This window comes from Oryctolagus cuniculus, chromosome 10, assembly GCF_964237555.1.
Source record: "Oryctolagus cuniculus chromosome 10, mOryCun1.1, whole genome shotgun sequence".
Taxonomy (NCBI): Eukaryota; Metazoa; Chordata; class Mammalia; order Lagomorpha; family Leporidae; genus Oryctolagus; species Oryctolagus cuniculus.
The window spans coordinates 2,096,139-2,166,881 of NC_091441.1; the positions used below are offsets into that span (position 1 = coordinate 2,096,139).

The 70,743-nt window shown below is 54.9% G+C and overlaps 1 protein-coding gene across 3 annotated transcripts; it reads right to left on the reverse strand.

The window, feature by feature from the left end:
- Positions 1 to 18,837: 18,837 nt before the first annotated feature.
- Positions 18,838 to 43,910, reverse strand: GALR1 (galanin receptor 1). Of its 3 annotated transcripts, none has more exons than XR_011379152.1 (4): positions 42,614 to 43,910; positions 38,485 to 38,550; positions 28,352 to 30,834; positions 18,838 to 27,362 (listed from the first exon to the last, which is right to left on the reverse strand). XR_011379152.1 is itself a non-coding variant. In XM_070049847.1 (3 exons), the coding sequence occupies exons 1-3, from the start codon at positions 43,277 to 43,279 to the stop codon at positions 30,517 to 30,519; spliced, it is 1,050 nt and encodes a 349-aa protein (XP_069905948.1). In that variant the 5' UTR covers positions 43,280 to 43,910; the 3' UTR covers positions 18,838 to 30,516. The 3 variants fall into 3 exon arrangements, 1 of the variants encoding a protein (XP_069905948.1); XR_011379151.1 differs by having other exon boundaries at positions 28,284 to 30,834; XM_070049847.1 differs by having other exon boundaries at positions 18,838 to 30,834.
- Positions 43,911 to 70,743: the final 26,833 nt, after the last annotated feature.

Consider the following 70,743-nt stretch of genomic DNA (forward strand, 5'->3'; position numbering starts at 1 on the left):
AAAACAATCAAATACCTTGGAATAAACTTAACCAAGGACGTTAAAGATCTCTACGATGAAAATTACAAAACCTTAAAGAAAGAAATAGAAGAGGATACCAAAAAATGGAAAAATCTTCCATGCTCATGGATTGGAAGAATCAACATCATCAAAATGTCCATTCTCCCAAAAGCAATTTATAGATTCAATGCAATCCCAATCAAGATACCAAAGACATTCTTCGCAGATCTAGAAAAAATGATGCTGAAATTCATATGGAGGCACAAGAGACCTCGAATAGCTAAAACAATCTTGTACAACAAAAACAAAGCCGGAGGCATCACAATACCAGATTTCAGGACATACTACAGGGCAGTTGTAATCAAAACAGCATGGTACTGGTACAGAAACAGATGGATAGACCAATGGAACAGAATTGAAACACCAGAAATCAATCCAAACATCTACAGCCAACTTATATTTGATCAAGGATCTAAAACTAATTCCTGGAGCAAGGACAGTCTATTCAATAAATGGTGCTGGGAAAACTGGATTTCCACGTGCAGAAGCATGAAGCAAGACCCCTACCTTACACCTTACACAAAAATCCACTCAACGTGGATTAAAGACCTAAATCTACGTCCTGACACCATTAAGTTATTAGAGAACATTGGAGAAACCCTTCAAGATATTGGCATAGGCAAAGAATTTCTGGAAAAGACCCGGGAGGCACAGACAGTCAAAGCCAAAATCAACTATTGGGATTGCATCAAATTGAGAAGTTTCTGTACTGCAAAAGAAACAGTCAGGAGAGTGAAGAGACAACCAACAGAATGGGAAAAAATATTTGCAAACTATGCAACAGATAAAGGGTTAATAACCAGAATCTACAAAGAAATCAAGAAACTCTACAACATCAAAACAAAAAACCCACTTAAGAGATGGGCCAAGGACCTCAATAGACATTTTTCAAAAGAGAAATTCCAAATGGCCAACAGACACGTGAAAAAATGTTCAAGGTCACTAGCAATCAGGGAAATGCAAATCAAAAGCACAATGAGGTTTCACCTCACCCCGGTTAGAATGGCTCACATACAGAAATCTACCAACAACAGATGCTGGCGAGGATGTGGGGGAAAAGGGACACTAACCCACTGTTGGTGGGAATGCAAACTGGTCAAGCCACTATGGAAATCAGTCTGGAGATTCCTCAGAAACCTGAATATAACCCTACCATTCGACCCAGCCATCCCACTCCTTGGAATTTACCCAAAGGAGTTTAAATTGATAAACAAAAAAGCGGTCTGCACCCTAATGTTTATTGCAGCACAATTCACAATAGCCAAGACCTGGAACCAACCTAAATGCCCATCAATGGTAGACTGGATAAAGAAATTATGGGATATGTATTCTTTAGAATACTATACCGCAGTAAGAAACAACGAAATCCAGTCATTTGCAACAAAATGGAGGAATCTGGAACACATCATGCTGAGTGAAGTAAGCCAGTCCCAAAGGGACAAATACCATATGTTCTCCCTGATCGGTGACAACTGACTGAACACCAAAAAGGAAACCTCCTGAAGTGAAATGGACATTATGAGAAATGGTGACTTGATCAGCATAGCCCTGACTGCTAATGGACAACTTAATACATTATCCCTCATAGTATTTTTTTTGTCTGTTCTACTTAATATGACTGGTTTAATTCTGTAATTATCACACAGTTATTCTTAAGTGTTGAAAATTAACTGAAATGTGATCCCTGTTAAACATAAAAGTGGGAATAAGAGAGGGAAGAGATGTATAATTTGGGGCATGCTCGGGCTGACTTGCCCCAATTGGTAGAGTTGGAAATATACCAGGGGATTCCAATTCAATCCCATCAAGGTGGCATGTGCCAATGCCATCTCACTATTCCAAGTGATCAATTTCAGTTCACAATTGATCATAATGAAAGGACTAAGAGTCAAAGGGAGCACATAAACAAGTCTAGTATCTGCTAACACTAACCGATAGAATAAATAAAGGGGAGAGTGATCCAACATGGGAAGTGAGATACTCAGCAGACTCATAGAATGGCGGATGTCCTAAATAGCACTCTGGCCTCAGAATCAGCCCTAAAGGCACTCGGATCTGGCTGAAAAGCCCATGAGAGTATTTCAGGCATGGAAAGCCAAGGCACTCTGGCAAAAAGATCTCTGTGAGTGAGATCCCAGTGGAAAGAACAGGTCTTCAAAGAGGGAGGTGCCTTTCTCTGAAGGGAGGAGAGAACCTCCACTTTGACTATGACCTTGTCTAAACAAGATAAGAGTCGGAGAACTCAAGGGGCTTCCATAGCCTTGGAAACTCATGACTGGTGCATAGGGAGATTATTGATGCCATAAACAGGAGTGTCAATTTGTAAAGTCAACAACAGGAGTCACTGTGCACTTACTCCTCATGTAGGATCTCTGTCCTTAACGTGCTGTACACTGAGGCTTAATGCTATAACGAGTACTCAAACAGTATATTTCACTTCGTGTTTCTATGGGGGTGCAAACGATTGAAATCTTTACTTAATGTACACTAAACTGATCTTCTGTAAAAAAAAAAAAAAAAAGAAAAAGAAATTATCAATTCCCAACTTGACTCTCACTGGGATTAAACATGACAATAGGTCTGCTCTGATTTCATCATCATTTAAAAAAATCATCTATTATTTTTCACTTTATGTTTCTGTGTGGGAGCAAACTGTTGAAATCCTTACTTAAGGTAGACTAAGCTGATCTTCTGTATATTAAGATAATCGAAAATGAATCTTGATGTGAATGGAAGGGGAGAGGGAGTGGGAAAGGGGAGGGTTGTGGGTGGGAGGGACGGTATGGGGGGGAAAGCCATTGTAACCCATGAGTCGTACTTTGGAAATTTATATTCATTAAATAAAAGATAAAAAAAAAGGAAAAAAAATAAAATAAAATAAAAAAAAGAATTATAAGCTCTTTAATACTGAAATTGAGCAAAGATGTAAACAGAAACCTCACAAAAGAAGGCATGTGAAAGACGGATAAACAATTGAAAAATCTTCAGTATCATTTGTAATGAAAGATGTGCCAATCAAATGACGCTGACCATATAATTTAGTATCAAAACAAAGACATTGTGTAGAGTGAAAGGAGGTGCAGAGTGGCTCCTGGGACCACAAGCGCCGCCCCAGCGCCCTGGGAGGGAAAGGAGGCGAGAGGTCAAGAGCTCTTTCCACGGTCACACTCCAAGCTGGTCAAGCTGCCAGGGCTGGCCGTGCCAACCCCTATCCAAACCCTCACGGTGCCGTCTGTCTGGGACGTCCACTTCCAGGAAGTTTCCCTAAAGAAATGACCAGGATGGCCACACACGGCCCTCCCTTCCTGCTTGTGTTCATGAGAGCTTGGAAACAGATGAACGCATCTCACAAGCAACTAAAGAACTTAACTGCGTTGCATAATACAAGCCATGGACACAGGTCTCAGACACGAGTCTTGTTGTGAATAAGTCGAGGGGTGAAGCTGCAGGAAGCCGGCTCTGCCTGGCTCACCATCAGTCTTCCTCAGTGCAGCACAGGGGCTGAAACAGGAGCTGGGCACCTGCACCGTTCTCCGGTGTTCCCCAGAGAGAGATGCTGAAATACGGAACTTTGTGCACGAGCTTTATCGGGACGTGGGAGAGGAGCCCAGAGCGCCGGTCTCTGACACAGGCTGCGTCCCCTGGAGACAGCGCTGGTCTCTGACACAGGCTGCGTCCCCTGGAGACACGGGCAGCACCTGCAGAGCTCACCGGACTTCCCGACAGTGTCCCTGATGGGCAGTCCTTACGTCTGGGATGCGCTCAGCGAGACAGACCTCGCGTCCTGGGCTGCCCTGTAGCCCCAGAACTGAAGTGTGGAATTCCTAACCTCCCGTGTTTCAGGAGAGGGCCTGCAGGGGGCTAGCTGAAGCTGCATGAGGTAGTAAGGGTGGGCATTTAGCCCAGGGGAAGCCCCTGGTTATGACACCTGCAGCTCACACTGGAGAACCTGGGTTCAAGTCTCTGCTCCTGGGTGCAGCCTCCTGCTAGTGGAGACCCCGGGAGGCAGTGGTGATGGCTGGGTTCCTGGCACCCACATGGGAAACCTGTATTGACTTTCTGCTTCCCAGCTTCTGTCCCAGCCCAAATCCCAGCCGTGGTGGGCATTTGGGGAGCGAACCAGTGGAGGGGAGGAGGAGGGGAGCACTCTCTCTCTCTCTCTCTCTCTCTCTCTCAAAAATACTTTAAAAAGCAACGAGGTTGTAAGAGTGATTCCCGACCAGGACGGGTGTTCTCAGAAGAGGGGGAGACACCAGAGCCCCTGGAGTCAGATGAGAAGGGGCCACCTGCCGGCCAGGAGAACTCCAGCCGGAAGCCAACCCTGGCACACCTTGGGCCTGGACGCCCTGGCCATCAGAACCATGTGAGGGAAATTTCTGGCCTGAAGCCCCCAGCCTGGGGTATTTGGTCATGTCGGCGGGAGCTGACAAACACACCCCATCCAACAGGCGTGGCTCACGGCCACGACGCATGTGACTTGGCCCTCCAAATCACCTCCTGTCACCGCAGAGACGCTTCGTGGCTGAAGGAGGCCCCACGGGGTGGATGTCTGGGCTACGTCCAGGCCCTCATCCACCCGCCGAGGCCCGGTGCCCTGGGACGTTGGTGTCCTCAGACCTCGTGGGCTTCTCCACGGCCGAGCCAGTACACAAATGCCCAAGCTGTTGAGGGGCGCCCCTCAGTGTCCTGGGGTGCTCCACCTGCTGTGCCTCAGGTGTCCAGTCGGGTACCAGACTCCAGCTCAGGGCGCCCGCAGGGCTCTGGCAGTGTGAGCAGCAGTCTACGTGCACTGCGCCTGTTTACGTGCCAGGCACCATCCTGGCAATGAGATCCCTGCAGCCCCGTGATCATCACCTCAGCTTTGCATGTAAGGAACACGGCACACAGAGAGGTCGAGGGCAACAGGTGTTGGGGGGGGGCTGGGATGCAGGGGCTGGCCCCAGGCACACCTCTTACCACCCACCACGCCCTGGGCGCAGGGACCAGCACAGAAGCCCTGCCCTCCGGAGCCCCTCCCCTCACTGAAACCAGCCTTCACTCTTGGGTGGCTGGGGGATTTTTCACCCACGGAGCAGACAGAAAGCAGCCCCGTGACCTGCCAGGAAGGTGCACCCCGACAGTCTGCCCACAGCAGCCCGCATGTCTGCCCTGTTCACCCCAGTGCCAGCTTCCCGTGGCACACACGCACGGATCTGGGGAGAAGGATCCAAGTCACCTGTTATTGTCTTTGTTATTATTCCTGAATGGCTTATTAAGAAGAAACGCTTTCAAGGAATTCCGCCATCGTGGCCGGCATTGTGGCACAGCAGGTCAAGCTGCTGCCTGCAACTCTGGCATCCCATATGCGTACCAGTTGGAGTTCTGGTTGCTTCATTTCCTATCCAGTTCCCTGCCAATGCACCTAGGAAAGCAGAGGAAGATGGCCCAGTGCTTGGGCCCCTGCCCCCGACATGGGGGACCCGGATGGAGTTCCTGGCTCCTGGCTTTGAGCTGGCCCAGCCCAGCCCCAGCTGTTGAAGCCATTTGGGGAGTCAACCATCTGACGGTTGTCTCTCTCTCTCTCTCTCTCTCTCTCTCTCTCTCTCTCCCTCTCTCTCTCTCTCCCTCTCTCTCTGTCTCTGTAAATGCCTTCCAAGTAAATAATGTCTTTTAAAAATATGCAGTACTGATGGTTGGATTATAAGTTTGGCTATGCCGAGAAGGGTGACTGGAGAAGCAGGCGAGGACCCTGCCCTTCGGACCCTTCCAGAAGCTTACTCCCGCTTGATCCCGGGGGCCCCTGGATTCTTGTCTTGGGAGCTGGCTGGAGGCTTCTGGAACAACTGTGAGCTGTATTCACCCAGCTAGACGTTGAAGGAGCAGCCTCTCTGCACAGGAGCATGGAGGTCACGTCCAAGTGCCCACCCAGCGCAGGGAGGCGGCCAAAGCCAGGTCGGAAGCCAAGGCTTCTTCCTTCCGATTTCCGCACTGCGTCTCTCCTGGCGCCTCACGCAGGGCCTGGCACGGAGGAAGCTCTCACGACCGGACGTGGAAAGGGACGCGGCTCTGCTTATACCCGGAAGATTCCATACACCCAGAACGGCCATGCCTGTTTCTTTAAGAATTCAGACTGCTAAGCGAGCTTTCAGCAAAGTGTCGAGCTGTTTCAAACTCCCCTTATCACCTGGAAATCTGAAACCACATCCAACTGTCGTTTCTAAGCTCCTAGTCTCCCATTTGGTTTAAAATGCTGTTTGTCTCTGTTCAAACCTACGAAAAGTGCCCCAAATTTCAAACCCCCACAACGCCGGGTGCCATGTGCCTGGGGTGCCCCTGGCATCTCCTGCCTGTTGAAAACGCCTCCCAGATCCCATGTACGAAACCAGAGGGCCGCTCGTGCTCAACCGTCTAGCAGGAAAGCTGGACTGTGGGGACAAGAGTCCCTCCTAACAGGAGAGCATCCTGAGGCCGTGTCTGTGAGTGACCGCTAGCACGTCCTGCCGACGTCCGTTGGAGCAGGATGGATTAGCAAAGGGGAGAGCGACTGACACGGTGACTTTGTAGAGCAGCCAGGAAGGGCTCCCTGGTGCACACTCTGCAGCTGCCACAGGAAGTCTGGGTGCACAGCCCATATTGCAATTTCAGTAATTGAATGCGTTCTGCTGGCACCACGGTGAAAAACGACATTCCCCGGTACAACGCACACCGTGCAGGAACGGGTCCCCAGGCACTGCTCCGGCTCCCGGGGGCGGCTCCCCACATCCTGGGCATGGGCACAGCTCTGCTTTCCTGTGCCACTCGACCACAGGGAGCTCAGCGATTGCTGCCCGAGCACACACCCGAGGCAGCACCCAGGACTTCTCGCACTCTGCGCCTGGCCCCAAGCAGCCCCTCCTGGGAGAAGCCGTTTCTCCTCTGAACTGCGTGGCACTGGCACAAGTCAGGACCACGACCGCCAGCGCCCCTGCACCCCGGGGATGGCACACATCACATTCCCAGCTTCCTTTACTTATTTCGGAGGCCCAGAGAGAACCCCCACTGCTGACTCACACCCAGGTGCCAGAAGCAGGGCTGAGCCAGACTGAAGCCAGGAGCTCGCGGGGACCCGCGCCGCCGCTGCGGCCTCCCAGGGTCGGCAGCCGGAGCTCGCTCTTGCTAACACCTGTAGGCTGTCAGTGTCTTCTTTAGAGGTTTGACCACTTCCCCAGTGCACTTCCCGCTTGGGGAAATGTCACTTTAAATTCCGAACACACACAGCGTCCCATTCTGGGCTGTGGCAGGCAGCACAGAAATGCTGTCGGCGCTACTGAATCCCGCTCGGGTCCGCTCTGGCACCACGAGCCCTGGGCACTGGAGGAGGACAGGCGGCTCGGCCTGGCCCCACAGGGGGCCTTCGCCTGATGCACCGCCCTGAGTCATTTCGCCAGATTAACAGGGTTTGCTGGAGGCAGCGTCTCTGAGCTCATCTGTGCCCTGATATAATTTAATCGGCTGGACTATTTTATGGGCTTCTGACCTTCACATCCTTCTCAGTAGCTCGTGCGGGATCCAGAAGCCGCAGGTCTCGTCACGGCGACAGGACACAGCAGCACTGGCATCTCTGCATGTTCGGCCACTTCTGCCTGCAAGCAGACGTCATGGGACGTCCCTACAGGCACAGCCCAGAGCCGGCGCTCCCCTGCCCGAGCCCCCGACGTGGGCCCGAGACCCACGAGCCTCTCCTGCGTCCCCCTCGGCTCAAAGGTCCTGGCCAGTGCTGACGGCATCCCCACTGTGCGCCACTGACACCCAGCCAACGCGAGGGCTGTCAGACTTGGCCAAGACTGCGCTGTTCTCCCGGGTTCAGGAGGAGCCGAGTGGACCCTCGTCATGAACAGGCCTGGGAAATGAAATGAAACAGTGCCTTTGAAGCTTTTCTAGGATTTCCATGTGTCAAAAACGATGGCGCCATGCGAGGGTCCTTATTTCAGACACGAAGACGGAAGCACCTGGCAAGCAGAGATGGCCCTCGTGTGCTGACTCGGGCTTCCATCAACATCTTCACAAAACTCCTGACATGTTCCGGATGTGTGCATGTGTGTGTGTGTATGCACATACACGCGTGTTGTGCATGTGTAGATATGCACGCCTTTATGTGCGTTCTGTGCATGTGTGTTATGCGCACAAGTTCATGTGTGCAAAATGCAAATCAAAACCACATGAGGTTCTACCTCACCCCCGTTGGAATGGCTCTCATACAGAAACCAACAAACAACAGATGCTGGCAAGGATGTGGGGAAAAAGGGACACTAACCCACTGTTGGTGGGCATGCAAACTGGTAAAGCCACTATGGAAGTCAGTCTGGAGATTCCTCAGAAACCTGAATATAACCCTACCGTTCGACCCAGCCATCCCACTCCTCGGAATTTACCCAAGGGAAGTGAAATCAGCAAACAAAAGAGCTGTCTGCACCTCCATGTTTACTGCAGCTCAATTCACAGTAGCTAAGACAAGAATCAACCTACACGCCCGTCAATGGAAGAATGGATAAAGAAATTATGGGATATGTACTCTATGGAATACACAGAGGTAAAAGAATAAAAGAAATCTGGTCATTTGCAACAAAACAGATGAATCTGGAAAACATCATACTTAGTGAAATAAGCCAGTCCCAAAGGGACAAATACCATATGCTCTCCCTGATCATTGACAACTAACAGAGCGCCTAAAAGGAAACCTGTAGAAGTGAAATGGACACTTTGAGAAGCGATGACTCGAACAGCCCTTGTGTCGACTGCTAAGCAACAGTTCATTATCTTATTTTTTATTATTTTTCTACTTAATACCATTGGTTGAACTCTTTACTTAACACAGAATTAATCATAGGTGTATAAAATCAATTGAAAATTTATCCCAGAGTCCTATGTTAAAGAAGTAGCCCATCAGAAGAGATGCTATGGTTTCAGCACGCTACCATTGAGATCATATTAAGAGATGGGGTCTTTAGGAAGTGATCAGACAACTAGGGCTCTTCCATTAAGAATGAGTTCAAGGCCCTTATAAGAAAGGCTTCATGGGACTGGCGCCATAGCACAGTGGGTTAATCCTCTGCCTGCAGTGCCGGCATCCCATATAAGTGCTTGTTCTAGTCCCGGCTGCTCCTCTTCCAATGCAGCTCTCTGATGTGGCCTAGGAAAGCAGTAGAAGATGGCCCAAGTGCTTGGGCCCCTGCACCCACATGGGAGACTGGGAAGAAACACCTGGCTCCTGGCTTCCGATCGGCGCAGCTCCAGCCATTGCGGCCATTTGGGGAGTGAACCAGCAGAAGGAAGACCTTTCTCTCTGTCTCTCCCTCTCACTGTCTATAACTCTGCCTCTCAAATAAATAAATAAAATCTTTTAAAAAAAAGAAAAAAGAAAATACATCCCACTAAAACAATAAGAGTGGAAATAAGAGAGGGAGGAGCCGTATACTTCGGCACACATTCCCACGGACCTACCCCTGAGGGTAAAACTAAAAGCTTGTCATGGGACTCCAGATTCCATTAAGCTGAGTGGTACTAATGCCATCTTATGTGTGAAAATGATCATATTAAGTGTACAGTCGATCATATAGATAAGATTAAGTGTCAAAGAGATCACATAAATAAGACCAAGTGTCTGCTAATAACAATAGATAGAATTAAAAAAGAGAGAATGATCCAACATGGGAAGCAGGCCACACAGCAGATTCATAGAATGACAAACACCCTAGACAGCACTCTGACCTCAGAATCAGTCCTTAAGGCATTCGGATCTGGCTGAAAAGCCCATGAGAGCATTTCAGGCGTGGAAAGCCAAGATATTGTGGCAAAAAATGTTCTACATGAAATATCTCTGTGAGTGATACCCCAGTGGAAAGGAGGGGCCATCAAAGAAGGCAGTACTTTTCTCTGAAGGGAAGAAAGGGATTCCATTTTGCTATGGCCCTTTTTAAATACTGATGGAGGTTGTGGATTCAAAAGGCTTCCATAGCCTTGGCAGCTCATGTCAAGAGCTCAGATGACCATTGATGTCATAAATAAGAGGTTAATTGTTAAATCAACATAGGAGTCACTGTGCAGTTACTCCCCATGTAGGACCTCTGTCCTTAATGAGTTGTACTACGAAAATTAACTGTAAAATTTGTTTTCAAACAGTACTTTATACTGTGGGGGTGGGGGGGTGGGGGGTGCAAATTGCTGAAATCTTTACTTAGTATAGAGTTGGTCTTCTGTATATAAAATTATTAAAAAATGAATCTTAAAGAATGGGATGGGAGAGGGAGTAGGAGGTGGGATGGGAGTTGGGGGTGGGGGGTGGTTATGGGGGAAGAACCACTATTTTCCTAAAGCTGTACCTATGAAAACTGTATTCATTAAATAAAAGCTTTCTTTAAAAAAAAGCGGGCCGGCGCCGTGGCTCAATAGGCTAATCCTCCACCTTGCGGCGCCGGCACACCGGGTTCTAGTCCCGGTCGGGGCGCCGGATTCTGTCCCGGTTGCCCCTCTTCCAGGCCAGCTCTCTGCTATGGCCAGGGAGTGCAGTGGAGGATGGCCCAGGTGCTTGGGCCCTGCACCCCATGGGAGACCAGGAAAAGCACCTGGATCCTGGCTCTTGCCATCGGATCAGCGCGGTGCGCCGGCTGCAGCGGCGGCCATTGGAGGGTGAACCAACGGCAAAAAGGAAGACCTTTCTCTCTCTGTCTCTCTCTCACTGTCCACTCTGCCTGTCAAAAAAAAAAAAAAGCTCATGTGTGCATTGCATGTGTATTGTGTGTGTGCACGTGTGTGCATGTGGAAACCATCCATCACTTCAGTGTCTCTGACTGGGCAAAATCACGTTCCTGGTTCTGTATGAGGAGAAATCTGAGAGCCACTGGTCCTCATTTTGTTACAAATCATTCTCATATTCATTGTTCCCAGACATGGAGCTTTTGTCTTAAAATTGAGAGAACACGTCTGTTGGGTTTACAAAGCATTTCAGCGGACAGCGCACAGCCTGATGGCAGGGGCATGGCGGACCGTGACCCTCTGAGAGAATAGTAACGCGGGGTTCACAGATGAAAGGTGGCGAAGTCAGCGCGTCTCCCCCCCAGCTGCCTGGCCCCTCGGCAGCTCCCCAGCCTGCCCTGCTGCCTCTTCGGTCCGCGTTGCAGTCTGGCACGCGACTGGATTGGTTCTGCTACAACAGGAGCCTTGAGTCTCCCAGCCGAGGTCTCCCCGGGCTTCACAAGAGGTGCCCCTGCCTCTGCAAGCCGGGCTGCACCACGGCCGCATCACCCTTGGCCCACACCTCTGCCCCGGGACCCGCCTTCCTTGCAATTCCTGCCGAAGGCGTGCTTGAGCCCCACACAGCGTTCCTGCGAGGCCGACAGCTCCACGGGGCCGGGGGCCGGAGGCGCATGCGTGGCTCTAATCATAGCCACCCGCGAGCGTCTCTCCCCATCTTTCACAAACAGCCAAACAGGAATTAGCAGAATGGCTCTGAGTGGTGTCGTTGACAGATTCCTTAGCCTAACCCAGGACACACGGAAAGTTAGCCAGGGGGTCCTAAGGCTTTACTGCCGGCCGCGGACTCCATGTATCTGGACATACAGGTATACCCGCCTGGAGCGATCGCATCAAGGTAGGCGCTAGAATAGAACACTTCCCAGGTTTCTTTGGGCCACTTGCTTTAGTTTAACAAGGCAGCGATATTGCTGGGGGTCTGCTCACCTGGGGGCTGCTGGGGTCCCAAACGTGCTTCCCTGGAGGAACGTATCTTAGTGGGACCTTGAAAAGACGTTATTCCTAATGTCAGGGCTCTTTAACCAATAAGAGGGGAAACCGCACAGCACAACGCCATAGTGAGAGTCTTCCTTCATTTTTCTCTTACAGCAGTGCCCCACTGTCTGAGAGAGACTCGCTCGTCCTGCTGGCGTGTGGCACCGTGGGAAACGGACTGCAGCATGTACGCCAGCCACGTTCTCGTCACAGCAAATACCCCATCCAGGACGGAGGAAGGAAGCCAGCTGTGGTGTTGAGGAGGGCGGTGGACCACATGCGGAGGGAAGATCGCGTCAGAAGGCGGAGCCAGGAAGCAGGGGACAGCTGGGCTGGACCTGGCTTCTCCCACCACCCCGCTCCAGGAAGCCGCCACCCAGGGACAAGCCCTTCATGTCCTCCGGACCTCCCTCCAGGGCCACCTCCCAGACCCCGTAAATGGGTCACATGAATCCATTACCCATTAGCACAACACTTGGGGGGTTAAACGCCTGTATGAGTTGGGGATGCCAAATTGTGCTCGGACTGTGGCAGCGCCCTGGGCCTTGAGTGTCGCTGCGGAATCCACGCCTTCTGAACACTTGACTGAGTCACTGTGGATCACCGCAGACAGGGGCTGAAGGCACCTTCCTGCTCATCACACAGAGGAGCCTGACTTCAGGAGGAGGCCAGGAGAGAGGGGGGAAAGCGATAGAACCAGGTAGCATCATTCGACCCCTCCACAGACAGCTGTTGACGCCCGGGGACCCCCAGACGCCTGGTGGTGGAAATGCCCAAGTTCATTCAACCCTCCTCCTCACCACCGGCCTCTGCTTAAGCCTCTTGGAACCAGAAGAATCCTGTTGACGGAAGGTGGCGAGTTTAGCTATGTGGGAGTCGCTTTCTGGAAATTCTCCCATTTTCCCGTCACTTCCTCCTGCTGCATCCATGAGCATGCCATCTCTGTACCACCTGTTGACGATGCCATCATCGAGGGCCCTCGGGAGCAGCTCTGGGCCTGCCACGACCTTGATGTGTCCTTGACCGCATCATGCGGCTGCCGGGTCTCTAAACAAGGAGACAAGGAGGCACCCAGCGCCGCAGCCCAGGTGATGGAGCCAGCTGCACTCCTGGGCCCTCTGCACCAGCCCCACTCCCCAGCGCGCGGCCATCATGCTCCCGGTATCTCATCCTCCATCAGAAAAGGGAGAAGCGTTGACGTGAGGATGTCGGCAAGGCTCCAGACCTCAATTCTGCTTTATTGATCTTCAGAACAAGCCTCAGCTAGAGCTCAGGTAAGGACAGTGTTCACAATGGGCTCTCCACCACCGCTTGTGCTGCCAGCAGAAACCCTTGACCCTCCACAGACTCACGCAGACCTAGCAAGGACTGGGTAGCCTTGCTCCTGCCCCGCCGTTCAGGTCCTCCCTGGGAGATCGGGAGTGATGTCCCCACGCAACGTGCCAGGAAGTGGACGCTCACAAGGGCCACCCAGCCCAGCCAGGACAAGGGCACCAACACCAAAAGGCTCCGATTCACGGCCCTCCCTCTTCTCCCAGCTCGCAGCCTGCAAAGCCAGCTGGGTCCAGGCCCCAACCCCACAGAGCTGCCCGGAGAAGACAACGCTTCTGACGCCAGAACTCCGCCAGCAGCTAGTGTTCACGCGCCCTGCGGTGCCGGGTAAGACACAGCCTAAGATGCGCCGAGCTCCCCACCAACGGCTTGAAAGGGCAACCCCAGGAGTCCGCTCCCGGCCTTTCACATCCAGGACAGCGCGGGAGGGATGAAGAGGAGCGAGGACCGGCGCCGATCGATGGGCTTCAGGCCAGCCAGGGTCACACGCGGTTACTGCCAAGCCCGGGGCCTGTGGCCAAGCTGAGCACGTGGGCAGCAGCTTGGTGACGGACTTGGTAACAGAGTCGGTAACAGAGTCGGTAATGGAGTCATTGATCCGTCAGCCCCTGGCACTCAGAGGGGCCACTTCACGGTGGCTGCTGCAAGTTGATTAAAATTTATGGATTTTTCTACTAAAAAAAAACCCCGAATATATGGAATTATAAAATGTTAGCAAAATAAAATTCACGCAGCCTGTTAAGTAAACTCATGATACGCAGTGAGGTGAATGGAGGCTCGGCACTATAGTGTGTGTAATGTCTCCCAAACTACAGGGCTTTAACCGTGGGTCCGTCCGTGCTGGAAACAGCCCGCACCCGGCGACTCCTTCTCGTACATGACTCGTCCCCTGCCCTTCGCTTTCATGAGCTGACAAACCAAAGACTTCTCTCAGAAGGAAAAATGCCAATAAAACAACAAGAAACTACTCCAGTACATTGCCAAGTGTGTGTGTGTGTGTATACATACATATAAACTATACATTTATAACTTGCGAATACTACTAACAACGTTGTACATATTATATGTGTAAAGAAGGAAAATACTCACCGCCACTATGACTGACTATGACATCAGCCGGGGAACCTACCGGCTATGCCATTGTTGCCAACAGCTGGTCGTGACAGAGCCTACCACAGGGCCACACTGTTGTCACCCCATTTTACAGGTGAGAAAACTGAGGCACCTCCAAATCACATCACGACAGCAGCACTCCTGCCTGGAGATGCACTGTTTACACATTTCACCACGTGGCCTCATGAACGCTGTAATTTCTCTCTGCACGCCCTCTGGTCTTGTTTACGTGAAGTTACTCAAATCTTCAACAAATGGTGATGAGCGTCCACGAGGGCGGATGTGGCGCGGTATGTGCAGGGGTCTCGGCTGTGAAAACCACGCCACAGGCCCTGAGCCGGAGTCCGCGGCACACACAGGAGTGAGGGCAACGCTGCACAGAGACCTGGGCTGGAGTCAGCAAAGCCCCCCTGGCACGGGGCTGTACAAACTGGGACCTGGAAGAGGAACGAGTGGAGGGGAAGGAAGGTGGGTGAGAATGAAGCAAGACCCGAGAGGACAAAGCACGCGTCCAGGGCCAGGCCTGCGGCACCGGACCCATCGTGGGACTGAGAACAGCCAGGGTGGCCGGGGCAGGGGTGGAGCCAGAGGGAGCCCTGGTGCTCACAGCGGGAGTGCGGCTCACAAGGGCCCCCCGCCCCGACCATCCTGGTGAAGCCCCGCCCTCACAGACGCTCACTGAGCACAGTGCATGAAGAAGGCAGTGAGCCCCAAGGACAGAATTCCATGCGGCCACCACCACAGTACGCAAACACTGCTACGATGGCCATGGTGACAGTGACAGCAACCACCATCCAGACAGCAAATCGCCCCTCCACACCCTTTACCGCCTGACAACCTCACAACAACCCGCAAAGCAAGATTTTATTGCATTCTCGTGACGTCGCAGGCAGAGCAGCTGGAGTCTCCGCTGTGTACACACGGCGGTTTCTAATTAAAGTGGGCTCCACGTCGGCCTCGCCTCTGCGGCTTCGGTGACTGAGCAGACATGAAGCAAGGCCCTCTGTCCACGCCGTCGCAAGGCACACGACGACTCGGGCAGTGAGCCCTGAGCAGATGGAATGTCTGTGCTGTGAACCAAACACGCAAGGTTTCTGGCTAACTCCAAAGTCGTTCTTTTCAAAAACAGCCAAAAACATCAGAGGATGCAGAAACTACGGAAAAGACAGAACTCAACAACTACGAACCGGGTCGCCCTTGCTTGTGCTTCACTGCGTCCGAGGGCCCTGCAGGCACAAAGGCGTCATTCACAAACCGCTGCCCCGCCCGGGGCAGAAAACCTCAGGACCAAGGTCCAGCCGCCGAGGCCTCAGCGTCCCGTGCAGGGCGCAGGCAGCCAACTCAGCCCACGGGACCCCAGCCCTTTCTAAAATATACTGCCGAGGCTTCGCGGTCAGAGGAGGAAGGCGGCGAGTGAGGGTTCCTGCTCAGGAATCTGGCCTGGAATCTGGCAAAGCAAGCCTGGGCTAGCAGCTGCAGGTTCATTCTAACCCACTGACTGCTTTCCCTCTAGCCAGACCCAGTCCTCCGTCACGGTGCAACCCAACGTGCTCTCCTACCCGTGAAGTCCTCCCGGAAGCTCCCCCCTCGCAAGCCTCTGCTCACACCAGCTCTGCAGGTCCGTCAGCATCCCCAGACGGTGTCCCCGCAGGAGCACCGTCCACCTGTCGCGCCTGGTCCAGAAGCCTCTGAGGGCTGTAACTGACCACCATTCATTACGGATACCTGCCAGCGCCAGGCACTGCCAGACGCTTCTGAGATACACGGACATGGGCAAGGGCCCGGCGACAGGAACTGTGCTGTCCCCAGGCTTCGCAGGACAATGACATTTCCTTTGCGTGGGACTCACCAAGACCCAGCCCTCGCCGTGCCGCTCAGCTGCACTCCCAAGAAACGCAGGTCACTTGTCTCTTTGGGTTTCTGCTTTTTTGCCTGTAAAACGCAAATGATGGTGCTTGCCTGATAGGCTGACTGAGCTATAAGGTGAGGAATGTAAAGACTTTTGAACAATAGCAGTTAGTGAGGCACAGAGGGTTAATCCGCCACTTGCAACGTCAGCATCTCGTATCAGACGACTAGTTCAAGTCCCGGCTGCTTCACTTCCCTTCCAGCTCCCTGATAAAAGGCCTTGGAAATCAGAGGAAGGTGGGCCTGGTGCTTGGGCCCCTGCACCTGGGTGGGAGAACCGGATGGCATTCCAGGCTCTGGCCTGGCCCAACCCCAGGTGTTGCAACCATATGTAGAGTAAGCCCGGGGATGGAAGATGTCTCTGTCTCTCTTTCTCTCTCTCTCTCTCTCTCTGTCTCTCTCTCTCTCTGTCTCTCTCTCTCTCTCTCTTTCTGCTCAGTCACTCTGCCTTTCAAATAGTCAAAATAAAGAATCTTGAATAATAATTACCTGGGTGTGTGTGACAGCTCATTTCTGTATCAACGTGATGGCCAAGAGGTTCCCAGATATTCGGTCCTTCTTTAATTCAGATGTGTCTGTAAGGATGTTTCCTGAGGAGGCCAGATTTTGAATCAGTGGACCCAGTAAAGGGGTGGACGCCCCTGAGGTGATGGCCTCAACCCCTCCCCTGGGGCTGAGCCAATGGCAGGTGTCTGGCTGTCTGCAAGCCGGATCATCTCTCTGGTTCTCTCCACGCCTCTGGCCCTCCCTCTGCAACTGTCCTTCAGGTCAGCTCTTCTGCCCCCCAGGCAGGGGTCCCGGTGCTCCTCCCATCACCAGTGAACAGCCCTGTGCCATCTCATCAAGACCCGCAGGCAGATGGTGTCCACACCCAGCCTCCACCCGGGTCTTCCCCTGAGCTCCAAATGGCCGCACTGTCAAAACCCCGGCTGAGAGGTGAGAGCTGTTTCATGATTGTAACATGCGACTTTCCTCTCACGGTGGTGGCATTCCCATTTATGACCTGGGCCCAATAAGCCCCCAGTCTTTGTGGATGATAGGGCACAATGCCCACAGCTACAACCCTGCCTTAGCCTTTACCTCCTGCCTGCACAGACCTGCAGAGTCAGCCAGAAGTGAGAGCTGGGGCCATCCCAGGGCCTTCCTGGGTGTGAGACAGCCCTGTGCACACAAACAATCCCACGGTGCACACGGCTCTCTAGAGTCCCACGTGTGTCAGGGTTTCAAAGCCCTTCTGGAGATCGCATTCCTCTGTTTTTTTAGCTTTTTGGTGAGTCTATTGTGTGACCTAGCTATTGTCTGTTGTCTCAGGAAACTGATATTAAAACATTGGGCAAACACCCTCTTTGGAGAGGCATTTAGGACAGGAGTTCAAGAAAGGTCCAAATGAAAACTTAAAGCAAGATCTTCCAGGCAACTGCCAGACCTATCAAAGCCTGAGTGTTCTGAAGGGAAAGGAGGCCTTGAAATAGCTCCAATTCTGCTCTACTCCCTCTGTACAGGGCGCCTGGGCGATTGCTGCTCGGAGCCACCACGGGCAACAGAATAGAAAACGGAGCGAGGGTAATCAAAAATTCAGTCAAATCCATGGGTTTCCCCAAGATTTAGCTGTTATTCTTGACCAACTGTGCCCCAGTTTGCTATAAATCTTGTTAATTTCCACAGAACCACAAAACCTGGTTCCGTTAACTCTACTTGCTCTTCAGTGATTTTACGGCAGGGTGAATTTTTGGACGTCTTCCCTCGGCCTTCTTCACTGGTGCCGTCCCTGGACAGCGACCGTCAGTGGCTATTCATCCTGTTTGATTTCTGAATAAGTCCTTCACACGGGACACTCAGACACAGGAGAACATTGCCTTTAAAATAAAGACTATGCTCTTAGAATTTAGATCCAGTCATTTATGTTTCCATTTTTTCCCAGTTGATGAGATCAATCTTAATTGATAACTAAAAGTTCAAATATTTCTAGCAATTTTCAAAAATGTCTAGGAATCAAAACCACCTTTTGAACTTATCAAAAACATGCACACTCATCCCATCCCAAACCTCCTACACGGAAATATCTGAAACTATGGCCTGCATCTATTTTCACAAGATTTAAAAGTAGAGTAAGCAGAACTGGACATAGCCAGTCTGGATAACCGTGTCCTTGGACCAATTAGTAGATCTGCGCTACAGGCATGTCTGTGTTGATCATTTAGGCACATATAAACCACAGCTGTTCTCTACTGTCCTTGTACTGCTTTGCTCTGATTCTGCCGACACTGGCTAACAATTTTCCTTTTCTTCGAAGCCAAATGAAGATTCGCCCATGATTGCAGAGCGGGAAGCCATGACAGTGGCACTGGCTGCAGGCATCGCCTGCAGTGAGGAGGAGTTTCCAGGACCAAGAGAAGCAAACATCTGGGAGCTCTAAGTCTCCCAGGCTGACACAGGGACTCCCTGGAGACCCTGTTAGCAACTCCAACTACCAGAGGGTCTTCCTTCTCCTGCTTCTTGTTACAGTTTGGCCCAGTCGCTCTTCAGTCATTGGATATTTTTGTGAATTTGTCTAATCAACAACTCACCTTTTTTCTTAAAACTACGTGGTTACAGCTCCTGGGAGACAAGGACCAAAAACTGTTCATATTTATCCCTGACAGTGCCAAGCTTGATGACTCACACACAAATGTCGTTCAGAAAATGTTTATTGGTTGATTCAACAAGAAGATTCAATTTACAGAAACATCTGTGTTTGGACCACAAAATGTTACTCATTAGGGGATTAGGATCTTCCAGAATCCTCAAATGAGAGGAAACATAGTAAATGTACAATCAGCATGCATCGTAACAGCTTGACAATAACACATACCGTAAGACTCATGCAGACCTGATGCACCTGTTTGTACCTACGGTGTGATCCTGTGACGAGGCAGTTCCTGGAACTCACCCACTGTCCTTCTCCCTCCCTCCTGAGAGGCGCCACCGGAAGCTGTGTCTAGAAGACAGGGCATGGCACGCGCCTTAACCAGGCGAGGCTTCGGAGCGTGGAATGCCACACGTGTGTCAGTAGCTGTATCTCAACTGCAGGCAGTTTTTCCTCTTCGCCTCATAAAGTCAAGTGTGCTCATGTCACATCTTAGATAAAGCAGAGAAGACAATGGCAGCTTTAACTGCCCCAATTTAAGTTTTAAAATGGTAAGTTTGGGGCCAGCATTGTGGCATAGTATGTAAAGCTAGTGCCTGTGATGTTGGTATCCCATATGGGTTCCAATTTGTGTCCCAGCTGCTCCCCTTCCCAACCAGCTCCCTACTAACGGTCTGGAAAAGAAGCAGAGGCTGGCCCAGATGTTTGCGCCCCTGCATGCATGTGGGAGACCTGGATGAAGCTCCTGGCTCCTGGCTTTGGCCTGGCCCAGCCCTGGCTGCTGTGGCCATCTGGAGTTTGAACCAGCAGATGGAAGATCTCCTCTCTCTCTCTCCCTCTCTGTAACTCATATAAATAAACAAATCTTTTTAAAAAATGACAAGCTTAAAACAATAATATACTCCTCAGAAGACATCTATGCATAGGAAAAAAGGTAACCAGCTGCCCAAAATTATTCCATGAATGCAACATCTGTGGCCCAGCCCCAAGACGTGGAATCACGGATCTTAGGGCTGGAGGATCCCTGGTGGACATGTGCTACAGCACCCCTGCTGGAGAGGGCGCCCCAGGGTTCCGGAGCACGGGTCTTCAGTGTCACAAAGCCCAGTGCCCTTCACTGCCTGGGGTCTTGAGGTCAGTGACGGGTTAGGAGCAAGGACAGGAACGCCGCCCTGTACCCATTATCCAGCAAAGGTCGTAGATCATCTCTCTCTCCACCCATCAGCTCACCGATGAGCCTCCTGGAGGAGCGCAGCAGAGGGCTAAATTCACCTGGACACATGAGCAGGTGAACCGTGAGGGGTGGGGTGTAGACAGGCCCTGGACCCCAGGCAGGCAGCAGTCACAGGCCCCGCGAAGCCCTAAGACTCGGAAGACACAGGGACCTGTGCGAGGCGGGGGAGGCGCCCTGATGAGCGGCAGTGGGGGGCTCAGATAGGGAGGTGGGGGAGACAGGTGCTGCAGCACAGGCCCCGCGTGCTGGCCTAGTTTAACTCTATCTCCCCGTGTTCACACACGTGCAGGATGCTACTAGAACTCGTACTGTTCCTTCAATAGTAAATGAAATTCTACCAGGTAATCAAATAAAATCTATCACCACAGAAACTGCCATCTGAATACACATGTTAAAGGCTTCTGTTGGAGCAGGCGTTTGGCGTGGCGAGGAAGGCACAGCGTGGGCTGCCTGCATCCCAGCTGAGAGGGCCTGGGGTCAATGCCAGCCCTGCTTCTGATCCTGACTTCCTGCTAACGAACCCCGGACGCAGCAGATGCTGGCTTGAGTGGCAGGGTCCCTGCTACCCACGTGGGAGTCCTGAGTAGAGCCCTCAGCTCCTGGCTGCCTCGGGTCTGGCTACTGCTGGGGGTAAACTAGCAGACAGATCTCTTTCTCTCCTTTCCTCTCTCTCTCTCTCTCTCTCTCTCTCTGCTTCTTGCTCTGCCTCTTAAATGAATAAAAATAAATAAAAGGTTGGGAATCCACTAACATCCTGCTCACCTTTATCAAACAGCGCAATCATAATTTAATTCATGTGCCAGACTCAGGCATTGCAGAGAGAAGTGAAGAAGCATCTTGGTGAAGACAGCAGGCATCAACAGGTTTAAAAAGTAGACGCCTTGGGGCCAGCGCTGTGGCGTAGAGGTAAAGCCACCGCGTGCAATGCTGGTATCCCATATGGGCGCCAGTTCGAGACCCAGCTGCTCCACTTCCGATCCAGCTCTCTGCTGTGGTCTGAGAGAGCAGTGGAAGATGGCCCAAAACCTTGGGACCCTGCACTTGTGTGGGAGACCCAGAAGAAGCTCCTGGCTCCTGGCTTCGGATCGGCGCAGTTCCGGCCATTGCGACCAATTGGGAAGTGAACCAGCGGATAGAAGACCTCCTTCTCTCTCTCTCTCTCTCTCTCTCTCTGCCTCTCCTTCTCTCTGTGTGTAACTCTGGCTTTCAAATAAAATAAATAAATCTTAAAAAAAAAAAAAGTCGATGTCCCGGGGGGAGGGGAGTGCTATTTGCCTCAAGAGGGGAAATCAGTTTCCCTTTAGACGTCGTCCTCCCAGGAGTGTCTGGAATTCTGAGCTGGGTCTGCAGACGACCGATGAAAATGAGGCGCAACGAACTGATTCCACACAGGACGCTGCTTTCAGATATAAGGAAACAAGTTACTACGCTCAACCATGCAGTAACGTGGGAATACAAACTCACGTGGTGAGATCCGTGCAGACAAGGAGGCCATGAGAGGGGGAAATTATCAATTCATTACCAATCAACACGGAATCAAATACACGGAGCACTTTTGTGTGTGAAATGCAAAGACCAGGAGACACCTAGCAAAACAAGGCAGAGGGAGCTGCGGCAGCTCTAACTCCTTATGAGTGAACAGCTGCTAACTAGTGAGTACTAGTTACAGCGCAGTTAACTACAGTTAGCAGTGAAAGCTACCGTGCAGTTAGCACACAGTCACTCCACGCCTCTTCAACATTGCACAGTCCCAACTAGTCAGTCTCACAGAGCTCCCTGTATCACCACAGGGGTTTTCCAAATTCAAGCAAAATTAAAGCTGGTCATTTTCCTTACACTGCACAGAACGTGACCCATTTTATGAAGCTCCTCCCTCCCATCCTCTTCCAGAGGTGGTAACAAAGGTTACGCCTCGGTAATGACATGTAGGGTGAGTCTTACTCTCTTCTTCATGATTTCTTATACCAATTCTGTGTTGTTTGTACAAAGACAAGAAACAGTATTTATCAAAACAGAAAAGAGAAAGAGAGGAAGAGGAAGAGGAGGAAGGAAATAAAATGCTTACAAACACGGGCATCAGTCTTCCACCAGGAGGGTCCGTCTGTAGCTTCCACGAATTCAGCAAGCCCACATCTGTCCCGTGCTGAGCGAACCGCCGCACAACACGGCACCATTCTGCTTTGTTTGTGACAAAACGCACACTCTCAAACTAGAACAGTTTGAGGGAGAAATTGTATTTCAGTGGAAGCGAATCGGTTCGCTTCACAAAGTCTCGCTGAATTCCATGCAGCGTGCAGAGGGCGGCTGATGGACAAGGACCACGTCTGGCACACGGAGGACTAACACAGCTCCCGACTGCTGCACCTTGGCTGTGTAGACTTCCCGGGACAGGACGAGGCGAGTTTACGGCCAGCTCTCGAGGGAGCAACACAGCAGCTCCGGGTGCTGGGAGCCCGTGCACACGGCTGCTTACAGATCAGCTCTAAGCAGCCCCAGGAGCAAAATAAGAACACAGCATCAGATGCTTCCTTCCTCGCGGCACCCAGGCCAGCAGGAGATCCGCCACTGAAAACCTGGACCGCAGGGAGAGTCACGCTTGTCCCCTAGAGAACGCCGCACGTACAAGTTAGCAGTAACAAGACGTGCGCGGCTTTAACTTAGACACTGGGTTGAAACAGTGCGTTCAAAAATTCACAGGCAAGAATCCAGATGCTACTTCAACTTGGGGAACAAGGTGAACCCTTAAGATCTCTTTTCCATCGAGCTATTTTATTCTTTTGAAAGACAAATTGCAATAATCTCTGAAATCCGTAAGTGTTGAGCTAACAACATCTCCAAGCTCTTGAAAACATAAATTCCTATCACTAGGGCCAAGTCATCGCTGAGCAGAGAATTTATGATTATGGCCAAACAATAAAAAACTTGACCTGAATGATTCAGATCCCGTTTATTTATTTATTTATTTATTTATTTTACAGAACTGCAGCTCATCGACTCAACGTGAGTGGCTCCTCGCTGTGGAGGGGCACACGGAGCCCCTCACCCACGGGAGGCCTGGCCACCTGCGGCAGCTTCCAGCCCAGTGCATCTGCCTGCGGCTCTCCCAGGCACGCCTGCCACTCAGGAGCTGGTCAGGAAGTCGGGCTCCAGGCCTCACCCCACTGCCCTGCACTGGCTCGGATCTCTCCAGGGACCTGGCAGAGCTGACAACTCCCTCGCTATGGGGAGGCCGGAGCACCGTGAAAAGTCCACCTGGTTCACGGCCGACTAGGGCGGCCTCGACCTGCCCCACACTCCTCGTTCCATCACCGGACCAGACCACAAGTCCCCAGGTGTCCACCACCCCTCCCCAGTGTGCCGGCTCCCTCCTCCCTTGGCCGACCTGACCTGAGACGCCACAAGGGCTGCCCATCCCCCCAGCCAGCGCTCAGTCCCCACGTGACTGGCGGGCAGTAAACTGACTCAGAAAAGCAAAACGCAGAACACGTCACTGCACGTCGGCGTGTGGCTTTTGGGTATTTCTGCTATAATCGGATTTCATTTCAAGAGCATTCCCGAGCTCAACCCTTTGTTCTTGCTTAGCCTTGTCTTGAAGTTTCGAGACTCAGATCCAGGCATCTGTCCGTCGCCAGTGTCCACTGGGGACAGTCCCTCTGTGGGACGCCCGGCTGGGAAGACTGACAGGACACAAACGCCCAACCTCCCTCTGGTTTCCAGACCCTGAGCCCGCTCACGGAAACTTGTTCCTTGCGTTACACCTAGGTACCAGCATCCTATTTGGGAGAAAGACAATACATCCAGCCTTAAAAAACACTTCCCCATGGTCAAACTGGGTGGCTCTGGGAGAATGCCCAGCATTGGACCAGCAGCACTGGTCGCCACGGCTGCTTCCTGACCGGAGGGGAGGATTTCCATTGAAAACGAGTGTGACTCGCTTTCGGCTTTCTCGGGCCCTAGCTGGTCCTAGACGAGGGTGTCTCCCCGGCGAGTCCACCGTGCTGAGGTCGACAAGACCCATGGGTGAGGCCGGTTCTGAGTCCTCCCCTGGCTGTCCAGCTTTCTTCTGTGTCTCGTCTCCTCACACCGTGAGTCCAGGGGAACCCCAGCTCAGCGTTTGGGAAAACTCAACCTCCTGGAGAAGTGGATGCACCCCCTGGCCGGAGCGATTCAGCCTCAGCGGGCACAGCGCGGCCAGGAGGCCCTGCCACAGGGGGTCAGCCTCCAGGTCCAGGGTCCCTCTACCAAGCCCAGGACCTTGCCCACGGAGCCCTAAGGGGCCCTCAGGTGCATGACACCCACCAGGCCCGCTCTCCTGCACTCGCGATGGCTCAGGGAGGGTGCACCAGGAACACGTCACTGTGCTGAGCCCCACGCGTGGGAGGGTGGGGCCTGCCGCCACAGGGGAGCCCTCCACGCTGACAGCTCTACCACCTCGGGCACAGAGCCTGGCTGAGCCGAGGGAAATGACAGGAATGGTGGAGGCAGGGAGAGGAACACACACGAGGGCTGACGTGGTCCCAGAATCAGCTGTGGTCTCATGTTCAGCGGGACGTGCGTGGGTGTCCAACGGCACCTGGGGGTGGGGGCTGGGAGCCAGACTCTGCTGTCAGCTCTGCTCCCACTGCCCCCGGCCCCCACCAGGGGGATCTGCAGAAGTCCTGGGGCACCCAGGGGCAGGCTCGGGGGCCCTGGCAGAGTGCCGGTCCATGACCCAGTGGTAGTTCAGGGTCCTCCAGGGGCCGCCGGGCACTGCGTCCAGGGCCTGCGCTTCACACGGGCGCCCCATCGGGGGTCCTCGGGCTCTGGCCCTCGCAGGACCTCCTGCTGCCTGGGCGCCCCAGCTGTGCAGGTCACACCCACAAGGCCAGGCCCTTCAGGCCCTGCCTTCTCCACCGTGACGGTGCCAGGAGACCGTCCCCGCGCATGCTCTGTGCCTGCCGCCCTGGAGAAGCGGGAGCAGACCCCTGTGCCGGGCACTGCGTCAGCGGCAGGACCGTGGTGTCCGTGCCACGTGCGGCGTGGCAATGAGAGCAGCCCGGGCCAGCTCACCGTGGGGAAGGGAGTTTGGCAGAGCCGCAGAGGTCTCGGCGTGCGACACCCAGCGTCCCAAAGCACAGTGCAGCGGTGAACGACGTCCCACAGACGCCCCCACAAGGGCAAGCTACCGCGGCCGACTCCCCGGGTGTCTGCTGTCTACACGGCGGAGCCCAGTGCCATCATCCCAGCCCTCAACCTGGACTTCCCTAACTCCTGAGAGCTGGGGCTACGCAGCGAGCACTGCCCTGTCCACCAGCTGGGGGGCACAATGACCTGTAGGAGCTGCTACAGGACTGGCTGTTGACACACTTGTCCCATCAAGGCAAACACGGCCAAGGACAGAGAGGAGAGGGGCAGAGGGGATTCCCGCAGCAGTCACAACAGTGAAAGGCTCAGGACCAGCACCGTGCGGGAGACGGCAAAGCCACCACCCGCACCACCTGTGGACCTTGTGGACACCGGTTCGAGTCCCGGCTGCTGCACTCTGACCCAGCTCCCCGCTGATGCACCTGGAAAGCACAGGGAGGTGGCCCACGTGTTTGGGCCATTGCCACCCACCTGGGAGACCAGGATGGAGTCCCTGGCTCCTGGTCAGCCTGAGGCAGCCCTCCTGGCCACTGCAGCCTTGTGGGAAGAGAACCAGCCAACGGAGGATCTCCCTCCCTCCCTCTCTCTTTCTCTCCCTCTCTCTGTAACTCTGTACTTCAAATAAAACAAATTTAAAAATAAGAGAGACAAGCTCACTGACACTCGCCCACCTCATTCCCCAGGCACAGTGATGGCCACTCCCACCACTGTGGCACCCGGCACGGAACCAGGAACGGGCAGAGCTGACAGAGGTGTGGTGGCATCTGCCCAGCTCAGCCCAGGAGCAGCCCCAAAGGCAGCAAAGCAGCGGGGCCCGGGCCTGCGTGGGCTCCCGAGGCTCTCGTCAAGGACCGGAGACGGCAGCATCAGCATCCCAGTGTCGGGGGCAAAGCTGAGGTGAGCCGGCACACCACGGGAGGAAACCAGCGGGGGAACTGAGCCACTTCACAGGTGAACAAACCACGCATCCCCCGACACCCACAGCACACAGCACCCTCCTCTACAGATGAACAAACAACACATCCCCCGACACCCACAGCACACAGCACCCTCCTCTACAGGTGAACAATGTGTCCCCTGACACCCACAGCACCCTCCTCTACAGGTGGACAAACAACACATCCCCCGACACCCACAGCACACGTACCCCTCCTCTACAGGTGAACACCGTGTCCCCCGACACCCACAGCACACAGCACCCTCCTCTAACAGATGAACACACAACACATCCCCTGACACCCACAGCACACAGCACCCTCCTCTACAGGTGAACTAACACATCCCCCAACACCCACAGCACACAGCACCCTCCTCTACAGGTAAACAAACAACACATCCCCCGACACCCACAGCACACAGCACCCTCCTCTACAGGTAAACAAACAACACACCCCCTGACACCCACAGCACACAGCACCCTCCTCTATGGGTGAACACCGTGTCCCCCTACACCCCACAGCACCCTCCTCTACAGGTAAACAACACATCCCCCGACACCCACAGCACACAGCACCCTCCTCTACAGATGAATACACAACACATCCCCCGACACCCACAGCACACAGCACCCTCCTCTACAGGTGGACCCCCTCTGAGCACAGCTCCCCCTGTATGAACAGCCCTCGGCAGAGACGTCAGCACTGGGAAGCGTTCTTCAGGATCAATCCTTCCCCTCTAAAAGGGAAGACACCCGAGCACTGTGTGAATTCAGACAGCCGTAAGTACCATTTGACAGCTTTCTCCTTCCAAGGCAACAGGTAACTGCCACATCTTAGGTCCCTTTTCTAAGCGACCGAGTCACCCGTTAAGCCCGCGGCTGACGTGGAACGGAGCAGTAACCGCTGCACGCTAACAGCCAGGCTGAACACGCGTCCTGGTCAGAGTCATGTCCGCACTGAAGCCCCGGGAGTCCTTGCGACGCCTCGCGTTCCGGACGGTGCGTGTCCGCAGGAAGCAGCCTCGCGGCACCGTGGTCACTCCTGTGAGGCAAAGGCGGGCCGAGCTGCAGGCCCTTCCTCCACTCGGTGGGCCGCGGCCACGTCAGGCAGGGGGCTGGGGCACCACGGCTTCTCTGCCGACACCTCAAGTGGGCAGGGCACGTGGGAGACCACCGCCTCGAGTCACCCAAGTCGTGAGCATGGCGACGCAGCCGCCAGCGGTCACCTCCTCTCGGTCCACTTGGTCTCGTCTCGGCCGCAGATGAAGCCCGCGGCCAGGAGCTCCCTGGAGAAGCCAGTGAGGAGAAAGGTCAGAGCAGCGAACGACGGCTTCGGCCCCAGCTTGTAACACAGACAACACGCGTGAAAGCAAACGCAATCTGCCTGAAACGCCCCGGCGTGCCCTTGGCGCCCCCACACTGGCACTGGCGAGCACACGCAGGGGGAGGGTGGCACGGGAGTGTCCCGGGCGTGCCGGAGGTGCTCCTGCCACCATTACGACACTAGCAGAGGCCGGGCGAGACGGCAACCACGTCTCCGATTTACACGTCCCACGGGAAGGCGGAACTCTAAGAAACAGCCACTGCCTTGGGGCTCTGAGGAAGAAGTCACCCGGTTCCTGCAAACCGTGGCCGCCCGTGAAGGCAGCAGTGCTCCTCCTGCGCCAGCCACCGGGTGGGGAGGCGCGGCGGGAGCCGTCCTCGGGCAGGCAAGAGCAGGTGCTTCGCAGGGGCCGTGGCCTCCCCCGCGGGCAAGGCCAGGGCTGTCCCAGGTTCTTCCACAAGTCCTCATCACTCTGAGAACGTTACACAGCGGCCGCTTTCTGAGGGTGTGAGTCGTCATCAGCATCAGCGTGGCTTTGGGAGTGGAGCCAACCTGGGCTACGCGGAGGAGGAACAGCCAAGTAGAATGGCTGCGCGGCTGCCCCCCGCTTGGGGACTGGAAGTGCCAGGGTTCTCATGAGCGCCACGCCCCCAGCTCCTGCCCACGGCAGCTCTCGGGGAGCCAGGGGGCCACGCCGGCCGATGCCGCGTTCTGGGCCTCTCAGGAAGCAGCGGCGGCCGTTCCTCAGTGCTCCCGACCCCCAAGTCCAGACCAGGGCAGCCCTACACGAGCAGCAGTGTCGGGATAAGGCATCCCTGCTCCTCTGCGTGAATGAAGTGTGAAACACATGCCCGCGAGGGGCTGATAACTCTCAAATACTCACCCGCTCTGGGCACAACTTCTGTCCCCGGCAACAGCCAGGAGGGCCGGCCATTCCCCGTCATTTCTCACCTTCTCTCCTGTCCGGGTAGTCGCTTAGGGCTTTGCGATGTCAACAGGGCTCCCTGGAATGCGATCAGTGACAGCGAATCCTTGCTAGAAGAACCGGCGTGCCAAGGGCTCACGCTGAGTGCGTTCTTTCATCTGGAGTGTGGTATTTCACATGGATATTTTCACATGGATTTGGCACAAGTGTGTGTCACACAAAATGCTTTTCTGAAAAACTTCATGCTTTTATGTGCTCCGAAAATATATCAGAGTCTTAGAATTCAAAAAGTACTTCTCTACTGTAGGAAACTTTGAGATTTCCCTACCGTTTCTTAATGTAAACATGAATGATTCTGACATTGTCATGAAAACATTTGGAGCTGAAGTGGTGACAGCTTTAAGCCCACACTGACATTTCCAGAGGGAACAACATTTGGGCAAATGTGCGTTAAGTATTTCCAGAAAAGTAACGAAAAAGCCACACGCAGGCATCAGAGGCGTCCCCACTCACAGGGCGGCTGTGCCCCAGCGCGATCTGAATCAGGCTGGTGTGGCCAGCCCTCTGCACACTGCAGGACCACTGCTCCACCGGCCTGATCGTCACCCCGCGGAAATAACTGCCCACACCTCTCCTCACTGGCGCTCCTGACCTCTCCTTTCTGGTAGGTTCCATTCAAGGCACAGCGAATGCTTTGGCCAAGTACACAGACAAGTTTGATATTCCTTACCCAAACATCTTGGCATCAGAAGTGTTTCAGAATATTTTTTTTGGCGGGAGGGAGGGAATTTGGGAATACTTCAAAATACATAGTGAGGGCCGGCGCTGTGGCATAGCGGGTAAAGCCGCCATCTGCAGTGCCGGCATCCCATATGGGCACTGGTTCTAGTCCCGGCTGTTCCACTTCCGATCCAGCTCTCTGCTATGGCCTGGGAAAGCAGCAGAAGATGGCCCAAGTCCTCGGGCCCCTGCACCCGCGAAGGAGGCCCAGAAGAAGCTCCTGGCTTTGGATTGGCGCAGCTTCAGCCATTGTGGCCAACTGGGGAGTGGGCTAGAGGATGGAAGACCTCTCTCTCTCTCTCTCTCTCTCTACCTCTCCTTCTCTTTCTGTAACTCTGACTTTCAAATAAATAAATGAATCTTTAAAAAAAATACACAGTGAGATGTCTTGGGGAGGGGACCCAAGTCTAAACACAAAAGTCGTTATGTTTCATATGCATGCACGTAGCCTGGGGGCAATTTTACTCAACACTTTCAGCAGTTTTGTGTGTGAAAGAAAGCTTCTTGGTGTGGAGTTTTCCACTTCTGGCATCGTGTGGGTGCTCAAACAGCTTTGTATTTGAAAACATTTCGGATTTCACCACCTTGACTAAGGACACTCAAGCTGTATCAAACTTCAACACCCACTTCCCTCTCAGACTCCCTGAGGGCCTGCCCTGCGAGGACAGTCGCCCTTGGCGCCTTCCTGGCTTGGGTTAGTGAACTCCACAGTCTGAGCTCACGGTGTAGTCTGCCACCCTCAGAGCAGCAGCCACGGCACCGCACGGCACCGCACGGCACGGCACGGCACCGCACAGCACCAGCCTCCTGCAGTGAAGATGAGGGAGCTGGGAATCGCAGGGGGCCGAGCGCAACCTCACAAGCTCCACCCACGACGGCGGCCGGCGGGGGGATCTCAGGGGGTCGGCTTCAACCCCGCGGTGTCTCCACAGTGACGTCAGAGAGGCAAACATCCCCATCGCGGGTCCGCGACCACACCTGGAAACACGGCCGCTAATGTCACCTCTGCCTTTGAAATTGAAAAATCAAAGCACGAGGTTTTCTAAATAAGTCTGCTTTAAAAGATACATCACAAAAATTCCGGATGGGGTTGCTCCTTGTTCTAGAAGGAACCAACAGAATTCTACTAAACTCTCAGGACATTGATTCATTACCTATGGACTTGTACTAAACTTCCATTTCTTAGGAGGTATAAAACTATACAGCATTTTCTTTTGCTTCTGATATATGCTTTCAAAATAAAATAAAATTGGAAAACAACGCTCGTGGGACCTAAGAATCTCCTGGGTGGTTCAGGGCACTTCTCAACGCACGTGGGATTCAGTGAAACCAATGTGACAGCAGGTTGTGTGTGTTACGTGTCTGGTCCACAAGCAGAGACAACACCCAGAGCAGCCCGGCCTCTCCTTCCTCACACGTGGGTGCAGTTGGTGGACGAGGGGGTGTCCACCCGACTCTTGTTTTCCCTGTTGTCACTGAGCGGGGACTCGTGGCGGAGGTGGCACTTGAACACTTGCTTGTAGGCTTTCCTGAAGTTCTCAGAGAGGAAGGCGTAGATGATGGGGTTCACGGAGGAGTTGCTGTAGGCCAGGCAGTGGGCAGTGACCCGGAACAGGAAGGAGGCCGGGGTCAGCGGGAAAACGCCAAACTCAGCCCAGAGATGGATGACGTGGTGTGGCAGCCAGGAAATGCCAAACACCACCACCACCACCAGGACCGTCTGCGCCGTCTGCGGGGGTAGGGGAGGAGGAGAGGAAAGACAGAAGTCGATTACAGCAGAAAACTAACCCGGCGCTCTCGCCAGCCCCAAGATCCTTTCACGCACATCTCATGGGGTCAGGCAGAAGGCACTCAGTCTGCCTCCAAGGTAACTGTTGCGTCACACGATGTCTGTTCACAGCGTCTCCGAGGCCTGCGGTGTGCCCCCCCCCCCCCGGGAGCACCCCTCCACCGAGCACAGCGTGACCTCGGAGTCCTGGGGGCAGACGGGGACCAAGGTCCGAGGCAGCAGCTGTTTACCTGCAGGAAGCACATCACCCACAAGTGGGGACCTCTGTCTCCTCTCTCAACGCCAGCCAGGTAGAGGCCACGCACACGCACACACACACGCACACACACGGGTGTTCTGGAGCCGCTTCCAGCCGGACCCTCCCCTTGCTGTCCCTAAATCAGAGACTTGGAAAACGGAGAAGCGTCTACTAGCTTGCCTCGGGCTTTCTACTGAGCAGACGAGAGAGGAGGTGGCCTGTGCTAAACGAGGACCCTCCTGTACACAACACTCGTGCATACAGACCCCACCTCCTCCATGGGCCACAGGACGCCGCTGCCTGTTCCTGTGGGCACGGAACCACCCACCAGGTGCTCGTGCCGGTCTGCAGGCACAAACCAAGACAACGCCTGTGGTATTCAGATGCCCAGTTAAGGCGCCCTAATTTCCCGCTACAAAATGCACAGCAGTGAGCTGCTTCCTTCCCTACAAAGTGCTCTCCTCCAAGAAGCACAGCCAGGCGCCAGGCTGGGCCACCGTGCCACGGCAGCCACGCAGAGTCCCCGCAGCTCTGGATGGTGCTGGCACCTAAGGCAGCGGCCCCTGGCCGTGAGCATCACTGCTCTGTGGGCCCTGGAATGACCCATGGGATGTCCAGTCACACCAACACGAGCACCCAAACTCTGCAGCTGAACACCGAGTCAGGGCTGAGGCCAGCTCGTCACTGCCCGGCTCTCACACCTGCCCTGTGACCACCGACCCCCTTTCCTGCTCCACCGCCCGCACAGGGACACATTCACGCAAAGCAGTTCGGTCGTCAGGTGGGTCACAAAGGCCCCCAAGACCACGTGCATCTCTGTTCTCCAACCTAAGCCCACGAGGAGGCTCCCCAGCCGCTCACGGCTGCTCTGCCGCCCCAGCTCCCGGGGGCAGGGAGGAGGCAGGGCGGGCACCGGGATGAGACGCCTGGGATCTCAGCCACTGCCCCGGAGCAGGGGTCAAGGAGCCTCCTCCTGCCCAGACGCCGTCCAGGCTGCAGCGCTGTGGGGCACAAGCAACACGGGGCCACACGGGCCTCCCCGGCCGGGAACGCGGATGCGACCATCGCAGGCCGGCGTGTGATGGGGGCGATGCACACGGGAAGGAGTCAGGAGGAAAGGCAAGCGAGAGAAGGAAGCGGAAGAAAGCTCATGGCGTTGGCTGTTCTCAACGCTCCCATAGAGCGAAGAGTAAGACACAGGCCACAGGTGTTGTGACTGGGAAGCCACTGTCACAACACAAGCGCCCCCACCTGCACGACCGTCACAGGCACCAGAGCCCCGCTGTGGCAGAGGTGGCCCCACACGGCCAAACGCCTGCAGGACATCAGGCCGAGACACCCAGGGCTGATGTGGGCACCAACTAGGACGCGAGCAGGAAGCTATGAAAGAGGGGACTTAGAATCCAGGGGCCAGGCAGAGGCGGGAGACAGCAGAGGGCTGGACTCCAGGACGAGGCCGGCCAGCGCCAGTGGCCAGGAGGAGCAAGAGGCGAGACCCAACTCACGGTCAGGTACCACGGCTGGGCAGCAGGTCTGTGTCGTAAGCGTGGAAACAACGCCCCTCGCGGGGCCTCGACTCCCAGGCTGAGCCAGACCGCACCTGCTGCATCTAAACGTGAGAGGCGCTCATGCGGAAGCTGACGGGGGGCCAGCTCACACCCCATGGCCACTTAGCACATGACACGCAAAGCAAACACACAGCGCACTCACATGTATCTAGGGAGTGTCCGCCATCATCCCATTTACCCATTAGCGTATGAGAAATGCCACTCTGGGTGATTTGATCAAACAATCTAGACGTAATTGTACCTCCAAATAGAACAGAAAGCATCCTCGTTTCTTTCCCATCAGAGCACCTCTGGGCTTCCCGGGATGATCGCCCTTGGAGATTCCATTTCATTGCTTCTTGCCGGCGTTTTACGAAGCGTGGAGCGCAGGGCACATAACCCCAGCAGCTTGCTGATAAGATCCCTATCTTATCCAGACCCACAGGGCAGATGGCGGCGTGACCTCAGCATGGGATATTTTCCATGGCAGTGCCCTGCGTGTGTTTGCAGTCTGTCTGTTTGTAGAGCATTCAAAGTGCACCTTTAAATTTCAGCAACCCCACTGGACTTCTCAGAGCTAGGACTGGGGTCTGTTTCTGTCTCTTGGTCTGCTGGTGGCCTTGGAAGGCAGCCACATTGCGACCTGTAGTGAGTATGCGGGGGAGGATCTTTAACGGGAGTTCACACAAACTCCACGTTGTCCACGGCTGCTCCCCAGAGTCCAAGAGGATCCCCTGCAGTGGACGGAGGTCCCCACTGAGGTCACTCTGGAGTCGCCCTGCATTTCATCAAGGACCCAGCCCCTTGCAGCCGACATTCTCATAGCTAGCACACAAGTCAGGGCCCTGCCTACCGGCCCTGGACGCTTGGCCCTGTAGCCACAGCAACACCAAGATGTCAGACACACCCGTGTGCATAGCTGGGGACAGCAGATGACAGAGGTCTTCTTTCCCCACTTGCAACAAGGGTTTGCAGGCCTCGGGGCCTGGAGAATCGGGGTGATGTGCTGACCAGGCAAGGTCCTGTTCTGGGAGAAAACCAGCCTGGCCCCAGAGCTGGGGAAGGGGTGCGGTGTGGGCTCCTCCCACCCTGGGCCTAAGTAAACCACAGGCCCCCCGTGTCCGGGGCGGGGAGCTCTGAAGTGCAGGCCTAGCAGTCTGCCTTCCTGACAAGCTCGGGAGGGAGACTGGGGAACCACTGATGGGTTACACAGAAGCCAGGACACAAGCCAGACTCCCTTACCCACGTGCAACTGCGACCATCATGGAGGCCTGGCTCAACACCCCAGCCCCCGGGTGGACACGGCCCTTCCTCAGACAGAGCCAGAGACGCCGCCTCCCGTCTCCTTCTGAAGCATCAGAACACGACACGGAAGCCCCAGCGGACATGAGGCCGGTCCTTCTTCCCGTTTCTGACACGCGCATTTCCCCTCTCTCACAGCACCACTGACACGGAAACCTCCCAGTGGACATGAGGCCGGTCCGTCTCCCGTTTCTGACACGCGCATTTTCCCTCTCTCACAGCACCACTGTGTGTTCTGGAGATGGTGCCACGCCCAGCGTGCATGTGCTGCGTGCCCACACCACCCGCCTACGGAGAAGTCCCCTGTAAACTTACACACTCAGCCTCTGCCTCATTCTTACTATCCTTGGGATCAGGCCCTCGTTCGCGGATTTCTGTTTGTTCCTTAACTCACAGTGTCTGGAAACACTTCTCCCTGTCCTCTCTAGGAAATGCTCTTTTTCCAGTCATCTGAGACATCTGCTCTTCCTTCCAAGAGTTGGACTCACAGAATGTCTAACGGAATCTGGCTGGAAAGAAAAAAAAAGACTACAAGCTGAAAATGATGAAAAACATTTCATAAACGGTAGCCAGAAAGCTCGCCGAATACTCCAAGCCAGAGTAACAGAAAACAAAACACACACACAGGAAGCAAGCGTTAGAAAGCCTCGCTCGCCGGCAGGGCACCCAGAGACCTTTCACTCTGACTTCCCTCCCAGCAGCCCCCAGGCAGTGAGCTGAGACCCCAAGGATGACTTCAGGATCCGCGTTCTGCCCAGCCAGCCTCGTGCCAGAAACATGTCTTCTAGTCTAGCAGAGACTGAGCAAAACATCTAACCAATTAGAGGGCAATTATTCTTCAATATTAGGTCTGCAAGAGAAGACGGACTTCCTCCAAGCACGGGGGTGACTGTTTATAGCATGGCTATCGGGAACAGTCCAGTTCTCCACCCCACATAGCCATAGATCTCCGCAGGAAAGCCCCGAGGTGACGGTGATGTGGTCTGAATGTCTGCATCTTCCCAAGACACCTGCGTCGGAACCGAGTCACCGAGGCGAGGGGGCCACGGGAGGAGCCTTCTCCAGCCGGAATCCCACTCTTAGGAGAGCCCCCGCGTGCTGCCTCCCCCTTCTACCATGTGACAGCGCAGTGAGAAGGTGCCACCGACAAGCCAGGCGACGATCCCTCTACAGGTACTGATTGCCGGATTCGCTGGTGCCTGATCTGGACTGCCAGGCTCCAGAGAGATGAGAAATAAATGATCACCGTGTGTAAGACACTCAGCCTGTGGGCAGAAGCACAGCGCCAGAACAGGCCGAGAAAGGAGCCACAGCAGGGGGAGTCTAAGGCAGCAAACTGCTGAAACCTGCATCCCATCGTCCACTAAAATCCAGGCCCCATCAACGATCACCCTTCAGCATCGGCGTCCCATCAACCCATTATCCACCAAAGCCTGCGTCCCATGATCCTCTACCCATCAAAGCCTGCGTCCCATCAACCCATTATCCATCAAAGCCTGCGTCCCATGATCCTCTACCCATCAAAGCCTGCGTCCCATCAACCCATTATCCATCAAAGCCTGCGTCCCATGATCCTCTACCCATCAAAGCCTGCGTCCCATGATCCTCTACCCATCAAAGCCTGCGTCCCAGGGATCCTCTACCCACCAAAGCCTGCGTCCCATCAACCCGTTATCCACCAAAGCCTGCGTCCCATGATCCTCTACCCATCAAAGCCTGCATCCCAGGGATCCTCTACCCACCAAAGCCTGCGTCCCAGGGATCCTCTACCCACCAAAGCCTGCATCCCATCAACCCGTTACCCACCAAAGCCTGCGTCCCAGGGATCCTCTACCCACCAAAGCCTGCGTCCCATCAACCCGTTACCCACCAAAGCCTGCGTCCCAGGGATCCTCTACCCACCAAAGCCTGCGTCCCATCAACCCGTTATCCACCAAAGCCTGCGTCCCATGATCCTCTACCCATCAAAGCCTGCATCCCAGGGATCCTCTACCCATCAAAGCCTGCGTCCCAGGGATCCTCTACCCACCAAAGCCTGCGTCCCATCAACCCGTTATCCACCAAAGCCTGCGTCCCATGATCCTCTACCCATCAAAGCCTGCATCCCAGGGATCCTCTACCCATCAAAGCCTGCGTCCCAGGGATCCTCTACCCACCAAAGCCTGCGTGCCATCGATCCATTATCCATCACACAATGGCTACCCATCACACAGTGTTCCAGGCGAGGGTCTGGGGGAGTCCCACACTGAGCCCCAGCTCCCTGCCTTCAGGGAGTGACCTCGCAGTCTCGCTCTCTGCTGCGCATCTCTCCCCTCCCTTCCCACCTCTGCTGCTCTCTCTCCACTGCCCTCCCCCCCACCACCACCCCGCTCTCCTCTCTTTCTTAGGCACATGCCGCATCACTGCCACATTTATCTGCTGTGTTCAGAGATCGGACATCTGTTCAAAGCTGCTCAGGTGTGAGAACGGAAGAGGACAGCTGCCCCCTCCAGAAGCTCAGACCTTCTCCCATGCGGGAAGAAGGAGCAAAGGAGTAATTCCACATAAGCACATACACTTATTCTACTTAGGGGGGGACTTCAAAAAGTTTCATAAAATGAAATGAAATTGCAAGCTTATTTTGGTGCAAAAATTTTGAAATCCATGGCCACAAGAGGATTTTAAGAAGTTCATGGAAAACGCAGATGATGGAAAAAACTATGCATCAATTTCAATTTTCTGCACCAAAGTGGATTTATGTTTAAATTCCATTTATCCAGGGGTTCCTTGATGTGTATACCCACAGACACGAATCACACCACTCACACACGTGTGTGTGCAGTTTGTCACACTCATCACACTACTCTCACTGCAAGCAAATAGGAACCTCCCACTCCTCTCTCACAAGACCCACTTCCTTTCGTTTAAGCACTGAATTCTTCCTGGGGCGCCTGCAACTTGTTTTCCCACACCTTTCAGATACGGAGCTGGCACAGCCTCAGACGCGGTTAGAGAAAGGCTGCTTCCCTCCTGCCAGTCACCAGAAGACCTTTGAATCAAGGACAGACACTCACCAGCCATCAGCAGAGGCTCCTCTGTGGAGGCTTCAGCAAGACCGCACCCCCTCCCCCAGGAAGCCCGCCCTTCCCTCCCCCTCCCCAAGCCGGAATCTCGCTGGGCGGCACCGCGGGACTCTCACGGCTGTCTCCCCCACTGCAGCCTGGGCCTCCCTCTGGAGCCCATGCCCTGGGAACCCCGTGGGCCAGCTCAGCCCTGTGCAGGCCCGCGCTCCACTGCGCAAGGGGAGGTGATCAACAGTCGGCGATCGCTTTTAATGAATCACTTTCTTGGAGATGAGAAGTGTGTCTCAGAGGAAAATCTAATGCACCAGAAAAATGGAAAAGTTGTAGCATAATAGCACATCAGTGGGAACAGGAACATGCCAGCTTTTAGGACTCACTCCACCCACAGAACTCGACAGGTTGTGTCAGCTGCTAGGGAGAGGGGCCAAGGAGCTTCAAAGTAAGCCCACGTGATAGCCGGGCGCTACAAGGAGGGACAATGGCAAGAAGCTGTCAGTCTCCTCGCTTCTGCTGTGCCCTCCATGCTTATCCTAAAGACACGTGCTATGTCTCCAATACAGGCTAATGCTTGCTGCCAGAAAGAGTCTTAAATTTTACCCTTTTTAAACACCGGTTTCCCACTCTAGGAGCAGGTGCGATTTTTAGCCACATTGTCATTGATAAACAAGGAAAATCAGGAGAGCTGCCCTTTATTTGGGTAAATATGATTACCTAAATTATAATGCATCAAAATGATGCATGCCACTGATCAAAATAAACTTGAGAAGGAAGGAAACCACGCATGGTAGGATGTTATGACTAACATCAGTGGGCGAGCGTCGGGTGTCATCTCCTCCACACTCACCATTAGCTGATCACCGTCTAATAACCTCCTCCACTTCCTTGCAGCAGAAATTAAACAGACATGGCTCAGTCAGAGCTAACCGGGGCCACCCCAGGGAGGTGAAACTGTGACTAGGCCGTCCCCGGGAGGCACGGGCCCTGGCGAGGGGGACAATTTAGAGCAGGCAGCACCCCCAGCACCCTCTGGGTGGCCCTGCCCCTCCGCAGGCACAGCGCCAGCTCAGGTGGGAGAGCAGGGATGGGGGCTCTCTGCTCTGCAGGCCATGGGGACGGAAGACAACGATGGCTCCAGACTCACGTCAGAGACAGCAGCAGAGAGCGACATCACCACACTCCTATAACCAAGCAAGTCAGAAACTCCGCACTCTGCCCCAGTCGGCCCAACACACGCGGCCTGGGGAGGCGCGGACCTGCAGCTCAGCACCGCTGCGGTGCCCCCCGCCCAGGGCTGATTCTCCACCCCATCCCTCACCTCAGCGGCAAAGAGCTGCACCAGGGAACCCAGAGGGGGCAGGCTTGGGGTGGGGGCAGGACAGCCGACAGTAGAAACAGGAGCCAGAAACAGAGGCCCATACGTAACACGGCCTATGAGCCCTACCTTTTTCTTGGACACTTCTGACTTCTTGGACATGTTCTTCAACTTTTTATGCAGATGACTGAGGACCTGGAAAACACAGATGGGTGAACCCGGTTTGCCTCACGCCCCCGCGCTCACTCTCGTTTTTCACGGATGACCACTGGCGCTCCGCCGTGGTCACCTACAAAATCATTAGCATGAAAACGTACAGAAATGGCCCGCAGCTGATGAAGCTCAGCGAGTGAGCTGCCAGGGGCACCTGCTCTTCCCACACTCGGGGGTGTCCCAGGAAGTCGGACGCACACCCAGATGCACTTTGCAGCGTGGGGGGTCCTGGCGCCTGCGGCCCTGGGATGTGTTCCTTGAGAGCCACCCCCACCGGGGCCCAGGCAGGCACACACCTGTCTGCCTCTGCCGTGGTGACTCCCGGAATCCACGAGTAACTCTCAACAGGTCCCCACGAGATGTCAGGCACAATGCTGGATCCCACACACACTGAAACACTAGACACCTTCCATCCAGTTCACCACCCCCGGGGAAAGCAGAGGTGAACAAGGAAGAGCCCACACTCAGGCCACTCCTCATTCGGTAGCCCCTCCTCTGCCCTCCCTGCATGCCTGTCCCCATGGCCAACCCCCTGCAGGCACACTGCCGGCCCCGGCCTGCTTTCCTCCCTTGCTCCAAGCCTACCCAGCACGCCGTATCGTGACACAACCCACATTTCAGGCATTCGACATCACCGAGGATTAATCCACTGTTCTGCAAGGTTCTACAACTATGTCCCTGTCCGTGAGTACTTTGAGGCTTCTCTGGTACAGAAAGCAGCTCTCTGTCCCTGCAGTGTGTTTCAGGAGCAACGGCGTGAGAACTGTTGCTTGTATGTACGACTTCCCAACACAAACCTGATATCCAACAGCACCAATCGGGAACTCGTGCCTGAGCTGACTTTTACCTCCCAACTGAGAGGAAATTTAGGAAAAAAAATAGCATCTGATGCCCTAGAGCGTGGATACCACACTACTGAGAGTCTCTCGAGAAGCGGGACACACGTTCCTGGCACTCCTCGGTCTCCCTGTGGCCCTGCGGCCTGCACTCCCTGAAGGTCCTGCCCCGTCCAGCAGGACGCAGCCGTCGTGCTCCAGTGGAGAAACCACAGCGTGTGCTCGCCAGACTTCCAGGCCCTGCAGCGGGTAAGTGGCCGTCCCTGTGGCACGGGTTCTGATTTCAGACCCTCTCCCTCACTTCCTGACACGGCCATGCACCAGCTATGGCAGCACAGCCCTTCACTCCCCACGGGGGCGCGTGGATAACCCTCAGTGCACTGGCAGGGGACGAGGCCACCGTTCCAGCAGGAATAATCAGGGTACCAAAAACTGAAAGGAAGGCACGTGGCACAAGAGAGATTTTGCAGGAGCAAATAGGAAAGCATTTCAAACGGGAAGAAAAGAGTTTATTCTTTCAACAAACTAACCTGGGTCACAGCTGAGTAACCCCAGAGCATCCGAGAACACCAGACGTGGCAAACGGTCAGTGGAGGAAATACTCCAGCGCATTCTCCATGGCTGTTCCCCTCAATGTGTGCCCGCACTCTGCACACACCGCTGTGCGTGGTGCATCCCAATTGGGGGGGGTCCCCCCAGGGGTGATGATGGTGCTCTCTAAAAGGCAGTGCCGGGGCCGGTGCTGTAGCGCGGCGGGTAAAGCCAGTGCCTGCAGTGCCAGCATCCCATATGGGCACTGGTTCGAGTCCCAGCTGCTCCACTTCCAGTCCAGCTCTCTGCTGTGGCCTGGGAGAGCAGAAGATGGCCTAAGTTCTTAGGCCCCTGCACCCATGTGGGAGACCTGGAGGAGGCTCCTGGCTCCTGGCTTCTCTCTCTCTCTCTCTCTCTCTCTCTCTCTCTCTCTCTCTCTCTCTCCTGCCTCTCCTTCTCTCTGTGTGTAACTCTGACCTTCAGATAATAAATCTTTAAAAAGAAGAAGAAGAAGGCAGGGCTGAAGGTGTGGCCACAGACCTCACTCACTCCACACACAGGGAGGGGCCTGGTCAAACCCACCCCCAGGGCCATGCCGGGCACACCCTGGGGGTGTGGAGCATCTTGGTGGGGTGGGCAGCAGTTACTGGGAGCAGGATGCTCCCAAGGCCAGCCCCACAGCAGCAGTGGGCGCCCCAGGGGGTACTGCGCTGGTCGCCGGCATTTGTCCTCTAGTCACGTGTTCTGGACGCTCCCATGACTGACAGGTGCCGGAGCTGTTCCACTGGAAACCAGCAGGGTCTGGGGAGCACAGAGCACCTCTGGAAGCAACCCCTTTCAGCCAGGCCCGAACCTGCCCCTCAAGAACGAGATCCGCAGGTGCTAAGCACCACCGGCTGACCCAAGGGAGCACTGCAGGCCACACACCTCCACCTGTTCACACTGCCCTGGAAGGGGCTTGCAAATACTACTTCAAATTCAGAAGGCTTTTCCACTTAGAAGCAAGCAATTTCCAGAGAAAATCTGCAAATGACTGAGTATTTAAAAACGTTTTTTAAACTCTGCCCTCCGAGTTTTACAAGCTCTCAAACAACAGCAAGATGGCCAGTTTAGCCCTGAAGATTGACCCTGTCACTTCCACCAGCAGGATTTGAGCAAGTTCCCCCAGGCCTCTGGGGGAGTGAGGGAAGCGCTCGCTTTGGGTCTAAGGCAGGAAGCTAGGAACCCGGAAGGCAGCATTTTAAGTGTCCCCCTGGTCTCAAGCTCCATGCCCACAAGGCCCCCACTGTCTGCCCCTCCTCCATGCCCCTGGGCACCCCTGCTGAAAAGCCTTCCGGAACCATCTCCAGCTTGGCCCCCGGGGCCTCCACTCCTCTCGTCACTGCGGAGGGGACAGCAGCCGGCACCCACGGGGTGTGCGAGGCGAGTGAGACGGCACACAGGGACAGCTGCGCTGGGGGACCAGCCTCTGGGTTGCATTCCCAGACTCATGAATGAGTCAGCCTTCTCCCAACGGCCAGGCTAGGGGCCATTTCTGAATCCCCTACCTCCCCAGCACATCTGTTCACAGAACCTTCGGGTGACATCAAAAAACACTGCCACTCGCAGGAGACGTAGCCCACCTGGATGGCACAGAGAGGAGGAACAACACCAGCAGGCTTATGGCGAGAGGGTTTTTTTTTTTTTGGGGGGGGGGGGGGGGAGAATGCCCTGGGAACCGATTCTAAGCCAGCGTCTTCCTTCCGCCCCCTGTGCTGTTCAGGGTCCTGTCGCCTCAGCCTTCCCAGAAACAGGGGGCCAGACCGACAGGGCGGAGCGTGGGCAGAAATTTCAGAATTTGGGGAGCTGTCTGTCTAGCGCTGAGGGTATAGGGGGGCTGTGTGTGCACACTGGCGTGCACCCCACAAACACCATCCTCACTCAACACACATGCCTCTTGACGCAGACATGGACCGGTCGTGTCACAGGTCAATGCAGAAGTCCTCAGGTCCTCTGAGTAAGCGGAGGGAAAGGAGAACTGCCTTCCAGCAGCTGGGGCGCGGGCTAAGGCGCGGCCGAGGGCGCTGTGTTCCCGGGAGCCTCCCCCCAGGGTCGGGGATTCAGCTGTGGAAACGCGGAAGGCAGGGGTTCTACGCGGCCCCGGGGACCACAGGAAATGCCGTCTTCCCACCGGGGCTGACTACCGCAAAGCTCCGTTCTCCCAGGAGCAGCGGCTTCCCAGAGCCGGTCCTGGAGGGAGCTCCCGGCGGGCGCCCCCTCTCTACCCAGCGCAACCAGCACAGGGAGGGGGCGGCGGGCCCGACGCGCTCCGATGGACCCCGCGCCCAGCAGCGCCGCGCTCAGTGGCACCGGCTGCTCCCGCATCCCAGTTGCGCCACCAGAGCGGCTCTCTCGCCGGCCGCGCGGGCTGCGCTCGGACTCCCAGGGCCGCGGGGGCCTAGGGCTCGAGAACGGGGAACGTCCCTCCCGGAGTCAACTGGCGACCCGCGAACTTCCCCAGCACCGCAAACTCCGCGAACCCTTGCGCCGCCTCCAACGCTAGGGCGCCCGCAGAGGCAAAGGCAGAGCGGCGTCCGCCGGACACCGCCAGGCCGCGCGGGCCCGCGGGCGGGGGCTGCGGACACAACGCGACTCCCGGGGCACCCCCGGCCCCGCGCCCTCGGTCCCGCGCGCCCCACCTTGGCGTAGCAGAAGCAGATGAGCAGCAGCGGCAGCAGGTAGCCGAAGACGAAGGTGCACACCACGTACGCCTTCTTGTGGCGCGGGTCGGGCCAGTGCTCCCAGCAGAAGGTCAGGTTGGCGGCGCCGCGGTGGAAGAGGCGCTGGTGGTACGCCACGGGCGAGGCCATGGCGATGGACAGCGCCCAGATGAGGCCCACGCCCAGCAGCGCGTTGCGGGACACCCTCAGGGAAGAGGAGCGCCGGGAGTGCACGATGGCCACGTAGCGGTCCACCGACATCGCGGCCAGCGTGAAGATGCTGACCAGCATGGAGACGGTGAAGAAGAAGTGGATGAACTTGCAGATGAAGGCGCCCAGCACCCAGGTGGGCAGCGCGTACACGGTGGCCTGGAAGGGGATGCAGAAGAGCAGGTAGGCCAGGTCGGCGATACTCAGGTTGAGGATGAACAGGTTGGTGGTGCTGCGCGCCTTGCCCGGCGCGCTGCGCGCCAGCACCGTGATCACCAGGCTGTTGCCCAGCACGCCCAGCGCGAAGATGAGGCCGAACACCACCAGCGTGACCAAGTTCTCCACGCCGACGCCCAGCAGCGGCCGGGGCTCGGCGGCGGGCGGCTCGGGCCAGCTCGCGTTACCCTCGCTGAGGTTCCCTGCAGCCAGCTCCATGGCCCGCGGGGGCGCCCGGGACGCGGGGTGGCGGGGCAGGCTGTCTGCCACGGGCAGCCGGCGCCGGGGGTCCCGCCCCGAGTGCCAGCGCGCGAGTTTCCACCGGAGCCTCCGCCGATGCGCAGGAGAGCGGGCGCCGCGGCGGGGCAGCCGCGCCTGGCAGCGCAGTCTTCGTGCCGGGCGTTGGACAGCCGGCGCGGGGGCGCGGAGCTGGCTCTTGTCCGGCGGGGAGCACAGGCGTCTTCCTGGCCCCGCGTCTACGACCGCCGCGCGGCCGCCGACCCCGGGACCCGCCGGCTGCAGCCCTGCAGGTGAAAGTCCTCTCGGCGCCTTAGCGGCTCCAGACCCGTGCTGCCGACCGGCTCCGGCTGCACCTGTTGCCCAGAGCCGCTCCTCCCCAAAGCGCACCCGGGGCAGGGCCGGGAGCGCAGCGCACCAAGGGTGGGGCTCGCGGAGAGGGTTCGCGGCGCTTCCCGTGCGCTCGGCGCCACCTCCCCAGCTGCGTGCGCCTCCGACTCCCTCGCAGGTCTTGCTGGGATTCCAAGTAGCGCACAGGGCGAGAGCGCTTTCTGAGCTCCCTAGTGGTGGGCAGGGCCGGGTGGGAGCGGCGAAGACTTAACCCGGCTTTAATCTGCGCCCCCTGGGGGCCCCCTGCGTACCCCCGGAAGTCGGCGTGCGAGCGGAGACGGCGAATCCTAACAGGAAGGGTCGCCGCCCACCTCCTTGCTACAACCCGCGCGCGCGCGCCTGCACTGGGTGCGGGTCTGCTGGGGTCTGAGGATGGTAGCGGCTGCAGGATGCGGCCCCGGCTCCTGGCGAGGGCCGCGGAGCGCGCTCCAGGGCGCGCTGGACGGGGAGGCGCTGGGGCGCGCAGGCTGCCTCATCGCTCAGTGTCTCCCGGGCAGCGGGCAGCTGGCACTTCCTGCCCGCCGATACAAACCCCAAGCGCCCCCAACCTCCCCCGCCAACAGCAGGGAGAAGAAAGCATTGGGAGGAAGGTTTAGCGTTCCAACTCCAGGCCTTGCGTTCCTCCTCTGGGCGCTGACCGAACCGTGCGCACGTCCTGTCCCTGCCTGCTGCAAGCTGGACACACGGCAGGGATGGAGCCAGGCACAGTTGCGCTGGCGAACGTGGGTTTGTCATCCCGGAGGTTCCCAGCTGAAGAGCGGAAATTGACTTTCTGTGATGTTTGCGTCGTGTGTGTGCATCTTTCAAACACACCACAGTGCATTCTCCTGATGATGACTCCGCCGCCACAGCGGGCACCACGCGCGGCCCGAGAGCAGGGACAGCGCAAAGGGGAGGGGGCGCCGCACTGCGGGAGGCAGATTTAGGGCTTAGATCCGGGGAGCCCTGGGGCCCGCGGGGGTCTGTGCAGTGCCCGAGCTGTCTGCAGCTCTGCCGCGCCGTTCTCCCTGGCACTGGGAAGGCTGCTGCAGCTCCCCCAACGCTGTGGTCCCACGCCGGACCTGCAAAGGGTCTGGCACTGCTGACGCACGTTTTCCAGGGGACAAACTGGATAGGCCTGCTCATTGCAGTGCCCTCACCTGCCCCGCCCCGAAGGACACCTGAAAAAACTCCGGAAGTGGGGCTGCCTGTCAGGGCTGTTTTGGGTCCCTGCCTTGCCTGGTGCCAGGTGTTGGACGGCTCTGCTGCACGGAAAGTCACGTCGTGTGGCACAGGGAAAGATTTATATGAACCGTTTCTGGCATGGAACAGGTATGTTGGAATCATATCAAATACCCGCAGGCCCACCACCTAGCTTAGAGGAGTAAACGATGACCAGTAGAACTGAGGTCACTTTTCTCCACCTCCCGTCCCCTCAGCCATCTCCAGGCGGTCTCAGGGGTCACACACCTGCTGCTGCTTCATGCATTCGTGGCATACACACAGGCTCTTAGACAGACTGGTGGGTCTGAGTGGTTGGCTGCTTGTTCTTTGTCTCAGTGTGCTGTGCTCAGTGACGTGACAAGTTTTGTTCTGGTCTGGCCTGTGAGGCTGTCGTGGCACTGTAGATGCACGGACAGTGCCTGTCACTTCCATGCCCTGTGATGCAGGGCACCGCTTCAAAGGAACACAGGACCAAATTACTTGAGAATCCAGCCAGCAATCTCTAGTTTTCACACGGGTGAATTTCACACACTTCTACTTATTGATATTGCTACTCTGTATGGGTTTCTGGATTGACTTTCAGCATTTTGTTCTGTGCTCTGTTTTCTACGCTGTGTGCTCTCTTGTTCACTCTCTCGCTCTGTCTCCTCCCTTCTCCCACCACAGGAGGAGAAGCAATATAAAGAATGATCTTAGCCTGACTGGAAGTTCTGGGAACATGCTGCCCACGTGGGAGACGCAGAAGGAATTCCAGACCTCCCGGCCTCAGGCTGCCCCCACCCCGACCCTTGTAGCTATTTGGAAGAGTGAATGGAGAGCTCTGTTTCTGTCGTCTCTCTGCCTTCCAAATAAAATGCAAATAAAGAAATAAAAATTAATTATGAGCTCCTTGGAGCCTAATTATGCTTAAATTGTTTCAACCGAGCTCCTGTTCTTGTGACTTGCTTCCGGTTTTGTAAAAATGCTGTCCTTTAGATTTCTACTTGGCCAAAGCACATTAGTGAGAATCAAGAGAAGAGCGCAGTCCTGCAAAACTGTTTTCGTTTGCGTCTGCCGTTTCCCCGTGGGGCCAACTCTGGGCGTGCTACAGGGAACGTCTGCATCTGACACTCGGAACCCAGAGGTGCAGCCAGACTGCAAACCCCGCACGACAGAGGGGACCTGGGCCCCAGTGCCCAGAGCTACCTTCCTCTCCCAGCTGCCTCTGAGGCTGCCGGAGTGTTCTGGAACTTTCTGCTCCAGCCATTTGCTGCTCTCCCTGTTGGAAGACGCTGTGATCTGGCTCAGCTCTCTGTTCCTCTCAGGGCCGGGAATGAGAAACACCCACGCCCTCCAGGCTTTGGCCAAGGAAACGGGGTGCATTTGCTGTGCGGTCACAGAGCTGAAGGTCAAACCGTGGGTCCCCTTCCTTTAGCACAGGACTGCACACCCCAGAGGGGCTGCTTCTCCTGACACAGGTCTCGGCTGGGGGAACCTGCGCTGCAGAACCTGCCGGGTACGTTCGTTTGGCTGGGGAGTTTCACCGCTGACGCACAGCGATGGGAGAGCCCCTCTGGGCCCTGGCTTTGTAACAGGGTCTGAGTTTGAAGTCTCCAGGTTAAGCCCCAAAGCCATCTTTCCCTATGAAATTAGAAAGCCAGCGCTGACGTGCTAAGTGACCCCCAGATGTCCTGCTCCCCGTTGCGGGTTCAGGTGAGCTGTGCTGCTCAGCCTGGTGCTGCTAGGCAAGCCTACAGGCATTGTGGGAACAGGCAAGCTTGAACACGCCTTCCAAGTCTTCACGGGCAGAAGCTGTCCTCTCCCTAGCCCAGACTCCTGGTCTACCCGGTGAGAGGCCTCTGCTACGAGGAGCAGCCGCTGGGTGGGAGCAGGCAGGATCCCCAGCCACCGCGCCGCCGGCGCCGCCACGCCTTCGTGGGTCTCAGCAGCGCTGTAATTACTGAAGCCGCTTTCCTATCCCAGCAAGTCCCGCGGCCACGGTGAGTCTGTCAGGAGTGCCCTGCGGCCGTGGCCTGGATAACCCGGTGACTTTGGGCTCCGGCATCATTTTTGGATGCCAGGAATTTCTTGGTTATGCACTCGGGTTGCCTTATTTTTACACTGAGCAAGGCTTTCCTGTGCGGAGTCCATAAAACGGACAGAAAACCGCTTTTTAATGGGATTAGCGCTATGTGATCAATGTATCAGGAATGGAAGACGCAGAGAAACATCTCCAGAGAGAGAACACAACACGTTTCATGGAAGATGAAGGCCAGGCCCCGTCTCTGGTGCCCAGTGTTCATGAATCCCCGTCGCAGGGCACCTGGGGCACAGCGGCTGCTCCCACAGGGATGCACGGTGCTCGTCCTGTGGGGTCAGCGGCCACTCCTTGAGGCACGCAGGGGCTTGGGCTGCAGAGCCCAGGACAGGACTGTGGCTGTTGGTGTTGGAGCACAGTGTGAGGCGGGGGTGAGGCAGGGGTGACAGCGTGGGGTGAGGCGGGGGTAAGGCAGGGGTGAGGCAGGGGTGACAACGTGGGGTGATGCGGGGGTAAGGCAGGGGTGAAGCAGGAGTGACACCGTGGGGTGAGGCAGGGGTAAGGCAGGGGTGAGGCAGGGGTGACAGCGTGGGGTGATGTGGGGGTAAGGCAGGGGTGAAGCAGGAGTGACAACGTGGGGTGAGGCGGGGGTAAGGCAGGGGTGAGGCAGAGGTGACAACGTGGGGTGAGTCAGGGTGAGATGGGTGAGGCAGGGGTGAGGCAGAGGTGAAGTGGGGTGAGGGAAGGATGAAGGCAGGGGTGAGGCAAAGATAAAGGCAGGGATGAGCAGAGGTGAGGAAGGGAAAAGGACGGGTGACACAAGGGTGAGATAGGAGTAAAGGGAGGTGTGAGGCAGGGTGGGCAAGGATGAGGCAGAGGTGGGGGTGTGAGGCCGGGTGGGCAAGAGTGAGGCAGAGGTGAGGCAGGGGTGAGGCAGAGGAGAGGCAGGGGTGAGGCAGGGGTACCACTCTGCTGCAGTTTCTATCTAGACAGGAGCTCCCGGCCCTGGCCAGCCTCCTGCCCTCTGCAGTACTGTGGCTTCCTGGCTGCCCACTCCCTGCTGCCCCAGCCAGGAGGCTCCATGTGCCCACATCCCAGGCTCTCTGTGACCCTTCCCCTGGGACACGGCATCGCCTGCCTAACCGGCATTTCGCCTTGCACACCACAGGGGACCCTGCACTCACCAGGCAGGCCCCAGCTCGGCCTCCTCTCCTTTCTGAGGCCTGGCTCGTTCCCAAGTCGTGGAAAACTCTGCCCTCGCTTATCACAGCAGGATCACCAGACGTCCAGGGTGTGGTGGGCCTGCACCCACTCTGTCCTCACTCTCTCAGCAGGGTCACCAGGCGTCCAGGGTGTGGTGGGCCTGCACCCACTCTGTCCTCACTCTCTCAGCAGGGTCACCAGGCGTCCAGGGTGTGGTGGGCCTGCACCCACTCTGTCCTCACTCTCTCAGCAGGGTCACCAGGCGTCCAGGGTGTGGTGGGCCTGCACCCCAGTCTTAAGGAGTTCGAGTCTCTGCAGGGAACACTCAGGGTGACCCTATCATAGCCTCCCCTCCCCGCGGCCCTTCTCCCTGGCGCCAGGGCGTGTCCTCAGCTGGCTCCAGCAGAGGGGCTTCCCCAGGCCTCCGTCCCCCCTCCCTGCCCCGCTGAGGCCCTGGTTTTCAGGTGAGGCTCTGACCCCGTACCCACTGCTGGAGCCCTGGGAGCTCTGCTGGGTGCATAGCCTCTGCATCCATCCGCTCACATCAAGGGCCTCCCTGGCCCTCAGGGACATCCTGGAGAGGCGGGGGGTGGGGGAGGGGTGGGGGGAGGAGCTGTGGATTGCCCAAGATTCCTGTCCTATACCTAAGTTCTAATGATGCACAGGCTATAGTATCAAAAGGAAATGTCTAGAAGAGAATATACAACACACGGTAACCAGTACCACACGGTAACTAGTATCACACGGCAACTAGTATCACCTTCGTTCACCCACTGCACGGCCTGCTCCCGTCTCTGCTCTCTGATCCAGCAGGGACCACTCCCCAGATGTGAGGGTGTGGTAACAGCAGTGCGCCAGCATTCACCAAGTCAACGGCGTGGTTAGCCACAATGTGGAAGGATTTCTGGAGTGCCTCACTCTATGTGCACACCACTGAATCCTCACAGCAGCCTACGCAGTGGGCATTATTATCACCACTGGACAAGCCAAGGGCTAAAGCCCGCACAGTGACACCCGCCTTACGACTGGGGCGCCTGTGACACTGCGATTCCCCTCCACCTGTGCTCCTCCGGTGATAGGGCACCAGACACTCGGCACAGGCCTCTCCGGCACAGGCACCATGAGAGGGGTGTCCTCCAAAATGGAAGTCGTCGAGATCCCACTGTGGAGCAAAGCCCTGAGCTCAGTGCCTGTTTCATCTGCCCAGCGTCACTGCCTTCTCCGGGACGAAGCCGCGTAGACGCAGATCCTCATGAATCCATGCAGTCCTCGCTCCAGCCTGGAAATGGGCCCCTCTGGCCTCGCCAATCAAAGCCTTCACGGATGCGTCGTGCCCTGATGCTCTGAGCCGTGAGGTCCACGCTCGTCAGGACCGTGGTGCTCCTGTGGCTGCCAGGTGCGGCGAGCCCCTCAGGAGCACAGAAGATGCAGAAGAAAGGAAAGCCGAGGACGGGGCCTGGAGCCCCGACTCGGCTGCTGGATCCACTCCCCTGCTCTCACAGTAAATTCTACTCAATCCCCCCCCACTAAGACCTCACACCGCACTGCTTCGTGGGAAGGACTGGTAGCACATCTCAGCTCTTCAGATCTCATGCACACTTTGAGAAATGAGATGCATAGGAAAGACCAGCGAGGTCAAAGGTGATAGAAATTAAGCAAACAGATGTAAGAACACAGGAATTTTGGACTGGCTTTCAGAATAGGTATTTCTAGTATTCTAATCCTCTCTCTCTATGTGAGTTTAAGGTAATCACTGTGTTTACCCTTAGCATTGCTAAGAAAACAGGGCTCATCGCATCATAAGGGGGCCCTCAACACTGATAATCTCCTTCAAGATGTCCTCTTCTCTCCTGTAGGCGTCTGCTCATCCATTCACTCACATTTGAGTCAGCACACAAATCCTTCCTCTAGGGACGAGTAGAAAATCTACACCAAGAAAGGGTTACTCCTTGCAGTCCTTTCTGAACAGACACGCCTCACCCAGGTGTGCATGTGAACACAGAAACATGCGCAGACCCCACATGGGCAGGCCAGGAGCTTCCAAACGCCCTTCCACGGCTCCTAGGGCTGTGGCTGCCTACCTCCCGCCAACGCCCGCGGCTGCGCTGGGAGCAGCAGGAAGATCGCAGGTCAGAGCAGCAAGGGCTGAGGTGGGAGACACTGGCATTCTAGAAGGGGCTGTGTCCTGTATCCTGTAACTGCAGGACACACGCGGGGCAGCAGCAAGGCCTCCCTGGGTAGCACAGCTCTCCCCCCACGCTCCTCGCTGATCTCATCAGACTGTGAACCATCCTGCTAAGGACTTGAACACCTGTCAGCACCATTAACGCACTTGTTCCAGACACCTGACTCCACGTGGTGGCTGGGGGCCGGGGGTCTGGAACATTCTAGCATGTCATGGGTGCACCCACAAGGCCTGCTGCCTCTGGCTAATTAAGCTGAGAGAATGGCCTGTCTTCTACTTCTGTCACTGACACGTTTTATCTAAGTGTGGTGTGGACTTGCTCACTCAGAGCAAACTATCTGACTTCACTATTTCTTTTTTCAAGTCCATCTGAACTCCAATATTTTTTTTTGACAGGCAGAGTGGACAGTGAGAGAGAGAGACAGAGAGAAAGGTCTTCCTTTGCCGTTGGTTCACCCTCCAATGGCTGCCGTGGCTGGTGTGCTACGGCTGGCACATCGCGCTGATCCGAAGGCAGGAGCCAGGTGCTTCTCCTGGTCTCCCATGGGGTGCAGGGCCCAAGGACGTGGGCCATCCTCCACTGCACTCCCTGGCCACAGCAGAGAGCTGGCCTGGAAGAGGGGCAACCGGGACAGAATCCGGTGCCCCGACCGGGCCTAGAACCCAGTGTGCCGGCGCCGCAAGGCGGAGGATTAGCCTAGTGAGCCGCGGCGCCTGCTTGAACTCCAATATTAACAGGTATTGCTGATGTCATCTGTGCAGTTACAATCTCAAACTTGGGCCCTGTATGCAAACCATTTCTCAGCTTTGGTAGAAAGCATCGGAGGAGACGCTGTCTTCCGTCCCAGGGAGAGCCTTGGGGGAACTGTCTCCCTCGGCCTGTGTTTCCTGCAGGCCTGGCCCAGGGCGTCTGCGCTGCCAGCCAGGCCCAGCACCTGCAGCCCTGCCTCTGGGTGCAGCCGAGCAAGGCTGTTTGCTCACGACTGTGCCACGTGTGGCCAAGGCTGGGCCGAGATGGAGCGACAGAGAAGCAAAGCCTCAGTGTCACATCAAGGCCACCTTCACCCTGCCCCAGATGTGTGGCCCTGGGTGAGCCACACCCATTGAGAACCTTAGCTTCGTCCTCGGCAGCAAGACCGACAGCTTCATGGTGGAACTGCTTCGAAAGTGCCGTCTTGTCTTTGCCACACTTCCAAGCCCCTGGAACATTCCATAAATAGCAAGACCTCTGACACCAGCACACGGACCTTTATTATGAAATCTGTCTCTGAGGGGGAGAAACACACGTGTGATTTCTTGAAAGTCACGTGTCCTAGAGGTGCTGAGCTCCAAGCATCATGGCCAGGTTGCTCGGGCGGGCACTTCCTCCCCAGTCTGTCTCCAAGGGGCCCGGCCCATGCAGACACGCACAGTGGCGCGGCAGGTGGTCTGGGACACGGTGTCTTCACTCCTGTCCAGACGTTCACAGGAAAAGCTGCATCAAAGCAGATGAAAGCTCCCAGCCTCCCCCCGGCCCCCAGCCCCAGATTTGGTTTCCTGTCCCATCCTGCAATTTGAAATGAGAGTAACTGCCAACTCCTCAACAGCCCTCCAAATGTGCTTTCCTCACCCTGCATTCCGCCGCTGGGAAAAACACTTCCAGACTGAAAGACTCAGAAACCCTCACAGGAAGGCTAAGCCCTAAGGCGTGGCATCAAAAGCATGGAAAGTCCTGCAGGGTGACAGACAAGCTGATACGGCCTCGTGAGAGTCGGGGACCACGGGGTTTAGTCCTACCTGCTGACGGGTGGAGAAGGCAGGGCCAGGAGCACCCCAGGCCTTGGGAAGGGGCTCTGCTCCCTCATGCTTCCTCCCAGGGATGCGACACAGGGACACACTGATCTTCCACCAAATGTGTACAGCACAGAGAAGCTGCACCCAGGCCACATACACGTGGGCTATGCACAGCCGCAAGCCCTGGCTCCCTCTGTGCTCTCCATACCTGCTTGCTGAGTGAACGAGAAGCTGTCAAACAGCCCACGTTTGTGCTGCAGGCCAGGGTGTTGTTTCTTCCACAGCAGACCAATGAGTTACGGGGACTACAGTGAGATGGCTTCTCACCGTAAGTTCTGTCTGGGAACTCCGCGCATGGGCATCGGGTCTGCTGTGTGGCTGTGTAAATGTCTGCTTATGAAAAGTTCGTGTGCTGCTCAGCCCAACCGCGGCCTCCCAAACAGGCACGTGCAATGCTAGGAACTCCAGATCCCTTCAGAAGCACAGCAGTGAGCAACTAAGCCAGGAGCTGCTGGCAGGCAGGGGCAGAGGTGGGGGACGCCAAGGGAGGCGGGGTGAAGGCGGGGGTGCCCAAGCTCTTCCTGCAGCAAACTTCTCTGCATGAGACGGCGGTCCCCGGCATCTCCCGGCATTCTTGGCCGCAGAGTCGCTGGAGCGCAGCCGCAGGCAGCGGGAAGGAGCTACGTGAGGGTTGCTCTCTTGCCCGAGGCCTAGGCAGGCCCCGCTCGGCTGCTGGTGGGTCTGGGGTCTTGCCCACTTTCCTCCTTTCTTCTGCTCGGGGACTTTCAGCCTCTCCTGTGTTGTCGCGCTCCCATATGTAAAGCGCCAAGAACAAGCATGGAACAAATGCAAATTTAAGTTCTCTTTCCATCTAGTTTGTAATGTTCGTGTCTGAGATGCAGCCAGCAGGCCAGTATGTCGTCACTTCCGTGTTCCTAAGAGGAGATCTCGATTCCTTGAAAGAGCCTCTGTCATCTCTCTCCACGTTTAAGCTACGATCACCTCTGCTGCTCAGATAACTGGTCAGCAGCAAAACGACGCCATACGACTGATAATTCACAAAAATTACATGTGAAGATTTTACTTCACGCTTTATTTTACATTACGTGTAATGCCAGTCCAACTCTGCTTACCTAAATTTATACCAAAGTGACTTTCTGCTCCCTAGCCATGGGCGTGTAGATGTATGAAAGGGCCCTGGTATGCAGGAAGCTGCCAGGGAGTGACCTGTGTTAAAAAAGAGGTCAGCCCTGGTCAGTCCATAGAATTGGTGCTGGGCCTAGCTGTGCTGACCAGCTGAGAGTCGGTGTCTTGTTGATGCAGATGACGCCTGGGTCAACCAGTCACCGCCACACCTCATCTCCTAGAGCAGGCCTCAGGGTGCTGCCTTGTGTGAACGGCCCCATGGGACCCGGGAGTGAGCGCACAGCACGGCAAGGCGCCAAACGCCAGTCGGGGTGCTCTGACAGGTACCCCCAGGCCCCTCCCTCCCGCCACTCAAACTTCATCTTCCTCTACGCACTGTCAGCAGAGCCCAGACCTAGAGTCTGGAGAGGAAATGGGAGCAAAGACGGAGGCAGACGTGAGGGATGTGGCTGTGCTGGACGGACAGTGTGTCCCTCACAGACGATGCCGGGAGGCAGGTGCAAAGTCCTGCAGTGACTTGGGAAACCAGCAGGCGGGGGGTTTTTAGTTGGTAAAATCTTAATGAATTCCAAGCACAAAAGACATGCAAATCAGCATTAGAATAGATGTCTCTCACTGAATGATGTGGGGGAAACTGAGCACAAACCCAGACCCAGCCTGGAAGCCCGAGGAGCTGTGAGGATGTGGTCCACAGGGGACATCATCACAGCTGGGGACAGAGGACAGGACCAAGCACTCACGGCCGCTAAACAGTCCCAACTGGAGTTTGAATAGAGAGAAAAGATGTGGAATTAGACTGAGAAGTTGGCACCCCTCTACAACAGCAAGGTGAAATGTCCCAAAACATAAATCCAGTGTAGAGAGCTTCAGATATATTTTTTAAATGGGCCATATGGAAGACAAAGATCAAGAAATGCTAACAGGAAAAAGAGAGAGACGACTCTCTGGGAACAAAAAAGCACTGAGCTTAGTTAACATTCCAGGAGACTCAAGAAGACATTGCCCTCACGGTGTGAAATGGCATAATCAGAGAACCAGAAGGCTCTCACAGGCGACCTCTGCCGGCACCTGTGCATCTCAGTGACACCGGCACGTGTGTGCATTGGTCAGGGCGTGCGTGCGTGCGTGCGTGCGGTGGGTCTGGTCAGCTCCCGGCTGTGGCCTCTGCATCTCCGCAAACACTGTCATTTCTTCGCACTGGGAGCTTCGCCTCTTCTGGTTCCTCATGAAATCTGTCACCAGCTGTAAACCACAGTCCCCTGCTGGGCTGCAGAGACGGGAACCCCTCCCCCTCTCTGGACCTCTGCACAGGGCACCCAGCCCCCGCCACCGCCCTCCTGCCGTCCCAGCCTCTGGGAGCCGCTGTTCCGCTCACTCCCAGGAAGTCAACTGAAGTAGCTTCCACCTACGGGTGAGCGTGTGTGGGATTTGCATTTCTGTGCCTGCTTTATTTTATTGATTTCTATGCCTGATTTATTGTAACACAATGTCCTCCATTTCCAACCATGCAACGGCCTCTGGCACAACCTAGAAGACATCGCTTGCTGGGGCTTTAGTCCTGCTTATAATTTATTTGTAAAAAAAAAAAAAAAAAAGGAATGGTGGGATTGCAACAGAGAGAGGAGGAAACTTCCAGAATGGGAGGGAGGAGGGGAGACCAGAGGGGGGAAGAAGGGGAATGCGAGGCAAAGGTAAAGTCTGGCCCATCTCGTATCTGAACAAAAGAAATCTTCAAAAGGGGCTGTGGCATAGTACGAGGCCCCCGCCTGCAGTGCCGGCATCCCACACAGGCGCTGGTTCGTGTCCTGGCTGCTCTACTTCTGATCCAGCTCTCTGCTTATGGCGTGGGAGAGCAGCAGAAGATGGCCCAGGTGTTTGGGTCCCTGCACCCACGTGGGAGGCCTGAAGGAAGCTCCTGGCTCCTGGCTTTGGATCGGCACAGCTCCAGCCATTGTGGCCATTTGGGGAGTGAACCAGTGGATGGAGGACCTCTCTCTCTGTGTCTCCGTCTCTGTGTTTAACTCCCATTGAAGGAAGGAAAGGAGGGAGGGAGGGAGGGAGGAGGGAGGGAGGGAGAAACTAGAGGTAAAGAAATTACCCAAGATGCAGTAGGAGAGCTTCCCCTGCGTCCAGAAACTGACGTTCAGATGAAGACCCAAGTAAGATGAATTTTTAAAGTCTCACTTTTGGAAACACTCTAGAGAAATGCAAAAACAGCAAGAGTTCAATAAAGGACTTCATTATAAAATTAACATAAAAAGCCAGCTTCCCTATGATGGATGAAAGAGAAACAGGCCTACCCTTCTCCACCCATGCGCAGTGGGAGAAGTGAGATTCTCTACAGCAATGTGGCCCCACCCCCGTCACTCATCTACAGGCTCCATGCACTGTCAGTCAAATCCCATTGTGACTGGAGGCTTGCCTTGTGGTGGGGAAATGGACAGAAACGGCTCCAGACTCTTTCCTTGGTCACACTGCGAAGGAGACCTGAGGTTTTCTGAAGTGTGAGGGCTCACAGCCACAGCCCCAGCCAGAAGTGAACTGCCCGCCTTCAGGAACCCAAGCTAACCACATGAACGCGTTTCAGTGGATCCGTTAGAGCATGCTCACTGCAGGACTTTGTAGTAGTGGGGACACTGGAGGTGCTCTGAAAGCCTTCCTAAATCTCACTGGATGAATTAGCAAGATGCATCGGCCCCGTGCAACCCATGCACCCAGTGCTGCCTACGTGGGGCACACAGTAATGTCTGGGTGACATTTCACTCAGCCCGGGCTAGCGGGAAGAGTGGCAAGAGAGAAACTGAGGAATGAAAAAACAATCAGGCTGAGCAATGTGTAGCCTGTTCACATTTTGCCCATAATATTCACGTACACATCCAGTCATGTTTCTTCCTGAGCAGCCAAAGGAGGAGCCACACCAAACCCTTCGAGGGGGAGAGACGGGGATGAACGGCCTTCCACGTTTGGCCATCATCTGCCTTATCCATCATTTCATTGCATTGGCAGTTTGCAATTTTTATTATAAAATGGAAACCTTTAATTATTCAATAATTTTAATTTTTTTCCATATACAAATTTACGCCATTGCTCTTCAAAAGGGCATCTGTGACATATTGACTCGCTTCTGCCTGGTCTGACAGCCTCACAGCACCCGCAGGTGACAAACTGCCTCCCCTCCGTCGACCACAACCAAGGCAGCTGAGGACAGATCTGAGTTTCCGAAGGCACCTGATGGCACACAGGCACACCAGACGGGCACTTGCTGGATTTAGAGCACGGTTTTACAACGCCCCCTGGAGTTCTTTTTAAATAAATCTCTAGAGACATGGAAAAAGTTACTGATAATCATGGGGTTGTTTCTCCATACTTAAAGCCAACATTAATAACCCAAAGGACTTACTCTCTCAAAAATCCCTGAGTGACTGGGAAAATGATCCAAGTACTGGTCAGGTTACTTAGCTGAGACGTTTGCTTGGTGAAAAAGAAAGTTGGACTTATTAGCATCACAGTAGGAACTGGCGCCATCGCCTGCCAGGAAATCCTTGTGAACTGGCAGTTATAGAGAGTGCCCCCATAAGTGTGTCCTCAGTGGCAGCTAAGTGGGAATTAAATAATGGAGGAATGCCTCGTTCTCCTGGGAGAAAAGAACTGAGAATGAGCTAAAGCAAAAAGACTAAAGTATTTTGCTTTACTTATTCCTTGACTTTTAATTTTTTAAAATACCCGGTTTTGCTTGGCTAAGAACCATGGTCCATTCTGAATGGACAGAAGCTGGGTAGCAGACGATGATTTCACAAGAACGCTCCTTGTTAATAAAGTAAAGACCTGGAAGAGTGGGTGCCCAACGCTGGCAGCCGTGAGACGAGTAAGAGAGGTCGTAAGTCATCGGCTGGACACCTCCAGTGGTCCCAGGGAGGCCGGATTTTCCTGGAGGGACCCTCTCCTCCGAATGGTCATGGTCCCTGACTCCGGGTGTCTCCACGTGGACAGGGCAGGCGGCACCTTGCTAAACTTCTCTCGGCTCTACTTCCTGAACACCTGGTGCCCTCCTAGCCTTCGCCACAGCCCCACGACCTCTGCCACTCTGAATCCCACCCTGCCCTGCGGCTGTGTGTGCTTCAGGGCTGCCAGAACCTACCACCCACACCTGGGAACTCTGCTCCCCTCTCCTCCAGCCTGCAGGGGGCGCTACTGCCCTCCCAGCCCATCTCCACCCTGTCCCGAGAATGTTCTAGGAGGTGGCTGGGCACCCTGCACTCAGCAGGTCCAGCCCAGCTGCACAGTCGGCCCCACGCCCCCGACCCTGAAGACCATGCCTTGGGCAGCAGCTCTTTCCTGAGCCTGGCCCCTGGGCCAGCAGCACCCGCATCACCTGGGGGCTCAGGAGAGATGCAGGCTGTGGGGCCTCGCAGCAGACCTGAGAAACCCGCTTGAACGAAGCCCCGTGATTCCAAAGAGCCGCAGTGCCACAGTGTCAGCGTCACGGGAGGCAGCCACACCTCCCTCAACAGCTCTCAGCCCCCGCTGAGCGCAGGCCTGAGCTGCCTGCCCAGCAAGTGGCCACCCACCCCAGGCTCCCAGGCAGACCCCCCATCACTGAGTCAGGTCCCAGACAAGCTCATTTGGTCACTGCTGGCCAAAGCCCTGGAATCCACTGCCACGGATGCGCTGGGATCCTACAGACCCAGCTTGGTGAGGTTCCTCCCCGAGCAAACAGGGTTCCTTCCCCCACCCAATGCCCCTTCCGTGTGTGTTCCAAGAATAAAGAATCTTGAGGGGCGGGACCTGGGATCAGGGTCCGTGGAGGGGCGACCGCCCCGGGTGCAGTCCTTGGGAGGTGTCTGCACGTAGGCAGCTCCTGCGGGTGAGAGGACGTGGGCGGCCCAGAGGCCGTGTTCAAGATCTCGGACCACAGAGTCTGCCCAAGGCCTCCGCCCCTCGCCAGCACCCCACTCCAGGCTGGCCGGTCGCCTGCCTGAGCAACAGAAGCCTGCCCGGGCAGGGCCCCCGCTCAGCCGCACACCTTGCAGCCAGGTACTGGGACGGGGGCCTCTGCTGCCACCTCCGCCACTCCACACTCTGGGGGCTGCACCAAGGCTTTCCAGGCTGGTCTCAGCCCCATCTGAGCTCTCTCTACCTCCCCTCGGTGCGCTCCCCAGAGCAAGCAGAAGAGGCAGCCCTCAGCCTACGTCATCACTGCTGCCGTCGGGCGTCGGGCGTCAGGCATCAGGCATCAGGCGTCAGCCCCAGCCCGGGCCACTCCACCTGCTGTTCAGCCAAGACGCCTGGGCTGTGAGCTGCTCTGGGGCCACTGTGGCTGGCAGGGCTGACCCCACTCTGCTCCGAGGCTCCTGGGGCCACTGTGGCTGGCAGGGCTGACCCGACTCTGCCCCTGAGGCTCCTGGGGCTGCTGTACCAGCCTTGCTTCTCACTGACATAACCGTGCTCACCACCCGGCCTCAACCACGTCAGGACCCACTTCCCTGTCACCCCAGAGACCTGGTTCTGTAGCAATATCTGCCATGTGGATACTTGCAAGCAGGGTGCCTACAGGACGAGCCCAGGTTATAATCCCAGGCCCGGAGTCCCCACAAAGCTGGGGATTTGTCACAGAGACCCCACGACGTGCAGCCAGATCCAGGTGACACCCACGCTGCCAGCCCGGGCGCTACGCACAGAACCACAGGAGAGTGAGCTAGGTGGTCTCACTCCTCTAGGTGGTCTCACTCCTCTAGGTGGTCTCACTCCTCTAGGTGGTCTCACTCCTCTAGGTGGTCTCACTCCTCTAGGTGGTCTCACTCCTCTTTTTACAGGATTGATTTCTGGTCTCTCCTTTTCCATTTTGCTCTGTCCAGTACAACCTGCACGACTGAGCTAGTCTGTTAAATCCAACGACCACAAGCAAGCTCCAAGGAGCCCTGGCCCGGGATTGCTAGGTTACTCTGATACTCTCAGAGAGAAGAGAAGACCCAATGTTCTGAGGCAGCACAGACTGCAGGTATGTAAGTGAGAGTGCAAGACTCCAAGATTTCCCAGGAGCTTTTGTAACAAAGTTTCAGTGGTTTTACTGGGGTGCATCAAGCTGTACAACATAACTGATTTTTTTTTGTTTTTTTTTTTTTGTTTGTTTGTTTTTGACAGGCAGAGTGGACAGAGAGAGACAGAGAGAGAAAGGTCTTCCTTTGCCGTTGGTTCACCCTCCAATGGCCGCCGCGGCTGGCGCGCTGTGGCCGGCGCACCGCGCTGATCCAATGGCAGGAGCCAGGTGCTTTTCCTGGTCTCCCGTGGGGTGCAGGGCCCAAGCACCTGGGCCATCCTCCACTGCACTCCCTGGCCATAGCAGAGAGCTGGCCTGGAAGAGGGGCAACCAGGACAGAATCCGGCGCCCCAACCGGGACTAGAACCCGGTGTGCCGGCGCCGCAAGGTGGAGGATTAGCCTATTGAGCCACGGCGCCGGCCAACATAATTGATTTTTACACATGTTAAGTGCCTTCTAAATGACATTCACAACCTCACACTCATCTGACTCCCTGACCCCACTCCCATTCCTTGGCCGTCACCGTGCCATGGCTCTAAGAGCAGGAAGCTGAATCCAGACCGCGGGGCCCACTGCTGTGCCTTCTACAACATTCCTAATTAAGCAGCGGATACCTTGGTGGAGGCTCTGGGAAGAGGGAGGGTGAGCCCGCTGAGACATCTGTCTCTGACGAATTAAGGTTCACTTCTTCAGCTTTTGCCCGTGATCTGAAACGCCTACCTTGGGTCATGGCCTTGTCTGTGGACAAAGTCAAGCAGCCCTAAGCAGCATGGGCCGTGCCAGGGACCCTGCACCCTGGACCCTGCTCTCCCATTGCTCAGGTGCTAACTTAGGCTTGGCACCTGTGCCCGTGGTGATCTGCAGGAACCAGAGCAGCTGCATGAGTGAACACTGCAAGGTGAAGCCCATTTCCAAAGAAATTCCGTTCACGACTTTCAAATACGCCTCAAACCTGGCTTCTTGCCTTCAGTTTGATCCCCTTTGTAATGCGATTCCTCCTCCAGGAGAAGAGTGTTTTTCTGAAAAACCTAAAACATTTACTAGCATTAAGCCTCTTGTCCTCCAGAGGAGTTCACACTCCGCAATGAGTCGCAAATCCCGTGTGTAACCTCTGTCTTCCCCTCCGATTGTCCCCAGCAACTTGACCCTGCCGCCCATCAGAGCCACACACACACACACACACACACACACTGAGTCCCTGTTCTTAACCTTCTTCTTCCACTTCCCCAACCCATCATGGCCTCATAAGGCTCTGGGTTGGCACTGTTTTCTTGCCTGGCTCACTGCTACTGACCCTTCAATCACATGACTCGAGAAGCACTCTCTGGGCAGAGAGCCTCAGCTAAGAGTCTAACACCAGGGTTTCCTTCCTACCTGTCAGAATGGGGGTGGAGTGGGGGAGGGGGAGGAGTCGGTTTGCATGTATTCACCACTGCATCCTCAGGGCCTCACAGAGTGTCAGACACTCCCTAGGGGTTTCTCCAATATGTGCTGGGTGGATGGACAGGCAGATATATGGACGGACAGATGTGCTGATGGATGGGTACATGTGGGGGTGGGGAGGGATGCAGGCAGGGAGGGATTAAATTCAAATATACAAAGAATCTCTAAATGGTAACAGTATCCTACAAAGCTCCTGTTAGGCCTCCTGTCCTCTTTCCTGTAGTGGCTCCCTTGAAACTATGATCACCTCTGCCAGACCCAGGGAGGAGAGGGACGCTGCTCTCACTTGCTGTAATTACCACTCCTTCCAGGGCACTGCGGTTGAGAAACCATGCCCTGGGGAAGCAGTGGTCCCTCTGCCTCAGTCAACACTGGGCTTCAGGAAGGGAGGAATGGGTCTCCCTGGAGCCTCCCAACATTGCTCATTACGCAAAGCTGGAAGCCAAGAAAGGGAAGGGAGAGGGGAGGGGAGGGGAGGGGAGGGGAGGGGAGAGGGGAGGAGAGGAGAGGAGAGGGGGAGGGGAGGGAGAGGGCTGGGGAGAGAGGAGGGGAGGGGAGAGGGGAAGGGAGGGGAGAGGGAAAGGGAGGGGAGAGGGGAGGGGAGGGGAGGGGAGGGGGGAGGAGAGGAGAGGGGGAGGGGAGGAGAGGGGAGAGGAAAGGGGAAGAGAGGAGAGAGGGGAGGGGAGAGGGGAGGAGAGGGGAGGGGAGGGGAGGGGAGAGGGAGGGGAGGGAAGAAGGTGGGAGAGAAGGGGAGAGTAGGGGAGGAGGGGAGGGGAGGGAGAGAAGTCTGTATGGAAGATGAGGAAGCGATCAGAAATGTATCTCTTCCCTTTTTTATTTTTCAAATATTAGATTTATTGAGGTAAGTTACATAGAGTAAAATTCACCTTTTTAGGTATAGAGGTCTAAGGGCTTTGACAAAATGAAGCAGTTGGGAGACACTCCCATAGTCAACACAGACAATCTGTTTCCCTTTTTTTTTTTTTTTTTAAGATTCATTTATTTGTTTGAAAGGCAGAGATACAGAGAGGCAGAGGCAGAAGAAGAAAGAGAGAGGTCTTCCATCTGCTGGTTCATTCTCCAGATGGCCGCAACAGCCAGAGCTGCACCAACCCGAAGCCAGGAGCCAGGAGCTTCTTCCAGGTCTCCTACACGGGTGCAGGGGCCCAAGGACTTGGGCCATCTTCCACTGCTTTCCCAGGCCACAGCAGAGTGCTGGACCAGAAGTGGAGCAGCTGGGACTCAAACCAGCACCTATATGGGATGCCGGCACTGCAGGCAGTGGCTTTATCCGCTACATCACAGTGCTGGCCAATCTGGCTCTCTTTCAACCCAGTACAGTCACTCCCTCCCACCTCTTCCAACTGCTGGCAGCACTAATCTGATTCTGTTCTTCGTATAACTGGACTCATACAGTGCGTAGACTTTGAGTCTAGCCTCTCTCAGCACAAGGATCTGGGCTTCATCCATGCAGTTCATTCATTTCTGCTGCTGAGTGGTGTCCTACTGTGCCAATGTCCCACAACTTGTTTACCTGCTCACACTTCGGTGGACGATTGTATTTTCCATTTGGACTTACTACAGAAAAAAAGCACTACCGACATTTATATAGGCGTCTTTCTCTGGATATGATTTCATGGTCTCAGCTAAATCTCCAGGCATTGTATCATTGGACTGAATGGTAACAGTGTGTCCATGAGACGCCAACAAGCACTCCAGAGAGACTGCCCCACGCCCCTCCCTCAGCAACCAGGCTTCCAGTTGCTCACATCCTCCCTGGCAGTCAGGGTCTTGCTCTTGGCTCTTTTTAATTTATGTGTAGCATTATCTCCATTTGCTTTTCATCTGGATTCCCCAATGACAAATGACTTCCAGCATCTTTTCAGGTGCTCATTTGCCACAGACATATTTTCTTAGTGAATGTCCAGATGTTTGTATCGGATCTGTTGTTTGTTTCTTTTCATATTATTGAGTTGTGAGGGTTCTTTAAGTATGCTATTGAGTTGTTTAAATCACAGCGATTTTGCAAATGTTTTCTACTCTGTTATTTATTGATTTGAGGGAAGGACGGAGAAAGAGAAAGAGAAAGAGAGAGAGAGAGAGAGAGAGCAAGTGAGCACCTGTTTGCCGGTTCACTTCTCAAATGCCCAAAATGGCCAGGACTGGGTGGGGCAAAGTCAGAAGCAGGAACTCAGCCCAGGTCTCCCATGCAGGTGGCAGGGACCCAACCACCTCTGCCATAACCACCGCCTCTTGGCATTAGCAGGAGCCTGGAGCCAGGAGCTGGAGCAGGGGCGGAACCCAGGCACTCTGATATGAGACACAAGGGTCTTAGCCGGCATCCTAAATGTCCACTCCTTGTTTTATGTTCTTAATAGTATTCTTACAAACAGCAGTTGTAAATTCTGATAAAATCCATTCAACATATCCGGTTTTTTTCTTTGATGTTTTTTATCGTATCTAAGAACTATTTGCTTAGCCAAAGGTCACAAAGGTTTTCTCATATTATCTTCTAGAACTTTCTTTTTAGGGTTTGACATAAAGTTGATGATCCAATCAAGTTAATATTTGCTCTGGTACTAGATACACACAGGGGCCCAAGTTTCAGTCAATAGAATCCCAACTGTTCCAGCACCCTCTGTCAAGAGTTGGTATTTTCTTTACTGAGCTCCCTGTGCCATGGTCAAAGATCACTCGGGGGCCGGTGTTGTGGCACAGTAGCTTAATCCTCCGCCTGCAGCACCAGCATCCCATATGGGCGCTGATTCTAGTCCCCACTGCTCTTCTTCCAGTCCAGCTCTCTGCTGTGGCCTGGGAGGGCAGTAGATGGCCCAAGTGCTTGGGCCCTGCACCCGCATGGGAGACTGGGAAGAAGCACCTGGCTCCTGGCTTCGGATCGGTGCAGCTCCAGCCATTGCGGCCATCTGGGGAGTGAACCAACGGATGAAGGACCTTTCTCTCTGTCTCTCCCTCTCACTGTCTGTAACTCTACCTCTCAACTAAATAAGTAAAATCTTTAAAAAAAAAAAAAAAAAGATCAGTTGATCTTCCCAACGCCTCGCCTTCATGACTGGCTGGAAATGAGGTACACGACGCCTCCTGTGCCTCCCCCAACTGACATCCGTACGCCGCAGGCTGCCCAGTGGACTCAGCACACTGACCTGTGCCTGAGAGTTCATGGCGGTCAGGCCACAGCAGAGCACGCGGCCGAGGGCAGCAGGCTCGGCAGCCCCCGGGTGTGTCGCTGTGTCTGGAGGAACAGAGAGGCACGTTCTCAGGACAGAAGAGCTCCACACGGTGTCTCAGAGGGAGCATCACCGGCCTGTGTGGGGACCAAGGAGCACTGCAGGACAGCGCTCTGTGCCCTGTGTGCATGGCCACGGCTCCTGGTCTCCACAGAGCACAGGACATTGCGCTGCAGCCCCACGGCATGGCCGCCCACACAAGGGCCACCACCTGATGCCACAGGTCCCTTCCATCTCTGGGAAACCCCTCGGAAGCATGACTGACTCCCGTGGACAGTGGGAGACCTGGATGAAGCTCTTGGCTCCTGGCTCAGCCTGGCCCAGCCCTTGCTGTCCATTTTGGAAGTGGGCCAGCAGATGGAAGATCAATCTCTCTCTCTCTCTCTCACCCACTCCACCCCATAATTCTTTTTTTTTTTTTTTTTTGACAGGCAGAGTGGACAGTGAGAGAGACAGAAAGAAAGGTCTTCCTTTGCCGTTGGTTCACCCTCCAATGGCCGCCGCGGCCGGCGCGCTGCGGCCGGCGCACCGCGCTGATCCGATGGCAGGAGCCAGGAACCAGGTGCTTTTCCTGGTCTCCCATGGGGTGCAGGGCCCAAGCACCTGGGCCATCCTCCACTGCACTCCCTGGCCACAGCAGAGAGCTGACCTGGAAGAGGGGCAACCGGGACAGAATCCGGCGCCCCGACCGGGACTAGAACCCGGTGTGCCGGCGCCGCTAGGCGGAGGATTAGCCTAGTGAGCAGCGGCGCTGGCCCTCCACCCCATAATTCTTTCAAATAAGTAAATAAATCTTAAAAAGCACATTTATTTGAAAAGCATAGTCACAGAGAGAGAGGGAGAGACAGAGAGACAGAAGATCCCCCATCCGCTGGCTCAATCCCCAAATGGCCGCAACGGCCAGGGCTGAGGCAGGCCGAAGCCCAGACACTGGAACTCCACCCAGGTTTCCCACATGAGTGGCAGGGGTCCAAGCACTCAGGCTGCCTTCCGCTGCTTTCTTGGGTTCATTAGTAGAGAGCTAATCGAATTGGAGGTGGAGCAGACTCACATGGGATGCTGGCATCACAGGTAGTGGCTCAATGCTCTGCTCCACAATGCTGGCTCCATGAAAAGTCTTTTTTTTTTTTATTTTTTGACAGGCAGAGTGGACAATGAGAGAGAGAGACAGAGAGAAAGGTCTTCCTTTGCCGTTGGTTCACCCTCCAATGGCCGCCGCGGCTGGCGTGCTGCGGCCAGTGCACCACGCTGATCCGATGGCAGGAGCCAGGAGCCAGGTGCTTCTCCTGGTCTCCCATGTGGGTGCAGGGCCCAAGGACTTGGGCCATCCTCCACTGCACTCCCTGGCCACAGCAGAGAGCTGGCCTGGAAGAGGAGCAACCGGGACAGAATCCGGCCCCCAACCGGGACTAGAACCTGGTGTGCCGGCGCCGCAAGGCGGAGGATTAGCCTAGTGAGCCGCGGCGCCGGCGTGAAAAGTCTTAAAATAGTTAGTCAACTGTTTCTTATCAAGCACACCAGAAACCAAGGAAAAAGAGATAAATTTGACTTTATTGAAACAAAGACCTTTGTATTTTAAAGGACAACACCAAGGAAAACAGACAGACTGCCCATATAATGGGAGGAAATGTTTGTAAACCATACACACAATGAAGGCCAAGTACTTAGATGATATAAAGAACTCCTACAACACAACAGCAAAAAAAGAAAATCCACATTTAAAGGAAGCAAGGTTTCTAAACAGACATTTCTCCAAATACAATCCACAAACATCCAATGATGGCACATAAAGAAGCTCAATACCATTATCCATCAGAAAATCGCCAATCAGAATCGCACGGAGTGCCACCTTCACGTGGAGGGCGGGCTGTGATTCAAGCCCGACGACACGCACTGACAGGAAATGGAGGGACTGGAACCGTCACACTCTGCTGGTGAGAACGCAGAAAGTGTAGTCATTCTGCAAGAGCTAGCAGTTTTCTCCCAAACTATGTTGGTAACTTGAGTTTCACTCAGAAAGGCCAAGTGGACTTCCCACATAACCCAGCAGCATTCTCCTGTGTCCTGAGAATCCAGGCGCAAGAGTTTGCCCGTGAATATGCACTCCGGCATTACTCAAACCGCACACCCCAAAACGGAACGCGGTAAGCGTCTATAATTTGCTGAATGGATAAATAAAATAGTGTATATCCACAAAACGGGACACCACTTGGCATAAGACCACATGTAGGCTGAGGCACACCAGATGCTGGGCACAATACCAGGAACCTTGAAGACATGAAGCCAGGGAAGAGACCAGTTGCAAAAGGCCATGCACCATGTGATTCCACTCACACGACGCGTGCAGGATGAGCAAATTCACGAAGGCAGAAAGTGGAGCAGTGGTCACCCGGGGCAGGGCTGGGGCGGTGGACAGGCTGTAACAGACCCAGAGGCAGGGAGCAGGCCCTGAAGCCAGGTGGTGGTGATGGTCACACAGCTCTGTGGAGAGACTCAACCCACTGAGTTGTGGTCGTTGAGAGGGAGGGCTTTGTGGAACATCAACCGCACTTCAACTGTGCTATAAAACTGATGGAACATAAAACAGTAAATACTTAAGTTACAATATTGATTAGGAAAGAAGCACAATCAAGTATTAGGATGTGAAGAGTGCAAGCGAGCCCGATACTTCTCACAGGGAACCCATGGGGTTTGACTGAAGCTGCAAATCACAAACTGGGTATCGATGCGTTATTGGGACCCTTCCGGCAGATCTGAAAGGGGCCAGACAGATCTGAAAGGGGCCTCCAGTGACTGCGGGCTCGTGGAGGGTGTGCTATACGTGGCTGGAGCTTTCAGTCTTCCACTCTTTTGCACTGTTTTATTTGTTTCCAAGTGCATGTTTATTTTGGCCAAACAATTTATTACAACAGAATGAAGTAGAATCTCAACAACAGTTTGCAAAGCTTCGCAGGAAATATGTGAAGATGGACTGGCAGAAGTGGACACAGCAGGGCACCATGGAGTTCTGGAGGGGGAGAAACACTTGCAGAAATCTGTGCGTCTGGAGCAAGTCCTGGGAAATGCAAACCCTCAGTGGTGCCTTCCCTGTGTGTAGGACCCACAGGAGCCTGAGCCTGTGTCACGGGCACCTTCAAGTTTCTGGCTCCCCACTTGAAGTAGGTTATAATTCAGTCTAATTGTCTCCTGACTTCACAGTACTAACCTTCCAATCAGCTTGAAGGGCAAACTTGAGACAGCCCTGAAGGCCGTGACGGAGCTCCGTAAGGCAGAGGGAGAGCAGAGGTGAACATGACCCTCCTTCGCAGGCGATGGAAGAGCTACAGGAACCCCCCACCCACCCCCACCTCTGAGATCATTCCAACAAGGGATTTGCCATCTTTCCTCATGGATTCACCTCCCCCCACCCGCAAAAAAAGTGCCAAAAATTTAATCAAAACAAAGACTGAATACCAGGATAAGAAGAACACTTAGAAAATGACTTACAAGCTGGGGCCAGCCCAAATGCCCAGAGGAAAATGGGGCTCCCAAGGAAAAAAAAATGTGGGCCATGCAAAGAAGCCACAGAGAAATTTTCAAGCAGATTTCCAAGGCTCAAAGAGGAGACAAGGTTTTTCCCTGTTTCTTTTCTGATATGTGAAAGATGTGACATGCCCATATAGAGGTCATTTTTTAAATAAACAAACTTTTTTAATAAAGAGGTTGGATATTTCTAGTCTCCAACCCAAATAGTTCAGATCTACTGTCTTTTTTTATTATGTATTTGACAGATAGAGTTAGTGAGAGAGACAGAAAGAAAGGTCTTCCTTCTGTTGGTTCACCCCCAAGAATGGCTGTTATGGCTGGCTGGAGCTATGCCCATCCAAAACCAGGAGACAGGTGCTTCCTCCTGGTCTCCCATGCAGGTGCAGGGCCCAAGCACTTGGGCCATCCTCCACTGCCTTCCCGGGCCACAGCAGAGAGCTGGACTGGAAGAGGAGCAATGGGGACCAGAACCCGGTGCCCATATGGGATCCTGGCGCTACAGGCGGAGGATTAACCTAGTGAGCCACAGTGCCGGCCCCTGTACTGTGTCTTTTTATCACCACTTGATGGCAACATGCCTAAAATTCAGAAGCAGTTACCTACAGCAAAGCATTTACACCTGTAGCTGTTACAGAGGTAACCATTCTGCAAGTCAAGCAAGGGTTTAACAGCAACTCACACCAACAGGAACCTTTTTTCAGGCCTTCCAAAAGAATTGTGCATATGAGTCTCTCCTTTCTGAACGATCCAGTAGCATCCTTTGGCTTCCCAGAAGAAGAGAAGAAAAGATTGCTATATCCAGAAAAATGTGAATTTTTCAAGTTATAGTAGCTGGATTTTTATTCACAAGCAGTATGTAGAGGATCACAGTGGAACGGCCTTAAATTTGGCTTAAATCTCTCTTTGAAATGCCATTCACAAAATTCAGTAGTGCTACACAATATCCCTTTGGCCGAGGGTGACGCAGGTTCGGGTAACGTGTTTCAAAGCCGCTCTCCATTTGGCGTTTCGGCTCCTCTGCTCCCCTCAGGTTCTCCGTCTGGACGTGGACTTGGAGTGCATGAGGATGACAATGCAGGCTGTGACCCCTGGCTCGCCTGCAGCCGGCACGGCCCACCACCCGGAGGGATCCTCAGCCCCAAGGTTCCGTTTTTATCATTTCCCACTTCTTAGCTTGTGAAGCAGAGGATACACAGACCAGCCACCAAACCATTTCTTCCACACACAGGGAACTCTGACACAGAAATTCTATGATCAGACCACAGCAGTAAGATGCACCATTTACAAGCCAAAGTTTCAGCCAGTGATTTCCATTTGTCTTCTAAGCATGCAAAATTCAACTCTTGAAGTTTTTAAAAGTCAAAAACCAATGGGATTTCATCAAGCTAAAGGCTCCTGCACAGCAAAGGGAGTAATGGACAGAGTGCAGAGAGAACCTACAGAGGGAAACAGTTACAAACGACCCCTCTGACAAAGGGCTGATTCCCAGAACACATACTCCCAACAGCTCAGCAGCCAAAATAAAAACAAAACAAAAAAAAATGGCCAATGACAATATAGGCGGTAGACCTAAATGAACACACTGCAAAGGAAGCCGTGCAAGTGGCCAACAGGCACATTAAAACCACTCAACATCCCTACTCATCAGAGATGTAAGTCAAAACCACAGAGCTATCACTGCACTCTAGTTAGTTTGGCTATTATTGAAAAGACAAAAAAATAACAAGTAGTGACAAGGGGTCTGTTGGTGGGAATGTATGTTAATAGAGCTGTTGGGGAAAACGGTATGGATTTTCCACAAAAAAATTAATAAAAAACAGCTAAAAATGGAACCATCATATGATCCAGCAACCCCTCTACCAGGAACATGTCCAGGATAATGAAACCATCTACTGAAGAGCCGTCTGCACTCCCATGTTTATAGCAGCACCATTCACAACAGCCAAGAAACAGAGTCAGCCAAGGTGTCTATTAACTGGCAGACGGATAAAGGAGGCGTGGCGCACATACACCATGGGATTCTGTTTAGCCGCAAAAAGAACGAAACCTTTCATTGGCGCTGGAAGCCATGAGGGTGAGTGAAGTGCGTGAGGCATAGAAAGGCAAGTAGTGCAGGCTCTCACGCTGCTGTCAACTCAGAAACGGATGATCCCATGTCTTCAGTTTGGGTGTTCACAAGTGACTGAAAACAAACAGTGAGCATACACATGCCAAGGGCCGTCTTGAAAGTCCACACTAAACAGAAGACTCCTCTGACAACATTACATGGTCAAAACCGTTCTCCTTCCTTTTGGTGAGAAAGAAGCGAGCTAGCTCAGGAATCGTGTGACTCCGTATACTCTCAGCACACAGTGAGGACTGATGTGCACACAGGACATCTTGAGGCCTGGCATCAATCCCAAGAGGCCTGGCATCAATCCCAGGATTCGACGTTTTCTTGCACTTGCTCATCAGGAACGCCCTGCCGTGGAAAGCAGCTGCCGCGTCTCCACGGGGCTGCGAGCATTGAGAGCCAGGGACACAGCCGCCAGAAAGGGAAGCGCTCCTTGCTGGTAACAGGTTGTTTGGGTGGTGGAGAATTTCCCCCTCGGAGCTCCATCATCAAGGTTTCCCACCTGGTTTCATCCACCCAGACCCACTACCCACTCGCCGTGGGCTCTCCCGTTCTAGAGACCGTTGTCATGGCAACATTTTCAGAGTAAGGAATTTTGACAACACAACTCTCAGTGAGCCAGGGAGACTCTGCACCACGTTCACTGCACACCTCCTAAACAGTGAAGGTGCGTAAGTTCAGATACAGTGATTTCCAAACCTCCCTGGGCTTTGGGTGCCAGCCATCCCAGTGACTTGTTCAGTCAGTGCCAAGGAGAAGGAAAACTATGGCTTAGGGGCCGGCGCTGTGGCATAGTGGGTAAAGCCGCCGCCTGCAGCACTGGCATACCACATGGGTGCTGGTTCGAGTCCTGACTACTCCACTTCCAATCCAGCTCTCTGCTATGGCCTGGGAAAGCAGTGGAAGATGGCTCGGGTCCTTGGAACCCTGCACCCATATGGGAGACCTGGGAGAAGCTCTTAGCTCCTGGCTTCAGATCGTCATAGCTCTGGCCATTGTAGCCATCTGAAGAGTGAACTACAGCATGGAAGACTTTCTCTCTCCCTCCCTCCCTCCCTCCCTCCCTCTCCTCTCTCTGTGTAACTCTGACTTTAAAATAAATAAATAAATCTGGGCCGGCGCCGTGGCTCACTTGGTTAATCCTCTGCCTGCAGTGCCGGCATCC

Excerpts from the sequence above, each read along its gene's own strand:
- GALR1 (XM_070049847.1), bottom strand. The coding sequence starts at position 43,279 with ATGGAGCTGGCTGCAGGGAACCTCAGCGAGGGTAACGCGAGCTGGCCC. Across the intron at positions 38,551-42,613 it reads TCTGCTTCTGCTACGCCAAG|GTCCTCAGTCATCTGCATAA; the intron begins GTGGGGCGCGCG and ends TGTGTTTTCCAG. Across the intron at positions 30,835-38,484 it reads CAGAAGTGTCCAAGAAAAAG|ACGGCGCAGACGGTCCTGGT; the intron begins GTAGGGCTCATA and ends CTACCCCCGCAG.